The sequence below is a fragment of the Bufo gargarizans genome, chromosome 6 (assembly GCF_014858855.1).
Source record: "Bufo gargarizans isolate SCDJY-AF-19 chromosome 6, ASM1485885v1, whole genome shotgun sequence".
NCBI lineage: Eukaryota > Metazoa > Chordata > Amphibia > Anura > Bufonidae > Bufo > Bufo gargarizans.
Window position 1 is genome coordinate 66,990,538 of NC_058085.1, and position 72,089 is coordinate 67,062,626.

Genomic DNA, 72,089 nt, shown 5'->3' on the forward strand with positions numbered 1-72,089 from the left:
ACATATAGTACAGACGAACGGAAGGGTTGGAACTACAGATCAGCATTACTGAAGATAAGCGGCGCCCTCCTTACCTTCCAGATGAAGTCATTTGTTAGATTACATTCACATTAGTGGGAAATTGCCTTTAAGGGGTTAAAATAAAAAAAATTAGTCACCTCATCCATTGCAGAAGAGGCAGCCCTTCCTCTCATCATCGCTGGGAGCAAGTCCCTCTGACGGATTGCAGGGTGGTTGTAACTAGGGATGAGCGAATTGACTTCGGATGTAACATCTGAAGTCCATTCGCATAAAACTTTGTTCTAATACTTTACGGAGCAGGAGCTCCATACAACGTGCAGCGAGCGGGCGCTCCGTACAGTATTAGAATGTATTGGCTCCGATGAGGCGAAGTTATTGCTTTGCAAAGTCTCGCGAGACTTCGGGTAATAACATCATAAATTAATTTGTACTGTTATAAACCATTTCCCAAACTTGGGATCGGTTCCAATGTACCACTTGGGACCGAACCTGAGTTTGGGAAATGTTTTTTTACAGTACACAATAATTTATGAAGTTATTGAGCAAAGTCTCGCGAGACTTCGCAAAGCAATAACTTCGCCTCATCGGAACCAATACATTCTAATACTGTACGGAGTGCCCGCTCGCTGCACGTTGTACGCAGCTCCTGCTCCGTAAAGTATTTGAACTAAGTTTTATGCGAATGGACTTCGGATGTTACATCTGAAGTTGATTCGCTCATCCCTAGTTTCAACCATAGATACGAGAAGTATATAATGTGATGGAAAAATGAATCCAGCCAGCAAAGGAAGCAATATGGACAATACAATACATTAACTTTCTCTACATGATAAATGCCATTTGCTGAAGTGAGACAACCCCTTTAATGCTGGGGGACCTTATTACGGCTTATTACTGCAGGGGGCCACTCTGCGGGACATTATTACTGTTGGGTGCCACTATTACTGCTGGGAGCCATTCTGGGGGATATTATTACTGCTGGGGGCCACTATTACTGCAGGGGACCACTCTGCGGGACATTATTACTGCTGGGGGCCACTCTGGGGGATATTATTAATGCAGGGGGCCACTTTGCAGGACATTATTACTGCTGGAGGCCACTCTGGGGGATATTATTACTGCTGGGGGCCACTATTACTGCAGGGGGCCACTCTGTGGGACAATATTACTGCATGGGGCCACTCTGGGGGATATTATTACTGCTAAGGGCCACTATTACTGCAGGGGGCCACTCTGCGGGACATTATTACTGCAGGGGGCCACTCTGCAGGACATTATTACTGCAGGGGGCCACTATGGGAGACATTATTACTGCTGGGGGCCAATCTGGAGGACATTATTACTGCTGGGGGCCACTCTGGAGGACATTATTAATGCTGGGGGCCACTATTACTGCTGGGGGCCACTGCAGGACATTATTAATGCTGGAGGCCACTATGGGAGACATTATTACTGCTGGGGGCCACTATTACTGCAGGGGGCCACTCTGTCTGTGGGACATTATTACTGCAGGGGGCCACTCTGGGGGATATTATTACTGCTGGGGGCCACTCTGCAGGACATTATTAATGCTGGGGGCCACTATTACTGCAGGAGGCCACCCTGGAGGACATTATTAATGCTGGAGGCCACTATGGGAGACATTATGTATACTGGAGGGGTTGGGATTTAAATAAATATATATATGAAAATCATCCAAAAATGGCCATAAAAAACTGCCAGTTGTTTTGCCGGCCATGTGAATGTAGCGTTCGGCGTTCCTCTCCCCACACTAAGGTAAGCAGTTGGGGTAGTAGCAGGGCACATTGTGGACTGCATTATTTTCCTCCTCAGTCCCTCCCGTTCCCTGTTTGCTACAAACCTGCGCGGTCACATGACACGCTGACGTAACGGTCATGTGATCGTGACGTCATCAGGTCCTTGTGTGTGTCAGGAAGGGTGGAGGGGACGTCCTGCGCTCCTGTCTCTGACATATCGGATAATAATCTGACGCGATGATCCCCAACGAGGACGCGTCCTCAAGGAAGAGGGAGATAGAGGAGAAGCTGAAGCAGGTGATGCGTGCGGCTGCATACACCTCCGTTCAACAGAGGATGGCGCTGCAGCGAGCTTCACTCAGTGCGCATGCGCGGCCAGGACAGCCTTTCCCTGTCCAGTAGGGCCCCTTGACTTGCATTGTCCTGCAGCATTTTCACATCCATAACCCCTAATATTTACTGTCATACGACCTAGTACTGTGATACTCATTACGGTGATGTTGAGTTGGTGACATTCTGTACCTCTGTTATTCCTCCTTGAAATGTGAGAACAAGTCGACAGCTGGCTGTGCGCCTTGCTGTTGTCAGTGTGATTAGTGTACAGCTAACGTGTCTTCTGACCTTTATTGCAGGAAGAGGAAATGCTGACCTTCATCAAAGAGAGCCTGGATAAGAGCGACCAGCTGACCAACAATATGGTGAGTGCCCAGTATGGCCGACATAGACGTGTGCAGAAATGGGGGGCGCCTGTGTGCTCCTTGCTTTTCTCGCACACCTATTTGCTTGAATGCACGAAAAATGGCCCTCACTGGTGCACGGCGCGATTTGCAGATCCGTGCAGAAAACCAGACGTGTGAATTCTGGCCAGTGTCCTGGAGCCCCAGGGGGTGTTTCTGCATGGATTTCTGCAAGATGGAACGGTCTCCAAAGTCTCTGCAGCAAATCTGCCATGTGTGACTGTAGCCAGAAGCCCCCTTTACACTGCCTGATGTTCGGGCGGATTATCACTGGAGGACGTTTGTACCACCACTCGTTAGTGATAATCTGCCGGTGTGAAGGTGCGGCCGAAACGCTTGTTCATCATGTAGTCGGATCTTTTATGCGGTCGCCTAAATCATGGCTTGCCGGCAGCAGATTGTGCATCTACACAGCCTCTGCTGCCGGCACACAGTGATTCTGTACGGGGATGAGCGATGGCATTAGTGATCAACCCCCCCCCCCCCCCCCCATACTGTGGAGGAGATCGCTGCATGTAAATATGGTCTCTACTGACGAGCTGGCAATTGCCAGGAAGGAACGCCCCCTTCCAGCAACCGTCAGCCTCATCTCTCAGTGCAAGGACTCGTTCATTCGACCGCGACGTTTTTTGCGGTCCGCAAATTGCGGATCCGAAAAAAAACAGATGCCGCCCCTGTGCCTCCTGCAATTTGCGGAACGGAACAGGAGGCCCATTATATAAATCCCTATTCTTGTCCGCAAAATGGACAGGACTGAGAGGCGGATGCTCGCTCGGCCGCTCCATCCTCAATGCGCCTGCGCCGGGTGCATTGAGGATGGAGCGGCTGCCTCTCAGTGCGCCTGCGCCGATTGAAGACAGGTACGGCGCAGGCGCCAGATTTTGAATGCAAACAGGGCCAGCAGAGAACGATCCTGTTCCCTGTCCCTGTCACTCACACAGCGGAGGGGGCGTCATTATGATAGGAGGATGCGGCTGCTACCAGCAAGTAGCCGCCCTACTTGCTGGTAGCAAGGTAATTTACATAATATAAAAGTACGTTTTTAGCAAAATCTACTGAACCAAAATGATTAATCACATTATGTAGGCATAAATCGCAGTATAGGGATTATAACTACACAAAAAAAAAAATATGTTTAGTAGGGTGACAGAAGCCCTTTAAATGAAGCAGTGGTCGAACATGGACACTACTCTCCATTCAAAGTCTACCGGACTGATGAAGATTATTTCTCACCCGTATCATTGGGGGGGACACTATTGACCATGGGTATAGCTATTGCCACTAGGAGGCGACACTAAGCAAAAAAAGTGTTAGTTACATGGTAGCATACCCTCCTTCCATAGGCGGAGTAATTGCACTTGCACTGGAGGCTGTACTGCCTGTAGCATTACCTCCTTCCATAGGTGGAGTAATTGCACTTTCACTGGATGCTGTAGTATTGCCTCCTTCCATAGGTGGAGTAATTGCACTTACACTGGATGTGGTACTGCCTGTAGCATTACACTATTTCCATAGGCAGTGTAATTGCACCTACAATGTATACCGTGCAGCCTGTAGCATTATACCCTCCTTCCATAAAAGGCAGAGTAGCTGCACTTACACTGGATGCTGTACAGCCTGTAGCACAGGCATGCTCAACCTGCGGCCCTCCAGTTGTTGCAAAACTACTACTCCTATCATTCCCGGATAGCCTACAGCTATCAGCCTGCAGAAGGACATGGTGGGAGTTGTAGTTTTACAACAGCTGGAGGGCCGCAGGTTGAGCATGCCTGCTGTAGCATTACTCTCCTTCCATAGGTGGAGTAATTGCACTGGATACTGGGCAGCTTATAGTATTGCCTCCTTCCAGAGGCAGAGTAATTGCACTTACTGGGTGCTGTACTGCCTGTAGCATTACCTCCTTTCATAAGGCGGAGTAATTGCTTTTGCACTGGATACCGTGCAGCTTATAGCATCACCCTCCTTCCATAGGTGGAGTAATTATTTACATTGAATGCTGTACTGCCTGTTGCATTACACTTCTTTCACAGGCGGAGTAATTTGCACTGGATACCGTACAGTCGGTAGCATTACACTTCCTTCTTAGGCGGAGTATTAGGCGTTCCATAGACAGGGTAATAGCACTTCCATGGGGTACCGTACAGTCCGTTCCATTATTCTCTTTCCATAGGCGGAGTAGTGCCACTAACTCTGGACAACTCTGGGCGGAGTAATTGTAATTCCAGTGGGTGCCGTTCGGCTGGTAGCATTACCCTCCCTTTTTTTTAAAGGACGAAGTGTTTTCACATTTTTGGGCAGAGTATTGGCACCTTCGGTGGGCTCCTGTACATCAGGTAGCATTGTTTTGTTCTCCTTCCATAGGCGGACTATTTACACCACCACGGGATACCAGAAGTCCTGTAGCACTACCCTCCTTTCACGGCGGAGTAGTTACACTATCACTGGATCCTATGCTTCCGCTAGCATTACTCTTCTTCCGTAATAGGAGTATTTGCACTTACTCCGTATACTGTACATTTTGTGGTATTACCCTCTTTGTATAGAGTAGTTGCTCTACCACTGGTTCCTATACAGGCTATTGCATTACCCTCCTTCATTGGGCGGGTAACGTCACTTCCGCTGGATACCATACATCCTGTTACATTACCCCCTCCGCAGGCGGAGTAATTGCACTAATACTGGATGTCCTCTGTCCTTTTGGTTTTCCCCCTTCTATAGGTGGATTAATGGCACCACAATTCCATACTGCAGATCCGTTAGCATTACCCTCCTTCTATTGGTGGAGTAGTTGCACAACCAGTAGGGCTTGCACTACCCGTGGACCGCAAACATTGTGTCAGGTTTCCCTCTTCAGTCCACCGAGTGATGCTCTATCGCATTTTCCATCTTTCTTAGGTGGGACGGTAGCTGACAGGCTGTGGACTCAACACGATCGACATCCATTCTCTGTCAGTAGATGGAGCAGATGCGCTGCTTGTCAGTTTCCTTGCTTCTCAAGTGAAGGATGGCGCTAGCACCATATTCTGGGTGTTTACTGCTGTTTGTCCTCATTCTCAGGGGGAGCCTCTCCTCTGGTCCTGGAAACCATAGTTGGGCTATGGCCTCCCCCCTATGAGGCAGCCTTGCACTGGCCATAGATTTTATGGCTACTCTTGTTCCGTGCCCCTTCTGTGGGGAGTATTTCTGTTCATCGTCTCCCTTCTAGGGGTGGAACCTTCTCGCTATTGTAGCTGTGATAGTGCCTACATTTCCTTCTCACAGGTGGCACTGTGCTCATGTTCTGCCATCACCAGGTGTGATAGATCCTCCAGGCCTTATATGTATGGGGTTCCTGAGGCGCGGGCTGTCAGGTACTCGCATTCCCTATAGTGCGGTCATCTGCCCATAACATGACAGGTTTCAGCTGGTGGGTTTGCTCACTTCTCGTAGGTATTAGTGCGTCTTTCAGTGCATGGTATAACCTGCCGATTTCTAGAGAGCGGGATTCGAGCCTTTACAGGCAACGGTGACAGCATCAGCGTTGCCTCCGTGTGGTTTTGGGTATGCACTTATTCACATATGTGTATTGTTTTCATGGCTCCCCTCCCCGGGTAGAGCGGTCGTATGGTCCTTGTTGTCACCCCTAGATGCTGGTTCCCTACTGAGCCGCATTAGCCTTCTCTACTTCTCTCCTTTCGTAGGGCGAGTAGTTGTACTTTCTCCACATACTCTTAAGTGTTCATAGCCATTTGGGGCTTGTATGCCCCCTTTCTGCTATGGGGTGCCTGCGCGAGTGGTGCTGGTCCAGGTTCTCTAGCCCTGACTTGTTTGTCATGGTCCCGCTGGAGTGTTCTTCATTTCTGGTAGTCCGGTATGGTGTGTGGGGCCTCTGCCTTCAGGCATCCCTACTTTCTCCCCTTTTTGCAGGGGAGGGGGCTGCGCCCCCTTATTGGCTTCAGTTGAATCCTTGGGACCTTAATCTGGTGCTCAGTGCTCTCCAGTCCTCTCAGTTTGCCTTTGCTTACTGTCCTGCAAAGTGGCCTTTTTGGTGGCATTTCTTTTCCGTCTGCAGGGTGTCGGATCTAGTGGCTCTTGCCTGTCGGTTGTCCTTCATCATCAGCGGATATCTGGTTTTGATTCACATCTCTCTGTTTCAAATGTTCTCTTCCCGACGGACGGATTCATTATTCGTCATTCCAGAGGGACCGAGACGAGGGCTGGCTGTCTCCAAAGTTTCCATTTCCTGATGGATTTGTTTGGTCATGGGGGAAGCGTACCACATCAGTGGCCGGGCTCCACCTTTCCGGGTTACTGCTCATTCTGCTCAGGCAATGGTTGGGCTTCGGCCTTTCAGAGGTGCAGGGTGGCTGCCTGGTCGTCTGGGCACACTTTTCCAAGTTTTACAGAGTGCACTCCTTTGCATCTTCTGACGCTTCTCTGGGGCATAGAGTTTTGCAGAAAGCGGTCCTTGGATTGGCCGGATGGCTTCTTCGTTTATGACCCACCCCGGGGACTGCTCTGGAACGTCCCAAGGTCAAGACTGTTTCCCCCAATGATTCGGATGAGAAAACTAGATTTTTGTACTTACCGTGGAATCGGTTTCTCTTCCGTTCATTGGGGGGGGGGGACACAGCTCCCATCCTGCATGTACATTACTGGTTCTCCTAGATGGGTCCTTTTGGTTCTTCAGGATGACCCATCTCCGGTTTTCTTACTTTTTATTATTTGCTGTTGGCTTTTCCTGGCTGCTCCTACTGCTTTTATACAAACGTATTAGCTCAGTCTCTGCAGGAGGGATATAGCTGAGAGGAGGAGCTAACACTTTTTTTGCTTAGTGTCGCCTCCTAGGGGCAATAGTCATACCCAAGGTCAATACTGTGTCCCTCAATGAACGAAAGAGAAACAGATTTTACGGTAAGTACAAAAATCTAGTTTTCCGGCACTCTCGTAGGGTGTGTATGGAGTGGCATTTCATATGCTTGACCTCGTTCTTAGGATCGGTGGGAATCTCAGTGGTCGGACCCTCTCTGAACAGGTACTTATCACCTATAAGTGGACAGCCCCTTTAAGCTGACCTCTGTAACCTATCTGTGAAGAATAACTAATTCCATTCAATTTGTGACTTATCCCAGAAGGTGCGGGCCTTCAGTGACATGGCCAGTTATCACAGCTTCTTCTTCTCTCGCAGGTGTCCATCCTTTCTTCCTTCGAGAGCCGACTTATGAAGTTGGAAAATTCCATCATCCCCGTCCACAAGCAAACAGAGACGCTACAGAGACTGCAGGAGAATGTGGACAGCACTCTTTCCTGCCTCGATCACGTGATTAGTTATTACCATGTGGCTACAGAAACAGAAAAGGTCATCAAAGACGGGTAAGAAGTGGACCAGGGTCTTCTGAGAAGGAACACCCAAGCTGCTCACACTTGCAGTGTGCTCTTGATTCACGTTGTGGTCCCGCTCTTGAGACAGGAGCGGATCCCAGAGTGGGGACCTTTACCTATTGGACATTTATGGCCTAAACTATCCTATAAATGTTGAGATCCAACATTTAAGGACATTACTTGTGCTCTTTAGGTCTGATTTTTTTTTTTTTTTTAGTGCATAGAGGGAGGTTAGCTTCTTGTCTTTTCTGGTTCATTTGTTTTCTCCTCTAAGGCTATGTTCACACTTGTATCAGAGGCTCCATTAGTCATATATAGCTTAGCATGCAGTGCTATTCTTCCTGTGAAAATGACGGTCACCACAACACAATCTGGCAAGAACTCAAGGGTGTATTTCTGGGACAGCAGCTGACCTCCATAGTCCGGTCACCACTGTCTTGCAGCCTCTGAATCTGACCGGTGGAGCTGAGGGTAAAGATGGCGACCATGTAATAAGGGAAGCAATGATTGGGTCTTAGGCCACAGAGCACTCATGTCATAGCCATAGCATTGCTCCTGGTCTCAGGGGGTGATTCTTTCTCGCATATATGTACCTTTTTTTTGTATGGTCTTGCACCCCCAAATAAAAGAAAAGAAAAATGTCATACAAGCCAGCGCCAAGCGGTGATCCTTACCTGATTTTCATTTTCATTTAATTTTCTATCGCGTATGACCACTTTTTAGCTCTAGTTTATGATCACTAATTGCAGTTGAGCTATGGAAAGGAATCGGGAGTGTACCTGCTCTTACCTGTACTTTACACTGCTGCTCTGCGTCTGTTTGACTGTGTAAGTCCCAACACAAGCTTGCTAGTAAGTTAGTATATGGACGTAATTTTTTTTTTTAATTACAGGACTGGGTTCACATCACGTTTTTCCCAACCATTTAACGTATACGTTAAACAGATGCCTCAGACTGATGCAATTCAGTGGCATCCGTTTACCATAGAGTTCCATTGTACAAAAAAATATATATTTTCTATATTTCTACCGGAGGATATAAGAACGTGGTGGCTACGTTTTTTTTTTTTTTGTATCCTTTTTTTTTTCTAATGTACATGTCAAACGGAGCCATAAAACGTGATGTAAAGCCACTTAGATACTCAGTTCCTTCATAAATTATAATGAAAATGTGGCAAACAGCTTAGTCGTTGTCACTCGTCTTTTCTGCAGTGTAGTAAAAGGTGAGTGTGACCCTATTCACCTTTCTCTACAAATATATACATATAGTCAAATGTATACATGACCAAAAAAAAGTATCCCCCTCTCCCTTATGGGGATGCCCCTGTTGCGCTCATTCGCTTCCCTTGCTCATCTAAGTTTACATTGTATGTAATATTTTCCCCTTTTTTTTTTTTTTTTCTTAGACCATCAGGACGACTAGAGGAATACCTTAGCTGTATCGCCAAAATTCAGAAGGCAGTAGAATATTTTCAAGACAACAATCCAGACAGCCCTGAACTAAACCGAGTGGTACGTTAAGTGCAGCTGACCCCCTTAGGCGTGTGCTTGCAGTATTGTGCTAAAAGAGGCGTTGTCACCTCTCCTGGTGGAGGGGTCTCTGTACAGTCTGACACTATCCAGTCAGTGCGCTTTAAACTGCGCAGGGACACACCTGTCCTGGTAACGCCCAGTTTTAACTTCATTCATAAACTTCTAGCAGGAATAGTAGAGGCATGACCCCCGCAGAGGGCAGGATGGTAATAGATTTGTCCTAGTCCAGTGATGTTGCACAAATGTATTCTAGGGCGAGAACTACATATTAAAAGGGTTCTCCAAGAGGTGTTAAAATTCATCAGGAAGTAGGAAAACAAAACACGTATTCCCCTTTCGAATGTCCTGCCGCTCCCTCATTGCTGCTTAAATCTCCACTGGGCCCACAGGGGTTATACATCTGTGTCATACATCTTTCCAGTGACGGCTGTATCCCGTCACTGGCCTTGTTGAATGTGACCCCTTTACTACAGGCCCAGTGGGGACCAGAGCGGTGGCACGGGATATTTTAAAAGTAATTTTTTTTTTTAAGTTTCCTGACAAATTTGAACAAATCTTGGGGAAACCCTATAAAGCATAGATCAGATGTGACTGTAGTAACCAAGAATATCGCAGTAACGAGAGTATGGGAGGCTGAGATATGGAGCCTTGTTTGATGGATCGTCACAGCTGCTTTAGCTGTCCATATGCCTGCATGGACCCCACCAAGCAATACATCTCTAAGGGCTCATGCACACGACCGTATGCCCTCCGAGATATACGGTCTGTGAGCGGGCCATATGTCCCAGAGCGGCATTGATCGTACGCACGGGAGCACACAGCATCATAGATTACCATGATGCGGTGCACGTCGGGCCGCCCGCGGGGCTATTGTCCCACACTTATAAGATCATATGAGTGCAGGACAATAGTCCCGCGGGCGGCACGACGTTCACAGCATCATTGTAATCTATGATGCTGTGCGCTCCCGTGCGTACGATCAATGCCACTTCGGGACATATGGCCCGCTCACAGACCATATATCTCGGAGGTCATACGGTTGTGAGCAAGAGCCCTAACTCAGTTCTGAGTTTTCTAACGCTTTATCATGATCATGAGTTTGAAAACTCTCTGAAGTTCGTTGGCGAGGAAAATAAATCACATTAAAAAAGTTTTCTGAGACCTTTTTACTGATGACCTAGTAGCGGCGCGGCTTTCCCTAGGCCACGTCAGTCACATGGCCTAAGCACAGCTCAGCCCCATTGACGTGGAAGAGACTCGGCTATGTACGACACTATCCTTGGTGAGCTGAAGGAAGCTGGTGAATGGTGAGCGCCGGTGCCTTCTCAAACCGCTGCGGTGGCGGTCTCTGGTGTCGGACCCCCACTGATCAGATACTGATGGCCTATCTAGAGGATAAGCTAAGAGCTGACTCTTAGCTTAGTGAAGCAGGCACAGGCAGAAGCCCGCTCTGCTCAGCTAATCCTGGCATAGCACCTTGTTACAGGTACCCATGTGCTATGCCAGGATGTAATAAACCTCGGGGTGCACAGGCATTGTGTCCTCACTGAGAAAATGTGTTCTCCGTACACCGCTGAGAAGTCGGTGGTGTGGAGAAAAGTAGATTTTAAGAGCACAGAACGTGCGCTTTAGGGAGGGAAAAATGCAATAAAAATACAAAAAACATTAATAAACTATATTAGAAAAAGTATTATTATGGCATTAGAGACATGTTAACAAAAAATTGATTCAAAAGTTTAGTTACTATTGAACTTTTTTCTGTACTGGTGACACAGCGTGCTAACCTTTGCAGAAATCGCTATTTGAAAAAGGTAAAGATTCCCTGGACGGCGAGTTCCGGAACCTCCTGCAGAGGCACAGTAAGCCGGTTCCTCCTATTCTTATCCTGGACCTGATCGGTACAGATGAGGAGATTGAGGGCCAGGAGGAAGGGGTGCTGGAGCACCTTCCAGAGGGGATCCTGCAGGACATTATCCGCATCTCTCAGTGGTTGGTGGAATACGGGAGGAACCAAGGTGAGGAAATATAGTAAAGTATAGTATAGTGACCCATGACATTTTTAGGTGATTTATTTTTTTTCTTCCTACAATGTCTGTTAGATTAATGTTTTGAAACCTAATGGTCGCTTTGAGGTAGCGATGCATTTACCTGCAGCATTTATCCCTTCCGCATCGATTGTTCGTAAAAAAAAAATCGGATATATTGTTTGCTGGTGGCACATCCATGTTTACACAGGACTACGTGCTGCCAACAAATGATTTTACGTGCCTCCTAAAATATACGATCACTTGATGAAAGAGCAGGGGATTGCTGACACCTTTATACAGGGTAATTATCAGGACTGAGCATTCATACAAGCGCTCGTTCACAATAATTATCCTAATCCTCGGCCCTTGTAAAAGGTCCTTTAGCCTCTGTTTATGGGTACCACTTATATTTAGGCTTTGGATGGTATAATTCTATGCACTGTATGGGGCTGGGTGTCAACTGACACCACACAGAACAGCACATGTCAGGCTGCCCTGATGGATATGCCCTATGGTTGAGATGTGGAGGAATTAGGATAACCACACCATTTACTGCAGTCACATTTTCCAGTTTTGAGTGTATTGTAACATTTATATGATCTTTTTTTTTTTATGTCTCATTCTTCTTCCAGACTTCATGAATGTGTATTGCCAGATTCGCTCCAGCCAACTGGACCGATCTATTAAAGGTCTCAAAGAGCATTTCCGAAAGAACAGCTCTTCCTCTGGCGTTCCTTATTCTCCCGCTGTGCAAAACAAGAGGAAGGACACTCCGACCAAGAAACCGGCCAAGAGACCAGGTCAGACCGGAGATCTACAATGCTGGGCAGTTAGTGGTCAAAGGGGTTGTCCGGGTTTAAAGGTGACTTATCCCCTTCTTCACCCAGGCAGCCCCTCTGAGTTGAGCATTTCATTCTCTGATGCTCTCCCTTGCCCTGTGCTAAATCGCGTAAGGCAATGGCTTTTTCAGTAGATCCGGTGACGTACCAAGTCTCTGCTAGGCGGAGGCTTCCGCCTAGCAGTGAGCCCGGTGATGTCACTGGCACTAATGGGTGGGCTTTAGCGGTGCCCTAGCCTGTAAAACAGGGTAGTTCAACACTAAAAGTCCACCCATTAGTGCCGGTGACGTCACTGGCTAGGTACGCACTAAAAGTCCACCCATTAGTGCCGGTGACGTCACCGGGCTCACTGCTAGGCGGAAGCCTCCAACTAGCAGTGTAAGCTTGTAGACAAAAAAGCCTTTGCCCTATACAGCGCAGGGCAAGGGAGAGCATCGGAGCATGGGTGAAGAAGGAGATATGTCTGGGTTCAGCTCTGAACCCAGACAACCCCTTTAAATCTCTCTGTGCAGGATCTGGCAGCATAGTCAGAAGGATTGGCATATCTACTAAGGAGACTGGTGATCCATCCCTTGCCAGAGCTGAACTCTTATGTATGCAGGTCCCCGATGAGCTATACTACCCTTCTCGTTATATCCCATTAATCTAATGACATTCGCTGCCTTCTCCTAGGCTCGCTCATTTCTGTGCCCACTTGTGTAGGTTCACACTGAATATAAGACCAGCAGGGTTCATCACCATTACTAGAATACCATGATCCTACTCATCACAGAAAATATAATTAAAGGGGTATTTCCTCTCAAGCATTTGTGGCCTATCCACAGAATGTACAATAAATACCTGATGCTGTCCGCATCCGTATGTCCGTTCCACGGCCCTGCAAAAAAAAAAAAAAAAAGTCCTATTCTTGTCGGTTTTGCTGACAAGTATAGTACATTTCTGCAGGAGTAAAAAAAAAAAATGGCGGCAGACACTCTGCTGGAATACTTGTTTTGCGGATCTGCGATTTGCGGGTCGCAAAACATGTATGTACGTGAGCCATAAAGGGGTATTCCAGTAACAATAAGTTAGTTCCTATTCATTGCATATAGTATAACTGTTATATTGGTGGGGGTCTGACCTCTGGGACCTCCACTGATCCATGACTGAGGTCCTGTGTCCCCCTGTATGAATGGAACGGTTGTCAAGCATGCAAGCTGCCGCTCTGACAGTCTCTTAGCGATTGGATGGAGCAGCAGTGCACATGCTTGACTGTCGCCCTATTTAAACAGGGGACATGGGACGCCCATTCTCATGATTGAGTGGGTCCCAGTGGTCAGACCCCCGCTGATCTAACAGTTCCAATGCATAGGGGATAACTTATTGTAACTGGAATACCCCTTTAATGCTCAAGATGAAAATACCTCTTGCATGTGGTTTGTCCTTCCTGAACCCCATCATTTCCGTCTTCATACAAGTCTCAGTTCACCATAAATGAGAAGTATTTCCCATCTTTTCCCCCTGCTGGGGTATAATGACTCGGTTATTTCCTCTCTTGTATGTCCCGACGACAAGCAGTCTTCATGCCAGGTAAAAATAAGCCGTGCACAAGCGCCAGCATTAACACGCATCACACATACGTGAAGGTGTTTGCAGTCTCTTAACACGCTAGAGATGATGTATAACTCTGCTTCCAGCCCGCTTCTCTATCTAAATAATCCGAGCGTCGCTGCTGCCTTTATGTTGCTGCATACCATGGTAGTCAGCCATGGGTACAAAGCTATTACGGGCATCGGATGGCATCCAGCTGGATGGCAGTGGTACAGTACCTATTGGATGCTGTCATGTCATGCAGTTCCCTGCAGAATACTGTTACCTCAGTGCAATGTCTCATGTATACTGTCATTAATGTTACATCTTGTGTTGTCTGCCTGCAGCGTCCCCAGAGTAACGGCTGCTCCGTGTGTCCGGGGTTCAGGGTGGGAGACAAGTATTTCCCTTTCCTGTCTTGCTGTCCATTACTTGGTGGTGGATCTGCTGCAAATCTAATGAACTCTGGGTGTATTCTGTGTCCAAGGCATGCTGGTAATCTGCCGCAAGACTAAGCGTATCAGAACTGTAGGCCAACTCCATTTTCTGTGCCGTCAAATTTTAAATCTAATCTAAGGAAATAACAGCATTGATCTTAAGGGTGTCATCAAGCCAAAATATCGGAAAAAGGTATAGCGACTCCAATTTCCTACCTAAAACTCGAGAGAGTTGCATTTGTTCTACTTAGAGGTGGTGATACACATTAGACGAAGCTTGGGGGGTTCCGACCCCCTCTAGGCCTGAGAATGAAGTGGACACAGCGCTGCGGCGCTCTCCCAGCCTTTCTCTTGACCATCCGCTGCCGCACAGCTCCATTGAAGTGAATGCGGGTGGGTGCAGCCGGGTGGCCCGGAGCGCAGCCGCGCAGGGGATAACAGGGGTGAGAGTACTCGCTACAGCTCCTTCATTCTCAGTGTTAGTGGGGATCCCAATACCCACTGATCATAAAGCGATGCCACATCCTAGCAATATGGCATCACTTTAGGAGACGGGCACACTTTGGATCTGATTATATTTCGGCTTGAAAACAATAAAAATGTTTAAACGTTCTTGTTGGTAGATGTATCAGCATGCTGTGGGGAGCGGTCCCTCTAACACCATTGTATGTGATCCTAACTCGCAGGGTGAACGCACCTTTCTAATCTCCCCAACCCCGGAGCTTTTTCATCTGTGTTTTGGTGTTTGGATATCTTCTGCTCATTCTCCAAGATTTTTTCCCTCCCCTGTTGCTCTTCTCTTCTTCCCGCTCTCCTCTTGGTGACAGGCACTATCCGAAAGGCTCAAAATCTCCTCAAACAGTACTCCCAGTACGGGCTTGATGGGAAAAAGGGAGGGTCCGGCCTCAGCGTCCTTGAAGGTAAATGCAGATGATCAAAATCTTACTTACTTTACTTTTCTTGGTGTGACTCTTAAATTGGTGGCAGGAACCCAAAGTGCTTCTCCACGGGATCTAACATCTCTCCTCACAAGTGTGTTTTCAGTCACGCATTTGCCCAAAAATTACAATTCAGGGGCTGATTTTCAGGGGACTCTGTTGTGCTGTTCCTCTGTTGCATCTCCTGGAAGTGTATGCGTCAATGGGCAACGTTCTCCTTGCCAATCTGGCACGTCTCTATAAAGTCTGACGTGCTCAGTACTGATTGGACTATGTAGGGTTATGCCCCATTGACAAGGAGAATGGCAGCGGCTGTTTGTAAATGTATTAATAGATTTCCAGGAGGGATAACAGAGGAGCAACACTATAGAAAGTTCTAAGAAAAGATGCTCCAGAATAGTGTTGAGCGAACTTGTGTTTTAAGTTCGGCGTCTAAAGTTCGGGTTATCGAAGTATCCCGTTATGGATTCCGCTTCCACGGACCATAACAGAATTTAGAATCCATAACGGGATACTTCGATAACCCGAACTTTAGACGCCGAACTTAAAACACAAGTTCGCTCAACACTACTCCAGAATTGTTATTGAATGGGAAATGCAAGTATGTACTAAAACGGAAATGTCAGGAGAGGGGATGGCTGCTAACTAAATGCAGGCTACATCCTTCTGACAAAACCTGTACTATTTTATTTTTCTACTACGTAATGGAGTATATTATTACTTCGTAGATTATGTCTCACGTCTAATTGCGTTAGCTCTTGAGGTTAGAATATAAGCTGGATAGAAGAATGTAGCCTGTATGTCTTTTGGGTTGCCCTTGGTTTGTGTGAGGAGCATCTACAGATCCTTCCCCTTGCTGGACCTTTTTCTCTTTCGGACACCGGACAACCACTCTGCGTGGCACAGGCCTCAGCGTGAAGTACTGGTAACGCTCTCCCCCTAAATACGTATTAGGTAATGAACAAGATTCACGTAGCAGATACCACGGAGATGCTGTGGGGGAGAAACACGGTACACCGTTAGGTGAGTACTGGCTCCCCTGGTGATGGGTATTCCTTTACGTCTCACATAGATTTATGCCGCAGAATACAGTAGCAGCAAAAGTGGAAATTTTCCATGCAAAGATCGAGTTGCAATGTGGATTTTTAGAGACGTGTTAATCTTTGCTGGGGATTTTGACCCCTTGTAGAGTGGTGAAATCCGCCGCAGAGCTACAGCACAATCCGCATGTCGCACTTTTGCTGTCGATTCGCTGGGGAATTTTCTGCTGCCTTTGGACCAACCCATAGGGCAGGTCCTTACGGGATTGAATTGATGCGCATTTTACCCGTGGATTTACACAGGTAAAACCTACAGTAGATTACATTACCAAGCAAGTGGATGAGATTTTTTAAAAACGTATTGGAAATTTTCTGCATGGAAATTGACCCTGGGGTGAAGATTTTAAATAGTGTTGAGCGAACTTGTGTTTTAAGTTCGCGTCTAAAGTTCGGGTTATCGAAGAATCGTGTTATGGATTCCGCTACCACGGACCAAGTTATGGTCCGTGGTAGCGGAATCCATAACGCGATTCTTCGATAACCCGAACTTTAGACGCCGAACTTAAAATACAAGTTCGCTCAACACTAATTTTAAAGGCTACCGGGGCATTTTTTATTTATGATTGTGTTTGACTCATTTGTTTATTTCAATTGGTCTTTATTTAAAGTATTGGGCCATTCTGTCACAAAGGGTTAACTGTTTGTCTAGCTGTGTGAATTGTACTTTTCACGTTTGGTCACCTAATATACCTTATCTTTTAATTACTAAAAGGTTGTAAACCCTTATTTAAGCCACATTATTTATCAGTAAGATAAGAATTGAGCCATAAAGAAAGTTTACGAGGTCAGAGAAAAGGAGCCGTCAGCTGAGCTGTCTGACGGTACAGAGTAAAAAAAACACAAAGCATGCTACTAGAGAAACCCAAGACTGCACAGAGACAGAGGTTAAACATTTTTTATATAAAGACTAATTGAAAAAATGATTTTTAGCTCAAAATGAGTAAAATGCAATAATAAAAAAAATTACCCCCCAAAGGTATACATAACCTTTAAAGGACATCTGTCGGCAGATTTGTACTTTTTGAAACTGGCTGACCTGTTGCACGTGCTCTGTGTTGGTCCCATGTATATATGTGCCTGCATTGCTGAGAAAAATGAAGTTTTACTATAGGCAAAAGAATCTTTAGGAGCAAAGGGGGTGTTGCTGTTACACCTAGAGGCTTCACTTTCTCTGTAACTGCCACACCCTCTCCACTTTGACAGGGCCAGGTGTGATGACGTTTTCACTTCTTGGTCCTGTCAATGAAAGTGCAGAGGGAGTAGCAGTTGCAGAGATTTCAGAGCCTCTAGGTGTAATGGTAACGCCCCCGTTGCTCCTAGAGTCTCATTTGCATATAACAAAACCTCATTTTTCTCAGCAATGCGGGCACATATGAATACGGGACCAACACAGATGCCTTCAGCTGCCAAGCGCACATGTAACTGGCCAGCCTGTTTCATAGGGACAAATCAGCTGACAGATGTACTTTAAAACCCACAATATGTCAACTTTTACTGTGTTTATCCCATTCATTTTTATGGGTGAAGTCAAAATCTGCACCAAAATCCATACTATTCCATGCAGATTGGCCTGGTGGGTTTGCTGTGGAAGTAATCAGCAGCAAATCCTTACTTTGAGGTCCACTTGAGGCTTTCATACCTGTGGCATACAGTAGATCCAAGGCCGTTTCTAGCATTATAACAGACTTTTCTTTGTTGCCTCTTCCAGGGAAGGACGATGTCCTGGATTTTGAGATAGATACTTACGTTTACTGCATCAGTTCCTTTGTGCGTCTGGCACAGAGCGAGTACCAGCTTCTGCTTGATATCATTCCTGAGCACCATCAGAAAAAAACCTTTGATTCTCTCATTCAGGTCAGCCACGCTTTCATTGAGATCAGAGTGGTTGTAGGACTCCTCCACATTCTCTGATCCATCTCCATTTATTTACCGTAGGAGACGCTGGATAATCTTATTCTGGAAGGGGAAAATATTGTATTGGCCGCCAAGAAAGCCAATTCCAGGCATGACTTTACCTCCGTTTTGAGTATCTTCCCCATATTACGTCACCTCAAACTCACCAAGCCAGAGTTTGACAAAGTTCTTCAGGTAAGTGCAATCCGTTCCTCCATTTTTCCACATAAAAAGGGTTTTCCGGTGAGAAAACCACTTTACCTCACCTCAACCAATCCACCGCTGCTCCAGTCCTAGCTGCTCTACACTTTTATTTTATTTTACTCGTTTTATTGAAGTATAACAAAGACATGTTACAGATACAGATCAAGCATCATCATGGTTCTAAGTATTTTCCATACATTGAATGAGGTCCATTATACATATCAGTTACATTGTATTATTTATGCACGTATAAACATTTAGATTTTATGGTTTCCATCCAATAAAATGAACGTGACTTTCATTGATGTGTTTCCTATACTCCATCCGACATTTATCATGTGAGTTAGTCACTAGTATACATATGATGGTTAGTAACTGTCAGTAGCATGGAGCACCAATTACCCCACACCTTCTGGAATTTTTCAGGACATTTCCTATTTTGGAATAGTATGTTCTCTAAAGGAATAATTTGGTTCACCAGGGATTTCCATTGGCTGACTGTGGGTGTTCTATCTGCCACCCACCTCACTGCTATCGCTTTTCTAGCAAGAAACAAGGTTTCTCTGAGGAAAATGCAAGTATGGTGTGTCCATATTTCATCTTCTATTATTCCCAAAAGGCACAATTTAGGGCACACCATCAACGGGCCTGCGACCATGGTAGAAAGAACGTTTATGACCTCCGTCCAAAACTTTTGCACATCTGTGGCATCTACTATGAGATAATCTGCCCATTTTATGCAGTCTAGTAGGGGTTAAATAGCTCCTATGTAGTATGAACAGCTGTCTCAATCTGTTATTGAGTGAAGGTGATAATCTTAGGCTGGGTTCAGACCTGAGCGTTTTACAGCGCGTTCCTACACGCTGTAAAACGCTCAACAGGCAAGAACCAATGATTCCCTACGGGAATGGTTCTCACCTGAGCGTTTTACAGCGCGTACGATCGCGCTGTAAAACGCCAGACGCCCCAAGAAGTACAGGAGCTTCTTTGGGGCGTCTTGTCGCGCGTTCCCGCCCATAGACTTCAGCGGGAACGCGCGACAATGGGCGTTCGCTTGTTCCGGAGCCGCGATTGTATTCAATAGTTTTTATTGAGTACTTTGCATAATACAGTACATGTATGCCCTTCATGACATAACATCACAGTGCGAAACATATCAAAGTACATTTTTCAGGTAGAAAACATACATAAAGTACAGAACAGAAAACATAAACAAAAACAAAAAAGAGGTCCCAATATATCTCACAATAAATCTCACAATAATCTTGCCCACGTTGAGGTAAGTGTTGTAGCCTTATATGCATATCCCCACCTTTGCCTCAAACCTCGCCCTCCCCAGTTCAACCCCACAACCCCCAAATGTACCTGAGTCACCAAAGACATTCCGGCAAGGGATCAGCATAGGGACTAGATAACCAAAGCATCCAGTTATTAAGACATCGTATGCGTACAGAAGAAGAGGAAGCAAACATTAGTTCGCAATGCATGTGGTGATTAACGGACTCAACTACTTCCGATGTCGTCGGAGTATGAGGCAATTTCCATCTCCTCGCTATTACATTCCGTGCTGCGCTTATCAAATGAGCCGTTACCCATCTCATCTTGGAAGGAATGACTTCTAAGCCTATTCCCAAAATGGTAAGAGCAGGGGTCAAATTGATAGATGAATCCGTGACCTTCCGGACTAGAGCTTCCATCGCGTGCCAAAATTTTCTAGTGTAAGGGCACTCCCACCACATATGTAAGGGGGTACCAACTGACCCGCACTTCCTCCAACATAATGGGGAATAGCCAGATGAACAGTGGGCTAGTCTATTGGGGGTCAAGTACCACCTGAGTTGTATTTTCCTGGCCTGTTCTATATGAGTTAGACATTTAGTGCACCTGTAGGACCATGACATTGCATCCCTCCACTGACTCATGGAAAATTCGGCACCCAGCTCTTGTTCCCATCTTAACATAAAAGATTGTTTCCCACTATCTTGGTCTGATAGTAGGTTCAAGTATACATCAGAGATCTTCGCTCTTAATTGCAAGGGTGATGTAACATAGGGCTGCAAAAAACTCTTACAGGAGTGAGGTTGGGTTAATGGGGAGTTGTTTAACAAGTGGCGTATCTGTAGATATTGGTAAAAAAGTGTATTAGGGATGAAGTATGTGTCATGTAAAGACTGGAATTCTTTTAGGCCGGAGATTGTATAAAGGCCCCCCAGCTTATCTATTCCTTTATCCAACCATCCTTTTATGTTCAAATCAGAAATATGGTATTCAAGTGCTATGAGAGGGATGCTGCCCTTTGGCACTGTGAACCACTTCTTTATGTTTCTCAAATATGACCATATGAAAAGAGATGCTCTCATCGTAGGGAGAGGAACCTCATAGCAAAGTCTTCCCAATTCATGAGCTGCTAGAATGGCTGGGAGTGAATGCTTTTTAACAAACGCACTTTCTATTTCCAGCCACTTATGGGGAGCGGATGGAGACCACCATTCCATCGCCTGTTCCGCCAAGGAGGCCAGATAATATTTATACAAATCTGGTACCCCAAGCCCCCCAGCTCTAACCGAAGGGTACAAGGAAGCCTTCGGGATTCTAGGGTGCTTATTCTGCCAAATAAACGCCAAAAGATCTTTTTGTAGTGTGGTTATCAATTTTTTAGAAACCTGCAATGGAAGACATCTGAAATAATAGAGTGCTTTTGGTAAGGATAACATTTTTGCAGCATTGATTCTCGCCACCCAAGATAACTGCACCTGCGCCATACGAGAATAATCATCCAGTAGGTCTTTTCTTAGACGATTAAAGTTAATGGAAACTGTCTCAGCCGAACTGTGTGCTAACTCTATCCCTAAATATGGAATGGACCGGTCTGACCATTGAAAGGGGTACATTTGCTTCAACCTATCTATTGTGGCTACGGGCAAGTGAAGATCTAAAACCTTGGTTTTGGTCTCATTCAATTTATAATAAGAGCAGTTGGAAAATTGCTGTAGTATTTGATGCAGTGCTGTTAAAGAGCTCTCAGGGTTTGATAATGTTTCCACCAAATGCGTCTCTTGGATGAAAGCCACGTCACATTTGCTGCGAAGCAGATCCCGCCACAACTGAGAGCGGCGAAATGGGGAGTTCAGACCGTGCACATTGTTAGAATAAAATTTCAGCCCCGCCATAAGAAAATATATAACGACCTAAGTGTGAGCAGAAAGGGCATTATGAGGTTGAGGTAGAGACAATAATATGTGGGCATCATATCAGAGCGCAGGCAAGTTGGGACAACAAAAAACAACATAACATTAGCAAAGGTAAAAACGGAAAGAAAACAGTGGTTAGACATCCTAAAACTGCAATGAGCAGGATTCTAGAGTCTAAAAAGGGGGGTCTGCTTAGGGGGTTGACCACCACCCCAATACCAGGAGAGCAGACCCAATGGGGGGGAGAGAAGAGATAAGTTCTTACGTATCTCCTATCCCGCACATCCAGAAGGATAAAGTAGGTGAGGGAGTCCTGGAAATCATGTTTGTTCTCAGTCTGGCGCAATTCTTGCCGACTTATTTCCACGTTCTTCTGCAGAACTGACGCTTTCTCCAATTGAGAGCAGATCCATCTTATGTAGAAGGACTGAGGCATCCTGTGGAGTGTTGCAGGCGATCATCTGCCCCTTCACCGAGATCAGCAGCTTTACAGGAAAGCCCCAGCGATAACGGACGTTCTTTTCACGAAGGGTACGTGTATATTGCGCAAACTCCTTCCGCTTCGCTAGCGTGGCTGCGGACAGGTCTGCGAACACTTTAATGTCCTTAAAGGATTCAGTTGGTGTCGGATTTTGCCGCAGGTTTCGGAGAAAGTGATCTTTGGCGTGGTAAAAATGAATCCGCGCTATAACGTCACGCGTAAGAGAAGGATCTAGTCCCTTTGGCTTAGGGATGCGGTGGATTCTATCAATCAGCAAGTCTCGCTCAGATAATTCAGGCACAGCCTCTTTAAGCAGGGTTTGCAGATAAAATTCCAGCTCTGCTGGGCCTACCGTCTCCGGGATTCCTCTAATGCGCACATTATTACGCCGATGGCGATCCTCCATATCTTGGAGCTTTTCTTTTATGGCCGCCACATCCTCCTCCAGCGCTTCATGCGCATCAATCAGTGAGTTGTGTGACACAGCATATTCAGCCATTTTGTTTTCCACGTGTGTGACTCTGTCACCTACTCCCTGTATATCACGCTGCAGATCTTTAAACATGCTGGAGATGTCCGCTTTCAGCGAGGTTCTCAAGGAATCCAGTAATGTACGCAGAGTGTCCTCTGTGATCGGGAGAACCCCATCTGCAGCGGAAAGGAGAAGCGACGGGCCTCTACCCGTTGCAGGGGAGGGAGCAGAAGTCACAGGGTGCCGGGGAGAAGAGGCGGGAGATCCCTCAGGACCGGCGCTTGACGGTGGAGTTCTGGGGAAGAACTCCGTCATTTTCTTCGGCGCCTGCTTCTTTCTAATCTTCCCCATTCTGGGAATCAGGTAAGAGAGCGCAGTATATGCCAGGACCTCTCAGAAGTAATATGTGAGCCGCTGTGGATATGCGGGAAGCGGAGCTACAGTCTCAAGCAGCCGCCGCCATCAACGCGCAGGCCACGCCCCCCGGAGCCGCGATTGTAAACGCGCATACAATCGTGCATACAGAATGCTCCATCCCGTACGCTCAGGTGTGAACGCAGCGTTATAGGTGCTTCCAGCGCCTCTCCCCATTCCTCCGAAGTAAGTTGTGGAATACACTCCCTCCCACCTAGCCTCCGAGTTCAATGGGTTCAGAGCCACTCGATTACTCAGAAGATAAGTATAGAGGGCGGATATAACACCCCTCAGACTTTGAGTGTTGAGTACACCTATCAATGGGTGTTTAGAGAGAGATCGCTTGATGCTATGAAGTTGTGCCTGAGTGGGCATGTCTCATCTTTAGATATCTAAAAAAAATGGGGATGAGTAATACCATATTTATCCTGCAACCGAGTGAAAGAATATAATGTCCCATTGTCATATATGTCTTTTAGAGCGAGTATCCCATATTCTTTCCAGAATGTCCCTTCAAGTGATATTAAATGGGGAAACATCGGATTATCCCACAGCGGAATAACGTCCGCTAGATCCCCGTATTGTCTAAACTTTGCCGCATTCCAGACCTGATTTGCCAATCTGTGTATCTGCAGAGCCTGTTTGTGGAATATCTTGATATCCTCCAAAATCGGCCACATACTGATTCGGGGAGATGTAGATGGTGTTCAACGTTTGGCAAGGTGGACTGTGTCACCCATGCTTTTAAGAATCTTAATTGTCCAGCCAAAAAATATAAATGGAAGTCCGGTAGAGCTGCACCCCTCTGTTGCCATGTTCTCTGAAGTGTGCCTAATGCCAGTTTCCGTCTGTCCTTACCCCCCCATCAGAGCATTCAGTCGGTCAAAAAAACCCGGGGGATAGGAGTGCATAAAGACCTTTGGGAAGCAAAATCATTTTTATCAGGTTTAATCTCCCCATGGTCGAGATAGGTAGATCTCTCCACACCTTAAATTTGGTAATAAACAAGGGCTCTAAGGGGGCAATGTTTTTAGCATATGACATAAGGGGATCCTTGGTAATGAATATGCCCAGGTACTTGAAGTGCACCGTGAGGTTATTGTACAGACGTGGACAAAATTGTTGGTACCCTTTGGTCAATGAAAGAAAAAGTCACAATGGTCACAGAAATAACTTTAATCTGACAAAAGTAATAATAAATTAAAATTCTATAAATGTTAACCAATGAAAGTCAGACATTGTTTTTCAACCATGCTTCAACAGAATTATGTAAAAAAATAAACTCATGAAACAGGCATGGACAAAAATGATGGTACCCCTAACTTAATATTTTGTTGCGCAACCTTTTGAGGCAATCACTGCAATCAAACGCTTCCTGTAACTGTCAATGAGACATCTGCACCTCTCAGCAGGTATTTTGGCCCACTCCTCATGAGCAAACTGCTCCAGTTGTGTCCGGTTTGAAGGGTGCCTTTTCCAGACTGCATGTTTCAGCTCCTTCCAAAGATGCTCAATAGGATTGAGGTCAGGGCTCATAGAAGGCCACTTTAGAATAGTCCAATTTTTTCCTCTTAGCCATTCTTGGGTGTTTTTAGCGGTGTGTTTTGGGTCATTGTCCTGTTGCAAGACCCATGACCTGCGACTGAGACCAAGCTTTCTGACACTGGCTAGTACATTTCTCTCTAGAATTCCTTGATAGTCTTGAGATTTCATTGTACCCTGCACAGATTCAAGACACCCTGTGCCAGACGCAGCAAAGCAGCCCCAGAACATAACAGAGCCTCCTCCATGTTTCACAGTAGGGACAGTGTTCTTTTCTTGATATGCTTCATTTTTTCGTCTGTGAACATACAGCTGATGTGCCTTGGCAAAAACTTCGATTTTTGTCTCATCTGTCCACAGGACATTCTCCCAGAAGCTTTGTGGCTTGTCAACATGTAGTTTGGCATATTCCAGTCTTGCTTTTTTATGATTCGTTTTCAACAATGGTGTCCTCCTTGGTCGTCTCCCATGTAGTCCACTTTGGCTCAAACAACGACGGATGGTGCGATCTGACACTGATGTTCCTTGAGCATGAAGTTCACCTTGAATCTCTTTAGAAGTCTTTCTAGGCTCTTTTGTTACCATTCGGATTATCCGTCTCTTAGATTTGTCATCAATTTTCCTCCTGCGGCCACGTCCAGGGAGGTTGGCTACAGTCCCATGGATCTTAAACTTATGAATAATATGTGCAACTGTACTCACAGGAACATCTAGTTGCTTGGAGATGGTCTTATAGCCTTTACCTTTAACATGCTTGTCTATAATTTTCTTTCTGATCTCTTGAGACAGCTCTTTCCTTTGCTTCCTCTGGTCCATGTCGAGTGTGGTACACACCATATCACCAAACAACACAGTGATTACCTGGAGCCATATATAGGCCCAATGGCTGATTACAAGGTTGTAGACACCTGTGATGCTAATTAGTGGACACACCTTGAATTAACATGTCCCTTTGGTCACATTATGTTCTGTGTTTTCTAGGGGTACCATCATTTTTGTCCATGCCTGTTTCATGAGTTTATTTTTTTACATAATTCTGTTGAAGCATGGTTGAAAAACAATGTCTGACTTTCATTGGTTAACATTTATAGAATTTTAATTTATTATTACTTTTGTCAGATTAAAGTTATTTCTGTGACCATTGTGACTTTTTCTTTCATTGACCAAAGGGTACCAACAATTTTGTCCACGTCTGTATATTGAGGGCCACTTTGTCAACCACAACGGCATAAGGGCAGACTTTGTCCAGTTTATTCGAAGGCCAGAAAAGTGGCCAAATTTCTCAATTAAATCTATTGCTCTGGGGAGGGAATTCTCTATGTCATCCATGTATAATATAATGTCGTCCGCATTTAACCCTATTTTATCCCCCCTTCCTCCCATGGCTATTCCTTTAATTATGGGATCCTGGCATATTTTAATAGTCAGATACTCTATTGCTACCGCAAATAAAAGGGGGGATAGGGGGCATCCCTGTCGTGTTCCCCTATTTAGTTGAAACATAGGAGTCAGAGATCCGTTCACTAGTACATTAGCTTTGGGTTTTTGATAAAGTATATGTATCAATTTGATGAATATAGGGCCAAATCCAAAACTTTTTAGTACTTCTATTAAGTAAGGCCACTCAACAGAGTCAAACGCCTTGACCGTGTCTAAGGAGGCCAGGGCCCATTGTTTATTCTTTTCCCTTCCTATTTGTGCTATAACTTGTGCCCTCCTTATGTTACTTGATGTGGATCTGCCCGGGATGAAACCTGTCTGATCTTCGTGTACTATAGAAGTTATCACTTTATTCAATCTGTTGGCTAATATTTTGGTAAGAATCTTGTAATCAATGCTTCATAGGGAGATAGGTCTATAGCAGTGATGGCTAACCTTGGCACTCCAGCTGTGGTGAAACTACGACTCCCAGCATGCTCCATTTATTTCTATAGAGTTCTGAGAGCAACCAAGCAAGAGGGGAATCTTGGGAGTTGTAGTTTTACCACAGCTGGAGTTCCAAGGTTAGCCATCACTGATCTATAGGATCCATACTCCAGGGGATTCTTGTCAGGTTTTAGTAGCACTACTATTGTGGCATCATACAGTGATTTGGGGAGATGTCCCTGTTTTAGTGACGCTTCATACATTTTGAGTAGTTGTGGTCCCAATATGTCTATATACTTGGAGTACACCTCCAGCGGGATGCCATCAGGACCAGGGGATTTCCCCAGGTTCAACCCTTTAATGGCCTCTTTAACCTCTTCTATCGTGATCCCTTCATCTAAGAGATTCCTGTCTTGGATTTCTAATTGTGGACACCTTATCTCCCTCAGGTAGCTAACCAACTCACACTGGTTATACTGAATTGTGGACATATATAGGTCCTAATAGAATGCTTTGAATCTGTTTAGTATACCATGAGCATCCTCCACTATCCCGCCATCCTTGGTTTGTATACGCAGCACTGATGGCGCCGCCGCAGGGCTCCAGACTAAGAAAAATTTAGGAGCCAAACTAAAAATTTTTGTCGCCAAACTTAAAATACATATAATTACGGTATAATTTTTTTTAAAAACACTCGTCTTACCTAGGGTTGTCACGATACCAAAATTTTGACTCTATTTCGATACCATAAAAAAGTATTGCGATACTCGATACCACGTGAAAAAAATAAAGCATTTTATGAAACGTCTGGACCATAATAGAACAGTCCTAACCTAATTTTTGTTGGGACAAGGTGACCAAAAAAAAGTTAAATTGAACGTTTTTGTTTTTTTTTTCGGTTACGGCGTTAACCGCATAGGAGATATTTTAATAGTTCACACTTTTTTGGGCGTGGCGATATGTAATTTTTTTTATTGTTTTATATATTTTATATGTAAAATTGAGCAAGGGGGTGATTTAAACTTAATATTTTGGTAGTTGTTTTTTTTTTATCTTTTATTTTTTTATTTTTTTTATTTAATACCTATTTACCCCCTGGGGGCTGGAACCTGGGATCTTTTCATCCCTTGTCCTATTTACCCTGATAGAGCTCTATCAGGGTGAATAGGACATAACACTCTCCCTGCTGCCCTGTGCTCTGTGCACACAGCAGAATGGAGCTGACTATTGCAGCCAGGGCTTCAATAGCGTCCTGGCTTCCATGGTAACCGATCAGAGCCCCAGGATCACGTTGCTGGGGCTCCGATCGGAACTGCCACCAATGATTATAATACTTGGGGGATGGGGGCGCACTGCACCACCATTGATTTTACTTTATAATACTGGGGCTGGGGGGGGGGTGTTCGGTACACTGCACCACCAATGAATATCGTTTATGCGGGACCTTTCATTACAATAAAAAATCTAAACTAAGTATACAGACATGGAGAGAGGCGGCCAGGGATCTCCCTGCACTTATTATCCCTGGGCGCCGCTCCGTTCTCCCGGTATAGGCTCTGGTATCTTCAGATTTTCTGCTCAACCGGGAGGAGCCTGCTCTTGTTCTCCTGGGCTTCTCCTTCTCCCAGGCTGGAGGGCTGGCCAATCGCAGCGCTCAGCTCATAACCTGAGAGTTTTTTTCTCCCAGGCTATGGGCTGGAGTGCTGGCCAATCGCGTAAGTACCCGCATAAGTACCAGAGACGGCCAGGAGAACAAGAGCAGGCTCCTCCCAGTTGAGCCGAAAATATGAAGATACCGGAGCCTATACCGGGAGAACAGAGCGGCGCCCAGGTATAATAGTAAGTGCAGGGAGATCCCTGGGCGCCGCTCTCCATGTCTGTATAGTTAGTTCAGATTTTTTATTATAATGAAAGGTCCTCTTTAATATCCCATACCTGGCACCCAGCCTCTATGACTGCGCGCTGCGATCCGCCACTATTGACCCCTCAGATGCCGCACCTGAAGAGTTAATAGCGGCGGATCGCAGTGCGCAGACATAGAGGCTGGGTGCCGGGAATGAGATATGTTCGGCACCCGCAGCCTGCATTTGTATACAGCATAAACGATATTCATTGGTGGCGCAGTGGCCATAGCCCCTCCCCTCCTCCTCCCTGCTATCAGCCCATTGGTGGCGGCGGTGCAGGGGGGAGGGACTGCCTCCTTCTCCCCTGTGCTGTTGAGAAGAACATGTCGGAGCCATGTCAGTAATGTGAAAGCGGCAGAGGTCTCCATCTGGAGCCCTGCGCCGTGTTCTTGTGTACTACATGTGCCAGTACTGTCCCTGCTTTATTTCCTAACTCAAATGATTGCTGTTTGAGAAAAAACATTTTCCGTTTGCTTTTTTCTTTAAGGTATTTCATGTATTGTCTCCCTTTTTGCATCCACTTCCTTCTATTGTTATCTGTGAGGTCAGAAGTGAAGCAAGACTCTGCTTCCTTACACTGAGTAGCTCTTTACGCTGAGTAGCTTTTTTGATGTAGGTTATAGATAATTTCAGACATCCTCTCAAATAGGCTTTCAGAGTTTCCCATACTAGCAACTCATGTTTTATCTACATGCATTTCCAGGAACACATTAATTTGGTCAGGTACTTGTTATTTGCCATTAATGTCAACCAAAATGGATGTATGCGCATCTTATTACTTCCGGTTACTGCATAAGGTAGCGCGAGTTTCATCGTAACCGACAGGCCCTGCGGTTCCTACTGTATGTCTATTAAGTCTAAATATGTATTTTCAGTGCCAAATATGTAGTCTAATCTCGATAGTGCACCCCTTGACGGAGTAGAACAAGAATAGTCCTCACGTGCAGGATTTTTCTCTCTCCACATATCCACCCATCCCATTTCATTAGTGAACCTGGCCAAAATGGTGACAAACGATCCCACACTGGGGCGGACAGCTGGATCGTGAAATCTATCCAGACGTTCGTCCATCACCATGTAGTAATCCCCCATACATATCATCCTGACGTTGGGATATTGCGCAGCAAAACATGCCGCTACCTGCAAAACAGAGATCTTGGCAGGTGGAGAATGATATATATTCATTATAACATATAGGATACCATTGATATAATCAAAGACAAAGATATATAACGCCCTTCAGAGTCTGTCATTTTTTGGTGCACTTCCCACCGAATGGCTCGGTGTATCACATTCAAACCTCTCACATTCCAGGACATCACGATTAGGGCTGACATGGCCTTTTGTTTAATTTTAGTGACAGGATAAACCCCTTTTGAACCACTGGTGGGAATCATTACAATGTCCCATATCAATTGCGGATGTAATCCGGGACCTCTGTATTCAGTATGTCCGCACCATGTCTCACAGAACCATAAACGAAACATGTAAAACGTAACTTTTTCAGTAGCTATGTAATCGGGGACCTGCATAGTGCAATATGATGTTATACCTATGCAGGTGCCTGAGCAAACTCCCTTGACAGCAACTAAAACATAAAGAGAGTGCAATGATCAGTGCTAGCTATATACTTGTTAACTGAAATGCAAACACAACTCAACACCCTGAGTCTCTTATACATATTGTAAGAGGCAGCACCCTTGGTGTTTGAGAGTCCTCCACTAGACGACCAAAGGCAAGGCAGTGTTCACCTATAATTTGGATGACTCTCAGTTAGGAAGGAAGTGGTCGTCTTGGATGCTTAGTAAGCCATTCTGCAGCCTCTTGCGGGTCAGTGAAGAATATGGTTTTACCGCCATCCGCCACTCTCGAGCGTGCCGGGTACGCCATCAAATATTGAAGATTAGTTTCCCTCATGCGTCGTTTAACTGCAACAAAGGTAGCCCTTCTTTTCTGTAACTCGGCTGAAAAATCCGGGAACAGTGAGATGGTAGCATTACCCATTTGTTTCTTGCTTGGCTTAAGATAAGGTCTCTATCTTTCCAGTTGAGCATGCGGGCCAAAAGGGGTCTAGGAGGTGCCCCTGGTGGTGGGGGCCGCGCTGGGACACGACGGGCTCTTTCCACAGCATAACCCATTGAGAAATTAGTATCTGGGAATATGGATTTAAACCACTACTGGATCGGTTCCCTCTGTTCTTTCCAGCATACAAAGGATCCTAACATTGTTTCTCCTCGCTCTGCTTTCTAAATCGTCACATTTTTGCCTCCAAAGCTCCACTGAGCTCTCTATATAGCTTGCACTCTGGCAGTGAGGGGCCTTGTAAGATCCTCCAGTTCAGAGACTCTCTCTTCTGTGTGACGCACTCTCTCCCTCAACTGCTGGACATCATGGCGCAGCAGTCCCAGGTCCACACTGACTTCATCGATTTTACCAGTAAGTGATGACTGGCATGCAACAATCGCCGCCATTAGCTGTTCATGAGCCTTTTTTAGTGTAAACTCTTGCGCCGCAGCTTCTTCCATTTGTGACTGCAGCGCCTGGCCCCGTGTGTGAGGTGCACGAGGTGAGACGGATGTAGCGGCTTCATGCTGGGGAACCTGCCTGCCAAAGTCTTTCAGGCGGTCCGCCACTGACTGGGCTTTGCTCGGTCCCATATTATTCCTCCTCCCTCTCTTCCGACCACAATGCACTGATCAGGGTAAATTAAGAGGTCGCTGGGTGTCAGGATGGCTCAGGATTATGAACAGGAGTCGGAGCAGATCTCGAGTGCGACCGTCCATGCCGGCAGTTGGCCACACCCCAGCTGCTCTACACTTTAAAGGCTTTTTTTAAATTATTGTTTTGTACTCATTTTGAGCTAAAAAAAATTTTAAATTGGTCTTTATTAAAAATGTTGAACCCCTTTCTCTGTACAGCCTTGAGATTCTCTAGTAGCAGGATCTGTATTTTTACTCTGTCAGGCAGCTCAGTTGACGGCTGCTTTATCTCTGATCTTTCACCTTATAAACACTCATAGCTCAATTATTATCTTACTGATACGAGTGTGTCTTAACTAAGTGTATGTGACCTTTTAGTAATTTAGAGAGAAGGTTTATTAGATGTCCGTCACAAAGTGAAAGTATGACCCACACAGTTAAACAGTTAACCCTTTGTGACAGAACTGCTGAATATTTTTAATAAAGACCAAGTGACAAAAAAAATGTTTTTTTTGCCCAACATGACTATAATGCAATCATTTAAAAAAATTTGCCCCCGAAGTGTACATAGCTTTTTAAATTGACACAGCCAGAAACACAGGGAAAGGCCTGGTCATCCCATCACTGGTCTCAGTGGTGACCTGCCTCAGCCAATAGTAGGCTTTGAGGGCCTCTCCTAGCATTTCTGGGTTTGTCAGGACAGGAAAAACAGAGCAGTGGACACTGAAACAGTGGAGGGTATTGGTGGAGGGGAGTATCAGTTATTAAAAAAAAATAAAAAAAACCTATGAAGCAATTTGGAGGTATCTTTTCTCATGATTCTACATTGTACTGTTCCTCTGTTAGTCCACCTGAACATTTAAGAATAAATTGACAAATGGATGTTACTGTTCCCCTTGTCCAAGGGGTAAGTCCCTACAGAGTCTGCCTCTGTATGCACTGATTGGACTGTCAGACAGTGTCAGGACAAACTCCCAGTGGGTAACACCCAGTTGCCAAATTATTCATACATTTTCAGAAAGAATAACAGAGGAGCAGCACCGATTTCTAAGAAAAGTTGCTCCAGAATTGTTAATTTATGAATAAGTATTTACTAAAACAAGCATGCCATGAGAACTATTGAATCCTCTGTAAACTTCTCTCTTTATGTTCCTTTTCTAGGGTACGGCTGCCAGCACCAAGAACAAACTTCCAAACCTTATTACTTCTATAGAGATGACTGGTGCCAAAGCACTGGAGGATTTTGCAGACAGTATTAAGGTAATTTGGATTGTAATTCCATTTCTAGGACATGGACGAAGAATTGTCATAGGCCGAAAAATCTCAGACTCTATCTATGGGGTGATTATTCACATTATATTAACACTGACTGAACCAGCCGACCATCTAATGTGTATGGTGTGTCCAGACTATGCCCCGATGTTGGGGGAAAGAAGGGTCAGACATGTTGGATTTCTACTTGCCTGATCCTTTTTTTGTCCAAAAGAGAGCTACGCCTTGACCAGTGTTAGAGGACCAACCTCCAGAAAAGATGGCAAAGGTTGGCTGACAGCACTCTTGTAGATTAAATCCTTAAAAGGGTTATCCAGGAGATAATATTGATGACCTATGCTCAGGATAGGTCATCAATATTAGATCGGCGGGGGGCCGACCCCCACCCCTTCCCCCTCCTCGATCATCTGTTAGAAGAGGCCAGGCACTCTGTGAGCACTGCGGTGTATTCCTAGGCCAGTGGTGGTGAACCTATGGCACGGGTGACAGAGGCTCGGCTCAGAGCCCTCTCTGTGGGCACCCGCACCCTGGAAAAAGTCTATGATGTGCCAATATGCCTTAGACTTTTCCTGCCTTTCATCAGTGCAGGGCGCACTATGGAAAGCACAGGCAGCGCATTGAATTTAGACAGGCTGTTATAGCTAAGTACAGGGAAGATATACTATATTGGACTGTAGTATTCAGGTTACATTACCGTGTTGGCACTTTGCGATAAGCAAGTAGGTTTTGGCTTGCAGTTTGGGCAGTTGGTCTCTAAAAGGTTCGCCATTACTGTTCTAGGCTGTGTGACGTCACCATACATCGGTCACAAGGCCCAGTTGCAGGTTAACCCCTATTCAAGTCATGGGGGCTGAGATGCAATACCAAGCACAACCACAATACAATGTACGGCGCTGTGCTTGGTAAACTGCCGGGAGTACATTGTGCTCACCAGAGCTGAGCACCAAGGCTCCCTGAAGCAACTGATCGGCGGGGGTGCCGGGATTCCGAGCATTCATCTATGTTTTATGTTTGAACCACGTATTAACCCAGCTGATGTGTGGGATTATTATTTTTTAAATCTTAGAATGATCCGGATAAGGAGAACAGCATGTCTAAAGATGGCACCGTGCATGAACTTACCAGCAATGTGAGTAGCGGCTGTCGTGCACATATTAGTGAGTGCACTATTGTGTGGTTTTTTTTTTCACTAATGTTTCATTCAATTATTGCAAACCAGATTTACTGTTTCTTGCAAAAGTATATAGGACACGTGCCAGTAACTTCCCAGCATCACCTTCTGTTTGTGTGGATCTTGCTCCAGTGATTTGCATTCTATGTATAGTTTTTCCATAAGCCACTAAACAGTAATTTGTGAACTAACCCTCCCAAATATCGAGAACATGGCAGTAGAGGAGCTCGGCCGAGCTGTAAGGCTACTTTCACACTTGCGTTCAGAACGGATCCGTCTGCATTATATTGTAAAAAAAAAATCTAAGTGCCGCAGACAGATCCATCCAGACTTGCATTGAAAGTCAATGGGGGACGTATCCGTTTGAAAATTGAGCCATATTGTGTCAAATTCAAACGGATCCGTCCCCATTGACTTACATTGTAAGTCTGGACGGATCCGTTTGCCTCCGCACGGCCAGGCGGACACCCGAACGCTGCAAGCGGCGTTCAGGTGTCCGTCTGCTGAGCGGAGCCCAAATGCTGCCAGACTGATGCATTCTGAGCGGATCCACATCCACTCAGAATGCATTAGGGCTGGACGGATGCGTTCGGGGCCGCTTGTGAGAGCCTTTTAACGAAACTCGCAAGCGGAGCCCCAAACGCAAATGTGAAAGTTACCTAAGTTATGAGGTAGAATTGTGAGCGCAGCTCTGGGGCATAATACAGGGCAATCCAATGATTTTCCTTGTCCTTTACCTTTCTGTGGAAGGTAAGAAGGCGCTAAGTGAGTGGTGGTGGTGGTGATGCTTCTGAGGGGCAGCTTTGCAAATGCAAAAACTGTATAATTTATGTCTGCCTCCAATGATATGGGAAAAGGATTATAGCACAGGAGGGTGCACAATAACCAAGGTCCACGTGTTCCTCATAACTGTATAATTTTAGGATGCTCCTAGACTCCCATATCTGTACAGAGAACCGCACTGTAGGATGTAATAGTATTCTACAGCACTGGCCCCTGTACGGTATACTGAGCCTAGCAGACTCCAGTTGGGTAGAAGTGTTCACACTCTTATGCATTGTCTTCCGTCCAGGCCATTCTCTTCCTACAACAGCTTCTAGAGTTCCAGGAGACTGCAGGAGCCATGCTTGCTTCACAAGGTAACAGAATTCAGCGTCTGAGGGGTCACGTCCATGACATTTCACAAGCGCCAGCATATATATGATGAAAACCGTAAAAGCGAACATTGCTTCACCGCCATTTTCTTTGCCCAAACTTCCCTCCCTCCATGGTAAAACATGGTGATCTACAGCTACTCCACTTTACTCCTTGTTTTCTCCATTTCTGTATATTTCTCATGTAAAGTGTGTATGTCAGTGCCTCGTGCCTCTGTGATGCCTCAGACTGTTAAAGGGAACCTGTCATCAACTTTATGCTACCCATACTAACGGCAGCATAAAGTAGAGACAGGTGAATTGATTTCAGTGTTCGGTCATTTAAAAGTTAAAAGTAGGTGGTTGTCGAGAACCAACATCACAATCATTGCAGACTGGGCCTGGAAAAGAGTCCCGGCCACCTGAGAAGAGTCATGGTTATACATGAATTCCTGCTCTCCTGCCCACCTGCTGATGACTGACCGTCTTCTACCTAGTTTTCTCCCTCTCTCTCTAGGAGAGACCTGCCAATCATCAGCAGATGGGTGAGAGAGCCGGAGATTATGAATAACCAGGACTCCTCTCAGGTAGATTTGACTCTTTTTCAAGGCCTGGGCTGCAATGATTATGATGCTGATTCTTGGCAACCACTTACTTTTAGCTGAAATCAGCATTTCTGTCACTTTTTTATGCTGCCCTCAGTGAGGTCACCATAAAGTTGATGACTGGTTCCCTTTTAAAGGGGTTGTCTCACTTTAGTAAATTTATCATGTAGAAAAAGTTCATACAAGCCACTTACTAATGTATTGTAATTGTCCATACTGCCTCCTTTGCTGGCTGGATTCATTTTTCAATCACATTATGCACTGCTTGTTTCCATGGTTACAATCGCCCATCAGTGGTGGTCGTGCTTGCACACTATAGGAAAAAGCGTCAGCGCCTCTAGTGGTCGGGTCCATGGGAGTGGGCGCAGGCCAGTTTTTTCCTATTGTGTGCAAGTACGCCACCGATGCCGGATTGCAGGGTGGTTGTAACAATGGAAACTAGCAGTGTATAATGTGATGGGAAAATGAATTCAGCCAGCAAAGGAGGCAACATGGACAATCAGAATACATTAGTAAGTGGCTTGTATTCACTTCCTCTTACATAATAAATGCTATTTGCTGAAGTGAGACAGCCCCTTTAAGCTGGCCAGACACTTGAGATTGCAGCCGAACGCTCGTCCAGCCAGCACACTACCCCACATTGGCACACTGTCTTTATTTTTTTTGTTCAGCTGAGCATGTGTTCTTAGTGGGGTAAAAAACCTTCTGCCTGATACCTCTGGTGGTGGTTTATCTCCCTTAGAACAAAATAATAGGTCATGTTGAAATCCAGCTGTCTGATCCTCCCTGCCATTGGGGGAATGTCAGGACACATTAGATGGTCGGCTGGACCCTCTGAAATTGACGGGTTTGGTTGACATAAATGTGTATGGCCAGCTTTACTGTATTTGGTGATGAGTACACTTTAAATCGGCCATGATGAATGCTTCCCTACCCATCGCTAGCTCTGTGCCTACCACTCGCTCCATTCTCCTATTCTTTATGTCTAAGACCCCTCCATCTCCATTTGCCTCTGTTTTCACCTCTTTCTTAGCTGCCACCATGATCCTTTCCACACGTTTTAGAATTTCTTTTTTTGATTTCCTTCCGATTTTAGATTTGTGACTTTTACTTTGTGATTTAACCTTCTCCTTTTAGTGCACTAAACTGATGTTCTGTTCCCTCCTGTTCTTTGGACCTTCTCTCCTTCTTGCTTCTTTTTTTTCCTCTTCCTCCCTTCCCCTGCTAATAGTTCTTGGGGACACTTACAATATTCCTATCGATCCCAGAGGTAAGCAGTGCAAGACTTCCTAGGGCCATACATGTCATTTCTCGCTGCATGACTATCCAGTTCCATTACCACGGTTCTTGGGAAGTCGGTATCCATTGTTATTAACATTTCAGTGTGGGGTTAGGATCATATGGCCCCGTGCATGTATCGGTGACGTTCCCTTCAGACCATGCTGCAAAATCCAGATGAAGCTTCTAATCATTACTGTCTTTGGGTTGACGTTGGCAATATTGGCCCCCAGAAATCATAGGAACACATAGCAAAACTTTAGGGGCCCCACTGAGAGCTCCGACAAGTGTGCTTGTTTCCTTTTATTAAAGGGGTATTCCCTTCTGAGTCATTTATGACATATCTCTAGGATATGCCATAAATGTGTGATAGGTGTAGGTCCCACCTCTGGGATCTTCTATCTCCAGAATGGGGCCCCAAAGTGAAGGGAGAGCAAGCTGTGCATGTGCAGCAACTCTTTATTCACCCCTGGCTAGTTTTCGAAGTCTCATAGTGGTGAATGGAGTTGGGGACGCACATGTGTGGCTTGCTTTACCTCCACTTTGAGGCCCTGTTCTGGAGACAGAGGTGGGACGCACACCTATCTGACATTTATGGCGTATCAACCCATTTAAAGGGAACCTGTCACAATGAAAATGCACCGTAAGCTGCAGGCATTATGTTATAGAGCAAGAGGAGCTGAGCAGATTGATATATAGTTTTGTGGGAATACAGACGTGGACAAAATTGTTGGTACCCTTTGGTCAATGAAAGAAAAAGTCACAATGGTCACAGAAATAACTTTAATCTGACAAAAGTAATAATAAATTAAAATTCTATAAATGTTAACCAATGAAAGTCAGACATTGTTTTTCAACCATGCTTCAACAGAATTATGTAAAAAAATAAACTCATGAAACAGGCATGGACAAAAATGATGGTACCCCTAGAAAACACAGAACATAATGTGACCAAAGGGACATGTTAATTCAAGGTGTGTCCACTAATTAGCATCACAGGTGTCTACAACCTTGTAATCAGCCATTGGGCCTATATATATGGCTCCAGGTAATCACTGTGTTGTTTGGTGATATGGTGTGTACCACACTCGACATGGACCAGAGGAAGCAAAGGAAAGAGCTGTCTCAAGAGATCAGAAAGAAAATTATAGACAAGCATGTTAAAGGTAAAGGCTATAAGACCATCTCCAAGCAACTAGATGTTCCTGTGAGTACAGTTGCACATATTATTCATAAGTTTAAGATCCATGGGACTGTAGCCAACCTCCCTGGACGTGGCCGCAGGAGGAAAATTGATGACAAATCTAAGAGACGGATAATCCGAATGGTAACAAAAGAGCCTAGAAAGACTTCTAAAGAGATTCAAGGTGAACTTCATGCTCAAGGAACATCAGTGTCAGATCGCACCATCCGTCGTTGTTTGAGCCAAAGTGGACTACATGGGAGACGACCAAGGAGGACACCATTGTTGAAAACGAATCATAAAAAAGCAAGACTGGAATATGCCAAACTACATGTTGACAAGCCACAAAGCTTCTGGGAGAATGTCCTGTGGACAGATGAGACAAAAATCGAAGTTTTTGCCAAGGCACATCAGCTGTATGTTCACAGACGAAAAAATGAAGCATATCAAGAAAAGAACACTGTCCCTACTGTGAAACATGGAGGAGGCTCTGTTATGTTCTGGGGCTGCTTTGCTGCGTCTGGCACAGGGTGTCTTGAATCTGTGCAGGGTACAATGAAATCTCAAGACTATCAAGGAATTCTAGAGAGAAATGTACTAGCCAGTGTCAGAAAGCTTGGTCTCAGTCGCAGGTCATGGGTCTTGCAACAGGACAATGACCCAAAACACACCGCTAAAAACACCCAAGAATGGCTAAGAGGAAAAAATTGGACTATTCTAAAGTGGCCTTCTATGAGCCCTGACCTCAATCCTATTGAGCATCTTTGGAAGGAGCTGAAACATGCAGTCTGGAAAAGGCACCCTTCAAACCGGACACAACTGGAGCAGTTTGCTCATGAGGAGTGGGCCAAAATACCTGCTGAGAGGTGCAGATGTCTCATTGACAGTTACAGGAAGCGTTTGATTGCAGTGATTGCCTCAAAAGGTTGCGCAACAAAATATTAAGTTAGGGGTACCATCATTTTTGTCCATGCCTGTTTCATGAGTTTATTTTTTTACATAATTCTGTTGAAGCATGGTTGAAAAACAATGTCTGACTTTCATTGGTTAACATTTATAGAATTTTAATTTATTATTACTTTTGTCAGATTAAAGTTATTTCTGTGACCATTGTGACTTTTTCTTTCATTGACCAAAGGGTACCAACAATTTTGTCCACGTCTGTATATTCAACATAATTTGTATTTTAATAATTTAAAGTCCTGCTCGTTCTGCTCTTTGTAGTCCAGGAGGCGGTCCCATCGGTGATTGACAGCCTCTATGACTGTGTATACACAGCTGTCAATCACTGATAGGGCTGCCTCCTGAACTTCAGAGATAGCTGTCAATCACTGATAGAACCGCCCCCTGGACTTCAGAGATAGCTGTCAATCACTGATAGAACCGCCCCCTGGACTTCAGAGATAGCTGTCAATCGCTGATAGGACCGCCTCCTGGACTTCAGAGATAGCTGTCAATCGCTGATAGGACCGCCTCCTGGACTTCAAAGCCCAGAATGAGCAGGAATATAAATGATTAAAATCCATATTATATTGAATATATTCCCACAAAACTATATATCAGTCTGCTCCGCTCCTCCTGCTGTATAACATGATACCTTTGGCTCACGCACCATGTTCTACGTGACAGGTTCCCTTTAAGCTAATGTTTATAAGAAGTTTGTAACCAATCTTTATGGTGGGTTCCATTAGTAATGATGTAGAGTGCAAGCGGCTTGATGGTATACCCTTAAGTAACTAATTTATAGGGCACATGTCGATGGATTTGGTTTAGGGTCCATTCACATAATCATCTTTGTTTTAAGGTCCGCAAATTGCATATCCCCAAAATACAGATGTGGTCTCTGTGCATCCTGCACTTTCTCGTGCGTGGCATTGGGGGACACAGCACCATGGGTATATGCCCAGCTGCCACTAGGAGGCTGACACTAGAAACAAAAAAGTGTTGGCTCCACCCAGGTGGGCTATACCCCTCTGCTAGAGCCAGAACAACTCAGTCTAGTTCTAGTGTCCGTAGGAGGCAGACATGACCTGCTAGCAGGTCCTTTTTCTGCTAATTTTTTATTTTTATTTTATTTTTATTTCTTTTAATTCTTTCCTCTACAGGTAGCAGGGGCGGCTCCATCGTGTTCCACCTTAGTTGCCCCCCTGCGGGCGCGTACTCGGTACCTTGCAGCCACCCAGTCCCCAACGTGACCTGCTTCTGCAGTGGATTCCGGCGGACCCACGGTTTCCGTGTTGAGTCCGCCGAGGGGGTGGTCATGCTGCGCCTGAACTAATCGGAGGGTGAGTACACTCGATCCCCGTCATGGTGGGAGGGCGCCTGCTCGTCTTTCGGGATGTTTGGCGGGCAAACGTAGAAGACGCCTGGGTTCTCGAGGTGGTCTCTTCTGGGTACAGAATCGAATTCACCGACCTTCCGCCCAGTCGTTTCTTCTTGACGTCCCCCCCCATGTCTCCCGCCCGGGCAGACAGGTTTTTTCAGGCCATTCATTCCCTGCGCGCTCTGGGGGTCATCGTTCCGGTTCCAGAGTCAGAACGTTTTCGGGGCTTCTACTCGAACCTATTCACCGTCCCCAAAAAGGACGGCTCACTCCGTCCTATCCTGGATCTGAAGGCGCTCAATCTCTTTGTCCGGGTCCGTCATTTCCGCATGGAGTCCCTCCGGTCCGTGATCGCCTCTCTGGAGTTGGGCGAGTTCCTGTCGTCTATCGACATTCAGGATGCCTATCTCCACGTTCCCATCGCCCTCTCCCATCAAAGGTTCCTTCGCTTCGCGGTGGGTTCGCTTCATTTCCAATTTGTAGCCCTTCCCTTCGGTCTGGCCTCCGCACCAAGGGTTTTCACCAAGGTGTTAGCTCCCCTCGTGGCTCTTCTTCGTGCCAGGGGGGTCGCCTTGGTGCCTTACCTGGACGACCTTCTGATTCGGGCCCCGTCTCCCGAGGACAATCTGTCCAGCCTGAGCATCACCCTCTCGGCTCTTGCTCAGTTTGGGTGGCTTGTCAACCACTCCAAGTCCTCCCTTGTCCCACGCCAGAGGATGCTCTTTCTGGGCATGCTTTTCGATACTCGCCTCGGGCGGGTGTTCCTTCCCCCAGAGAAGGTGTCTTCTCTTCAGGCGGGGGTGCATCTTCTCCGCAGGCCGTCCTCTCTGACCATCAGGACGTGTATGCGCGTCCTGGGGAGGATGGTGGCCTCATTCGAAGCCATTCCTTATTCCCAATTCCACTCTCGGGACCTTCAGATGTTCATCTTGTCCAGGTGGGACAAGTCCCCGGAGGGTCTCGAGCGCCTTGTTCGTCTCCCTCCTCAGATTCGCCTGGATCTCTCCTGGTGGTTGCTTCCTCGGACGGTGTCCCTGGGCCGGTCCTTCCTCCCCCCCAGTTGGCGCGTGATCACGACCGATGCCAGCCTCTCGGGATGGGGAGCGGTGTTCGAGTCCCTCACGGTTCAGGGTCTGTGGTCTGTTCAGGAATCCTCCCTGCAGATCAACGTTCTCGAACTCAGGGCAATTTTCTTAGCACTGTCGCACTGGACTTCTCGTCTGCGCGGCCTCCCGATCCGGATTCAAACGGACAACTCCACCGCCGTGGCTTATCTGAATCATCAGGGGGGCACCAGGAGCGTGATGGCCCTGCGAGAGGCCTCTCAGATCCTGCGATGGGCGGAGAACCACGTCCCCGTTCTCTCCGCCGTCCACATTCCCGGGGTCGACAATTGGGCGGCAGACTTTCTCAGTCGTCAGCTCGTCGACCCGGGCGAATGGTCTCTCCACCCGGAGGTGTTTCATCAACTGTGTCTCCGGTGGGGAGTTCCGGACGTGGATCTCTTCGCGTCTCGCCTGAATCACAGACTTCCGCGCTATGTTGCGCGGTCCAGGGATCCGCAAGCTCTTGCGGTCGATGCCCTGGTTCTGCCTTGGTCTCAGTTCGACCTTCTGTATCTCTTTCCGCCCATCCCTCTTCTGCCTCGAGTGCTCAAGCGTCTCAAGGCGGCCCGGGTGCCGGCGATTCTGGTGGCTCCAGATTGGCCCCGCAGGGCGTGGTACGCAGATCTCGTGTTCCTGCTCGCCGACGTTCCATGGCGTCTTCCCCTGCGTCGCGATCTCCTTTCGCAGGGCCCTCTGTTCCACCCGAATTTACCGCAGCTTCGTTTGACGGCGTGGCTGTTGAGACCGCGATCCTGAAGGCCCGTGGTCTCTCGGACTCTGTCGTTCAGACGATGCTTCGCGCTCGGAAGTCCCAGTCGGCCCGTATTTACTATCGGACCTGGAGGGCGTATTTTGCTTGGTGCGAGTCCGCACGTTCTCGTCCCCTCCTTTTTTCGGTCCCTAATATTCTGGCCTTTCTTCAGGCTGGTTTTGATAAAGGGCTTCGCCTGGCTTCTCTCAGGGGGCAGATTTCTGCCCTTTCGGTCCTTTTTCAACGTTCTGTGGCCGCGCGGGCTCAGGTTAAGACTTTTCTGCAGGGTGTCGCTCGCCGAGCCCCTCCTTTTCGCCCTCCGGTGGAGCCGTGGGACCTGAATCTTGTCCTCGATGCTCTTCAGTCCTCTCCTTTTGAGCCCTTGGCAGACATCTCTCTGTCGTTTGTGTCATTTAAGGTTGCCTTCCTTGTGGCGATCACCTCTATCCGTCGGGTTTCCGAACTGGCGGCGCTTTCCTGCCGGTCGCCTTTTCTGGTGTTCCATCAGGACAAGGTCGTTTTGCGTCCCGTTCCTTCCTTTCTCCCTAAGGTTGTCACCCCGTTTCACATCAATGAGGAGATTATCCTTCCTTCCTTCTGCCCTAATCCTTCTCACCCTCGGGAGAAGTCTCTCCATTGCCTGGATGTTGTTCGGGCCCTCCGCTGGTACCTTCGCCTCACGGAACCCTTCCGTCGTTCGGATTCTCTTTTCCTGGTTCCGGCGGGTCCTCGTAAAGGTCTGCCTGCCTCCAAGGCCACCATCTCTCGCTGGGTTCGGTCGGCTGTCAAGGAGGCCTACGCCGCGAAGGGTCGCGCTCCCCCTTCCAGGTTGACCGCTCATTCGACTAGGGCAGTCGGAGCTTCCTGGGCGGTGCGTCATCAGGCTTCGGCTGCCCAGCTTTGCCGGGCCGCCACCTGGGCGTCAGTTCACACTTTTTCTAAATTCTACCACATTCATTCCCTGGCTTCTGCTGATGCCAGCCTGGGGCGTAAGGTTCTGCAGGCAGCGGTGCCTTAGGTTGCCGTCTGGCGATCTTCTTCCCTCCCTCAGGGACTGCTTTGGGACGTCCCATGGTGCTGTGTCCCCCAATGCCACGCACGAGAAAAATGGATTTTTTGTACTCACCGTAAAATCCTTTTCTCGTAGTAGGCATTGGGGGACACAGATCCCTCCCTTTCCTTGGAGCATTTGTTCTCGTTCGTGGTTCCGGCGTTTGCTTGTGGTTGTCGGGTTCCCCAGTTCAAGACTTGTTGGCACTCCGTTTCTTTTTGGTTCAGGTGTGGCGTTCCTACTGCTTTGGGTACTGACTGAGTTGTTCTGGCTCTAGCAGAGGGGTATAGCCCACCTGGGTGGAGCCAACACTTTTTTGTTTCTAGTGTCAGCCTCCTAGTGGCAGCTGGGCATATACCCATGGTGCTGTGTCCCCCAATGCCTACTACGAGAAAAGGATTTTACGGTGAGTACAAAAAATCCATTTTTTTGCAGACCCCATTGTGTAACACTGCTTACTCTTGTCCGCCATACGGATGAGGACAGCACGCGATGTAATGAAAATGCGGATTAGAGGCAGACCTAAAATACTGTTGTGCGAATGGAGCCGAATTTGCTTCTAGTGAGACAAGGGCATATGACCATAGAGGCAGCCATTTTTTACTTCAGTGGAACTCGCACAGGGTCCTGTTCCGGTTTACCTTTACACTAGGCCAGTGATGGCTAACCTCCGGTACTCCAGCTGTGGTAAAACTATGACTCCCAAGATGTCCACTTGCTTAGCTGTTCTCAGAACTCCATAGTGAATGCAGCATGCTGGGAGTCGTAGTTACACCGCAGCCGGAGTGACGTAGGTTAGCCGTCGCTGCACTAGGCTTTCCAGTTGCATTGCAAGAGGTAATTGGATAATTATAGGGGGAGAGCAATAAAAAATAAAGTTCCATGCCCGCAGGGACTTGGATAAGGGGGCGTGATGCACCAATTATAGGCCCATTTTGATTTTGGCAATCAGACCCTTTCTCCTGCAGGATGTAATCAGGAGAACAGAAGCAAATAGGAGACCGCAGACTGAGATTTGGTGCATCCACGCACCTCCAAATCCATCTGCTAGACGAATTCTGCTTCCGTTGTCAGCTATTTTCCATCCATGCATTTAGCTTTCCCATTTCTTTGACAGACGTGCGCCATGTGTGTGTTCCGAGACGTCTATATATAACCCTTCTATTTGTGGAGCGTTTATCTGGGTCAGGGAGGAATGTGTAGACCGCCTGCGTCCATAATTGTTTTCTTTACTGATGGGCATTGCTACTTATGTCCAATATTGTCAGACAACACTTCAGATGTGCGCAAATCCACCAGGACCATGACTCCTATAGCCCTTCATGATGCACGTCAGTCTTGTAACCATGGCAACATCATTAGAGACTATTAATCGAGAGCCAGTGATGTCTCCGATACCCGTAGACAGCCGCCCTATAAATTACCTGGAGTGCGCTGTAGATAAATGGAGATCCCAGCAGAGGGAAATGGAAGCGGTTACTGGATATTGGCGGCATGTGGAAATTGTAAATGTTGTGTACGCGGAGTCTTCTGACACTTGTTGAGTATTTTATTTTTTATATTTTTGGATCGCAAGTCATGATTTCGTATTCCATTGAGACCCAAATGGGTTTTCCGGGGATCGCTTACAACTATTTCTCAATGTAAAACCAGAGTAGTGCCCATGTCAGGGGTGTTTACTGGTGGAAGGCCGGGCACTAGTCCCTGGTGCAGTTAGGCAGATATATAGAAGGGGTCCCAGGGCGATCATGTCTGGAGATCCTGCTTTCCTCCACCTTCTGCCTGTCTTTTTTTTTTTTTTTTTTTTTTTAAAGGGCATCTGTCAGAAGGTCTGTACCTATGACACTGGCTGACCTGTTACATGTGCACTTGGCAGCTGAAGGCATCCGTGTTGGTCCTATGTTCATATGTGCCCGCATTGCTGAGAAAAATGATATCTTAATATATGCAAATGAGCCTCTAGGAGCAACGGGGGCGTTGCCGTTACACCTAGAGGCTTTGCTCTCTCTGCAACTGCTGCGCCCTCTGCACTTTGATTGACAGGACCAGGTGTGATGATGTTTACACTGCCTGCTCCTGGCAATCAAAGTGCAGAGAGAGCTGAGCCTCTAGGTGTAATGGCCACGCCCCCGTTGCTCCTAGAGGTTCATTTGTATACCACCGTTAAATGTTCTTTTACTATAATTCAGCATGAAATACTAGCTAGTCTTTTAATTTGTTACAAAAATGCCTCAGTTGCTAGATATAGTCTTCACTATAATTGCACCCCCTGGTTTCAATCTGTACAGTAATGTGCTTATCCTGTTACTGATCTGTGCAAACATGGTCACGCATGCTCAGTTTATTGCATCAACTGTCACCAGCCATGTCTACTGATAGAAGCTGTGACAGTAACAGCGAGAGAACTGCAGCTGAAAGGACATGCCCCCTGAGCTGTGATAGGGGGAGAGCTGCAGCAGAAAGTACGCCCACCTGAGTTGTGATAGGTGGAGATGTTCAGCCAAAAGGATACGCCCACTCAGCTGTGATAGGGGGAGAGCTGCAGCAGAACAGACACGCCCCCTGAGCTGCAGCAGAAAAGACACTCCCCTTGAGCTGCCAGCTTGATAAATCTAGCAGAGCAATGAACGGGGAGATCTCTGGATCCAGGTGAGGTACAGGGCTGGTTCTAGCTTTGTTATACTGAGGTTGTCATGGACTATATGATGTCTGATTATCATTTTTGTACATCAATCGTGGGATAACCCTTTTAAGTTACAGCGTCCGTAGATTCTTACTGGCTGTTGTGACTTGATTCAGGCAGCAGCTGAGTCGAAACTGACAGAAGAGGGATGGGGAGGGAATGCAGAGAGCAGCTCAGGCAGAACTTAGTCTCTGCTCTGGTCAAACTCCTCTCCAGAAATGTTACAACTCTGCATGCACATGTGTGTCATGTATGAATGTGTTTGTAATGTGCATTAAAGTGGTTTAATGCACCAGGCTAGGTGATAAATGTATAATCGCTGGGAGCCGGACCATAGTCACCTCTGTGAATGCAGCAGTAGTGAGCATGTATGACCAATGCACCATTAACTATGCGACTTCCAAGGATACTGGTTGCCTATCTTCCTCAGGCCCCTAGAAGTAAATAGAGCGGTGGGCATGCATGCACGTCCTTTATCACTTATCCTGCGGATAGGTGATACATTATGTTTTGGGTGGGGAAACTCCTTTAAAGGTGTTTATCCAAAGTATAAAACATGCCCGGGCCCCTCATATAGATTATACTAACCCCGCTCCCCGGCACCCACGTCGCTCCTGATCCCTGCACAGCTGTCGCTGCATCTCCCCTAGTATCGCGGGTGACGCTAGGGGGGTGCCTCCCTGTCGCAGCCTGCTATTGGCTGCTTCCCCCTGTCACCGGATTTCCACGCGATGGGGAGATGTAGTCGTGGCTGTGCGGGGATCAGGAGCGACGCGGGTCCCCGGGAGCCAGGTAAGCATAATCTATATGAGCGGCCCGGGCATTGGGGGGCATGTTTTATACTTTGGATAACCCCTTTAATATATGTATATAAATATGTAATGTCTATTATGTGACTAATGTATATCTAGGTTTGGGCGTGTGTTTGTAATGTGTATGTATATATGTGTTTGTAATGTGTGTAGGTATTATATGTATATGTGTGGTATGGCAGTACTATTTATGGATGCAGTATAGTGGTACTATGTGTGGAGCTCCAAAAAAACTTTGCAAGTCCAGCTTCAGTATGCAAGGTAAGAAAACTTTACTCCAGCGGTTTAAAACTTCCAATACACGGATATACTTGTAACGCGTTTCAGACCACTCTCAATATACACTCACCTAAAGAATTATTAGGAACACCTGTTCTATTTCTCATTAATGCGATTATCTAGTCAACCAATCACATGGCAGTTGCTTCAATGCATGTAGGGTTGTGGTCCTGGTCAAGACAATTTCCTGAACTCCAAACTGAATGTCAGAATGGGAAAGAAAGGTGATTTAAGCAATTTTGAGCGTGGCATGGTTGTTGGTGCCAGACGGGCCGGTCTGAGTATTTCACAATCTGCTCAGTTACTGGGATTTTCACGCACAACCATTTCTAGGGTTTACAAAGAATGGTGTGAAAAACATCCAGTATGCGGCAGTCCTGTGGGCGAAAATGCCTTGTTGATGCCAGAGGTCAGAGGAGAATGGGCCGACTGATTCAAGCTGATAGAAGAGCAACGTTGACTGAAATAACCACTCGTTACAACCGAGGTATGCAGGAAAGCATTTGTGAAGCCACAACACGCACAACCTTGAGGCGGATGGGCTACAACAGCAGAAGACCCCACCGGGTACCACTCATCTCCACTCCAAATAGGAAAAAGAGGCTACAATTTGCACAAGCTCACCAAAATTGGACTGTTGAAGACTGGAAAAATGTTGCCTGGTCTGAGGAGTCTCGATTTCTGTTGAGACATTCAAATGGTAGAGTCCGAATTTGGCGTAAACAGAATGAGAACATGTATCCATCATGCCTTGTTACCACTGTGCAGGCTGGTGGTGGAGGTGTAATGGTGTGGGGGATGTTTTCTGGGCACACTTTAGGCCCCTTAGTGCCAATTGGCCATCGTTTAAATGCCACGGGCTACCTGAGCATTGTTTCTGACCATGTCCATCCCTTCATGACCACCATGTACCCATCCTCTGATGGCTACTTCCAGCAGGATAATGCACCATGTCACAAAGCTCGAATCCAACCCAATAGAGCATCTTTGGGATGTGGTGGAACGGGAGCTTTGTGCCCTGGATGTGCATCCCTCAAATCTCCATCAACTGCAAGATGCTATCCTATCAATATGGGCCAACATTTCTAAAGAATGCTATCAGCACCTTGTTGAATCAATGCCACATAGAATTAAGGCAGTTCTGAAGGCAAAAGGACCCCCAACACCGTATTAGTATGGTGTTCCTAATAATTCTTTAGGTGAGTGTAGGTCCTTCATCATGACAAGTGTGGAGCGCCACACTGAATCTATGTCCCCCTTGAAGTAATGTCTAGCTACATCTGGGGCTCATTCAGTGTTTCAGTTCAGTTGTTTCAGTTCATAAGGTAGTACCAGACATGGTGGTCATGTAGTAGTGTCCTCCATAATGCAGAAATGTATGGGGTTAGCAGAGAGAGAAAAACCTGCAGGTATCCAAGTAGCGCTGCTGAACTAAAGATGGACTCCAGGGGAGTCGTTAAAGATGGTGTATTGGTAACACAGCAGCGCGTTTCAGGTTCCCCTTGCTGTAACTTGCCTGACAAAGGTTTCTCTCCGACCCTGAAACGCATTGATTTGTTACTAATAACACTTCTTTAACAACTCCCCTGGAGTCCATCTTCAGTTCGGCAGAGCCGCTTTGATACCTGCAAGTTTTTCTTTCTCCGCTACCCTGTATGCAGATGGGCTCGTCCGGAAGGGTGAAAGGGTGCAACTGCCGGATCAGCTCCCTTTTAGTGCTACAGGCTGTTGTGCCCTCTGCATATCAGCATCAGGTAAGCCGCTCTCCCTTACAGGGGGCATCCGTTCTCACACGTTCCCAAGCATATCGCGCTCTCTCTCTCTTTTAGTTTTTCTGCATAAATTATAACGGGAGCCATAATGGATGCGTGTTGCCATGTAATGGTGCTAGCTGCCGTTAGGTTATCTGCGCCTCTAAGTCTGTGATTAGCCTGCAGATTGGATTACTTTAGTAAATGCAGTATTCACTCGTCCTGTACCTGTGGAATCCACTCCGTCTTTAATTTCACCTAACCTCCATCATTGTAGCCGCACGCCATGTTTAACGTTATTCCAGGTGTCATTATCTGCTAATTCGTCTGCTCCGTTTGGGTCTGATACTTTTATAATATAATGATGTGCTGTTCTCTGCATTGAATGTGTTATAGAGACCAGCTCGGCGGCCAGCAACTACAGCTCCGAATTCAGCCGACGTCTTCTCAGTACCTATATCTGTGAGTACGGGCACCTTCCTGGGTATCTCATCAGGTGGCATTTAGGGTACTTTCACACTAGCGTTATTCTTTTCCAGTATTGAAATCCGGTAAAGGGTCTCAATACCGGAAAAAACGCATCAGTTTTGTCCTAATGCATTCTGAATGGAAAGCAATCTGAATAGAAAGCAGTATGCATCAGGCTGTCTTCCTTTCTGTCCCTTGTACGGTGTATTTGACCGGACAAAATCCCGGAACAATACTGCACTTGACGGATCCGGCATTAATTTCCATAGAGATGTATTAATGCCGGATCCAGTACCAAGTGTTCTGGAAATTGCCAGATCCCGTTTTCCGGTCTGTGCATGCGCCGGGATATAGGAGGAGCTAGTTTCACTTTTGATCTTTGAAAAAATTTAAATACCAGATCTGTTATTCCAGATGAGACGGATCCGGAAAAAATAACTATCTGTTTGTTGCCGGAACTGCCTGCCGGATTCTAACAACGCTAGTGTGAAAGTACCCTTAGATAGTCCTGTATGACAGCTGGCTATTTAAAAATCTGTTCATATTAGTAATATCACCTTAGGGTACATTCACACATCCGCAAAATGGGTCCGCATCCGTTCCGCAATTTTGCGGAACGGGTGCAGACCCATTTATTTTCAATGGGGCCGGAATGTGCTGTCCGCATCCGCATTTGCGGATCCGCACTTCTGCATCTGTGCTTCCGTTTCCACTAAAAAATAGAACATGTACTATTCTTGTCCGCAATTGTGGACAAGATTAGGCATTGTCTATTATAGTGCCGGCGATGTGTGGTCCACAAATTGCGGAATGCACATTACCAGTGTCCGTGTTTTGCGGATCAGCAGAACACTTACAGACGTGTGAATGGACCCTTATCCTGTACCCACATTAAGGGGTACATTTCTTTCTTAGACGCCGGTCTTAATAAAGCCCTGCACTAGTGGTGGATCCGCCTCATACAGGCGGACATAGGACCCCCATTCTTGTGATTGGTGGAGGTTGCAGCATCTGGAACCCCACCTATCAAACACTTGTCCCCAATCCCTTTAAAATAAAGAAAAAAGTTAAGCAATATACTTCCTTCTAATCCCCTGGTGCTCCCGTTTTGACTTTTGCATGGTCCTCCACCAGTTTTCTCGCCTCCCTGCATTATGCTACTGCGTCAGCTAGGACTACATATCGCTGCCCGGGGCTGTGTGTACAGGGACTGGTAGGGGAACCAGAGAATGCTTGTCACAGAAGCGCCAGGGAAGTTTAGAGATGCTCAACTGTGAAAATGGCACCAAAATTTGTACGGGTTTGTCATGCGGCTTCCTGCAGCGAATCCAGTACGCGTGAACCTGCTCTTATATTAGATGCGACGTTACCTTACATTCCTCTCTCCCAGGTAAAGTTCTCGGAAACTTGCAGCTAAAGCTCCTGTCCAAATCAAAGATGTACGAGGACCTGGCTCTGGGGGCTATATTTCTGCACAACAATTATAACTACATCCTGAAGTCACTGGAAAAGTAAGGAGGAAATGTCTCGCTAAAGCTTCGTGATTAGCAGGGACGACAGGTTCAAGTGTGCATTTGACTACGACAGGGAGGCAAGGCGTTTCGACCATCAGCAACCTCCAGCTGTTTTTAAAATTACAACTCATTTCACTTCTATGAGAACAGCCAAGGACGTGTGCCTGCTGGGAGTTGTAGTTTCACAGCAGCTGTAATGCTGAAGGTTGCTGACCCCTGATCTATGACTTGTAAAACATACATTCTTACTTTCTAGTTTCAGTTTATCGTCTGCCTCTGATAAAAGCAGTATAGAAATATGGCGTCTGGTTAGACAATGTGATGGATTTTATAGACCGTCCCGACATTATATACATGCCCTTCTTTCTACAGGTCGGAGCTCATGCAGTTGGTGTCTGTGACCCAGAAGGATCCTGACAATCTGTATCGTGAGCACATAGAACAACAGATCCAGATCTACCAGCGAAGGTTCCTGTCCCTTTATAAAAGTGTTTGTAATGTACCTTCACTTGCATTTGAGAATGACTGTTTAGGTATAAAATGACTGAATTAGGGTGATCTCAGGTCGAGCTGCGGTACCAGGACTTGTAAAGTAAGGGTCCATTCACACATCCGTAGTGCATTGCGGATCCGCAATACACCCGGCCGGCACCCCCACAGAAATGCCTATTCTTGTCCGCCATTGCGGACAAGAATAGAACATGTTCTATTTTTTTCGGGAGCTGCGGTCCGGACATAGTGTGCTCTCCACATCCATTCCGTCCCCATAGAGAATGAATGGGTCCGCACCCGTTCCGCAATTTGCGGAACGGATGCGGACCCATTATTACAGATGTGTGAATGGAGCCTAATGTTTAGTTTTGGATATGCCAGTCACTTTGTAATCAGTGGAGGCCAGCAGCGCTGCGTCCTGTTCACAGTTTTTGCTCTGCACACCGGCACCCATTTCAGGTGAATGGGACCTGTGGCAGTTCCCTGTACAGCCAAGTGGCAGGGAGTGCTGCTGTTCAAGGGTTAAAGGGGTTGTCTCATCTCAGACAATGGGGGCATATCGCTAGAATATGACTCCATTGTCTGACAGGTGCGGGTCCCACCGCTGGGACCCGCACCTATCTGCTAAACAGAGCCCCGGAAGTGGTGCAGCAGCCCTCCATTCATTTCTATGGGTCTGCCGAAAATAGCCAAGCGCTGGCTCAGCTATTTCCGTCGGGGCCCATAGAAGTGAATGCGAGTGGTGGGCCGGTCATGCGCGGTGCACTCCTATTCACTTCTATGGGAGAGCGATTGGTGGTGGCCAGACCAGAGTCTGCCACCACTTTGCGGCGCTCCGTTCTCGATATAGGTGCAGGTCCCAGTGGTGGGACCCACACTTATCAGACAATGGGGGCATGTCCTAGCAATATGCCCCCATTGTCTCAGATGAAACAACCCCTTTAACTTAGACTTAGGCCCCTTTATTTTCAGGATGTGTGGGGTTCTCAAAGGTCAGACGCCCACAGTCATAAAGTAATGACGCTATACAACCACCAGGTAATTATTATTCTGAGTTCGTTCTGCAAGTATTCTTAATTAAAGGGGTTGTCCCACAAATACTTTTGTAATTGCATGCATTTAAACACTTAGCATAGCCACTGAATAGTGTTGAGCGAACTTGTGTTTTAAGTTCGGCGTCTAAAGTTCGGGTTATCGAAGATTTGCGTTGTGGATTCCACTACCACGGACCATAATGGAATTTAGAATCCATTACGCGATTCTTCGATAACCCGAACTTTAATCGAAATTCACTCAACACTACCATTGAGTTATTCAATAAAATGTATCTGTATAGCGCCACCTGCTGTTTTTTAATTTCTTTATTTCTTTGTCCACTTTGAGGTGGTCGCGCATGCAAAGTTCCATCCTTCAGCTGTCACCAGCCAAATCTACTGTTAGAAGCTGTGACATTTACAGGGAGAGAGTTGCAGCATAAAGGACACACCCCAGGAGCTGCCAGCTTAAAGTAAACCTAGCAGAGCAATTAGAACAGTGAATGGGGAGATCGCCGGATCCATGTGCAGTACAGGGCTGGTTCTAGCTTGGTTAGAAAGAGGTTGTCATGTACTATGTGATGTCTAATTTTTTAATTTTTTTTTACATTGATCATTGGATAACCCCTTTAAATGAATCCTCCTATTTGGTGTATACAGTTTCTTTACAGATTTGAGTGCCTCCATGGTTTCCGACTACAAAGCAATTCTGTTTGTAGTCTGATCCTAAAATCGGGTGTGCTCCTTCCTCTTGCTAAGGGTCCATTCACACGTCTGTCACGTGTTTTGCGGATCTGCAAAACACGGACAGTGGCAATGTGTGTTCCGCATTTTGCGGGCCGCACATTGCTGGCACTAATAGAATATGCCTGTTCTTTTTTTTTTTTTTTTCCGGTAATGGAATTGCGGACCCAGAAGTGCGGGTCTGCAATTCTGTATCCGGGCAGCACATCGTGAAATGAATGGGTCCGCAATTCCGTTTCCTTAAAATGTGGAATGAAATTGCGGACATGTGAATGGACCCTTACTGTCAGACCACAGATGAGTGGCAGATGGAACAGAGTAATGGCATTCTTACACGGCCCGATTGTCGAGGATGAAGTTTTCTAGGAAGGCTCTTTCCCGTTAATCTACCGTCTAAAAGTGCAGCCGATCACCCAATGAACGAGCGAAACGCTCATTTATTGGGTGAAACTGTTGTTCCTGCAGGGCAGTAAATTATGGTTTCTGGGTGATTGTCTAAACAGCGATCTGCTGCCCAGAAACAATGCAGCTGTATGAGCACGAGCAATAACAGTAGCCATAGCTCGTTCTCATACTGTGGAGGTGATCGCTTCATGTAAGTGCAGTTCTTCACCCCCGCTGAGCGAGCAGCCAGGTGTTGGGAAGAAACGCTTCCCTCCCGAAAATCAGCTGCTCCTCAGAGCTTGTAATCTCGCCTCAAGGGTCCATTCACACGTCCACAATTTTGTTCCGCATTTTGCGTAACGGAATTGTGGACCCATTAATTTCTATGGGGCAGCACGATGCCGGATACGGAATTGCAGACCCGCTCTTCCGGATCTGGAATTCTGTTCCCGAAAAAATAGAACATGGTCTAGATAGGCATATTCTATTAGTGCCGGCAAGGTGCGGTCCGCAAAATGCGGAACGTACATTGCCGCTGTCCGTGTTTTGCGGATTCGTCGATCCGCAAAAGACACATGGATGTGTGAATGGACCCTAACACATGATACAAGTTTGTCTGTTTCCATGGGTTTGACCAGAAGCTATGTGTTTCCCACATCAGAACTAATGTTCTGTCAGAGGGACAACAAAGGGTCAATTCCAAGTACCGCTCTCCTGTTAAGCCTCTCTTGTCTGCTGAAGCCCATTTGTTTTGTTCAGGGCTAACGCGTTTTGTTTCCATTGTAGCTGGCTCAAGGTGACTGACTACGTCAATGACAGGAACATGCCAGCACTTCAAGGAGCGAAGGTGATGTGATCTAAAAACATCTGTGTGTTTCATTGTAAACTTGTCCATGTACAATGGCGTAACGCCAATAGCGGCAGCCCACACAACTGCTATGGGGCCCGGAGTACATGCAAGGCCCTGCCCCCCCTACAATGTCTGCAGTTAGTTATGCATTCTGCCGCTCCAGCGGGACCTGCTTCCCCTCTTCTCAGGTGCCCATCCCCTACTGTGTCCCTGGCCATGCCAGCGCTGCAGCCAGGCTAGAGCTCGCTCTATTCTTTCTGCTGGGCGCTGCACTGGCCAATTAGCATTTAGCAGGCTAAGCTCCTGCTGCTGATTGGTTAGTGTATCGCTCGCACCAGCAGGCGGGACGTGGCTGCTGCCTTATCCAGCTTTCAGCCTGCCACCATACTCCAGCATTGCCACTGCCTGCACAAAGTGAGCTGAGTGCCTGTGCTGTGCCTCTGTGCATAAAAACTTTTATGGTGGGGGCATAGTTAGTGAGGGCAAAAAGGGGTCCTGCAGCAGCAAGCAGAGCCTTTGGGGGGGGGGGGGCACGCTGTGTTCTGTATGTCAGGGGGGGGGAGGGGGGCACACTGTGTTCTGTATGTCAGTTATAAGGCTCATCATGTCGAGGACAGTGTGCTCCAGCACCCCATGAACCCCACCCCATGAACTCTGCTTGCTGTTGATGCTCTCATAGAGGACAGGGCACACTAAGCATCTGCAGCAAAGAGAGTTTAGATGTGAGGGGATTGGCTATGTCAGGCTTCAGCACAGCGGGCACAGGCAGGAGGATCGATCTGTATGTGAGCCCTGCCCTGCACTCGCATACATATGGCGCCCTGTGCCCACGCTGCTAAAGCCTGAGATTCAGTAGCCCATCTATGCCCAGCTTTACCAAAGCAGACAGGCAGGAGCAGCTGTACATGGCTCACTGCAGCCCCAGCGAGATCCTTACTCCCATACAGCACTGTCATACCAGCGGTGTATGAGACTACGGAATATAAAACCGCTATAGGCACCAGAATTCAGTGTCTATTTCTCAGAGAAAAAAAAGTCTTAAAATTTCATTTTAAAGCACTTACAATAGGGGTTAATAATTCTTTAAGGCTACTTTCACACTCGCGTTTGGTGCGGATCCGTCATGGATCTGCACAAACGCATCCGTTCAGATAATACAACCGCCTGCATCCATTCAGAAACGGATCCGTTTGTGTTATCTTTAACATAGCCAAAACGGATCCGTCTTGAACACCATTGAAAGTCAACGGGGGACGGATCCGTTTTCTATTGTGCCAGATTGTGTCAGTGAAAACGGATCCATCCCCATTGACTTACATTGTGTGTCAGAACTGATCCGTTTGGCTCAGTTTCGTCAGACGTACACCAAAACGCTGCAGGCAGCGTTTTGGTGTTCGCCTCAAAAGCGGAACGGAGGCAAACTGATGCATTCTGAGCGGATCCTTATCCATTCAGAATGCATTAAGGGCAAAACTGATCCGTTTTGGACCGCTTGTGAGAGCCCTGAACGGATCTCGCAAACGGAAACTAAAACGCCAGTGTGAAAGTAGCCTAACTCTTTAATGACAGGGAAATTTTCACATTTTTTGGTTTTTATTTTTTACTCCCAGCCCTCCCAAAGCCATAACTTTTTTATTTTTTTCATTTACATAGCCACACGAGGGCTTGTTTTTTCCAGGACAAGATGCACCTTCTAATGGCACCATAAACGGTTGCATAAAATGTGGTGGGAAGCGTTTTTTTTTTTTTTAAATGTTTTTTATGTTTTTTTTTTTGTTTTTTTTTTACACCATTTCCTATGCTGTTACTTTTATTTTCCAGGTCAGTACGATATTGGTGATACCACATATGTATATTTTTTCTTGCGTCTTAATACTGAAAAAAAAAATTTTACTTTGAAAAAATGATATTTTATTTTCATAGCAATATTCTAACCCCTCTACCTTTATTGTAGTTAGGTGTATTGAGCTATGCGAGGGCTCATTTTTTGCAGGGAAATCTGTACTTTTCAGTGATCATTGGAAAATAATAATTTTTTTTTTTTTTTTTTTTAGTTACTTTTTTAGTTACTGCAACAAAGTTGGTTAATAAAAAAAAATGATTTATCCCTAACGGTTTCAATATGTTATTTATACATTGTATTTATTTATTTATTGGCAAATGGGGGTGTGGCAGGGGAGGAGCCAGGGCAGCTAGTGGGATGGGATAGGGGTGGGTAGGGGACGGAGTTAGGGGGCCCATATCAGATTCCTGCTATGGGGCCCAATGATTTCTATGTACGCCCTGTCCATGTACTTAACGTTACACTCTCTTACTTATCACAGCTGAAGGACAAAGAGAGACAGATGATAAAGGAACGCTTTAAGGTAAATGATTCTGGATTTGGTAAACATGGTGACTTCTTACATAAAGACTTCACTGGCCATTAAGTCAATGTGATCAAGAGTGGCCTTAAGCTGGCCAAATAGCTGACAGCCAACAGCCAGCTCTCCCTACTCCCTGCCGGCTTCCCCATACACATACATGTTCAGCTCGACCAAATGTGTCTGCTATGGGAGAGGGGAGAAAGCCACTGTCATATACTTCTGGCTGTGACTTATCTCCCCACAGAACAAAATATTCAGATGAAAATATTCATTTTGCCTGATCCTTGTCTCCCCCAACATAATCTGTAGGGGTAGAGTCGCAATCTCCCCACACACATTAGAGCAAAACGCACACGGCCAGTCTTTATCAATCACATACATTTATGGCTGATTAAGACGAGTGAATATTCAGGCAATTGACAACACGCATGACCTACCTACACAATGCTAATGATAACGACAAGCATTTAGATGCAGAGAGTATCAGGTACAGATTCCTTCATATTCAATCGTACACTCACTTAAACAATGATTGTTGACTGTTATTCGGCAGAAGGTCAGGTGATGCACATTTATCGCAATTCATTAAAGGATAACTGTCATATTTTCATCAAAAAATCTATTTTGGCATATGTTACTGCTGCAGCAGCATTATGCATAAAGCAATCTTTTCCTTGAGTTTTCCTTTTAGTTATGGCTGTTTTTGAATCCTACATTATGAGGATCTTCTCAAGATGGCTCTTCTGCCAGTTCTCTGAGGCCAAAACTGCATTCCCTCAGGTCACATACAAATTTGCTGAAGTTAGCATCTCCCTGCTAGCCAATCAGATTGGATTACTGAGAGACACGCCTCCTCACTCTGAAGCCTAATGCAGGCATGCAGTGTGAAGGACCGCCCCTCTGTCTTCCTAGCCGGAGACAGATGAGCCATAGCAACGGTCGTTTAAGGGAGCAGTGGAAAGGGACAGAGGACATTAATGAAAGCTGTTATTATAAGGTAATTACAGATCTTTTGACAATCATTGACAGACTAACTCAGGTATACATGCCTAGCTCTAATAAACTAGCAAATAAAAAAAATATATGACAGCTACCCTTTAATGACAAACGATAATTTATTAATCTCACAAGCCTCGAACAAGCTTTTTTAGTAAAATCTTTCAGGGGCTTCATACATTCACATTACATGAATATCGTCCAACGTGAATCACTAGCGTTTAGAATGGAGCGGCAGCTTGCATGTGTGAATGCTGCTCCAATGAAACTGGGGACACCGGTCCCCGTTCTTGTGAATGGTGGTGGGGGGCCTAGGGTGGGGAACCCCAGCGATCAGAAACTTCTAGGTGATGAATTGTGATTCTGAGAAAACCCCTTGATCTATGCTGACATTATTATATTACTGTGTCATGAGACCTATTCGTTTTCACTCCCCCTACAATCCTCGTGTCTTCTTTTTATCTGCTCAAAATCAGGGGTTTAACGAAGGCCTGGAAGAAATCTGCAAGATCCAAAAGTCATGGGCTATTCCAGACAAAAAGCAGCGTGAGCGGATCCGACAGTCACAGAAGAAAATAGTCCAGGAGGCGTACGGCGCGTTCTTACACAAGTGAGTTGTGATCTATGATTGTTCCCCTCCCCCTACAGTGTCCTGATCCGTTACTACGTCATGCCGTGCCCTCTAATACCCCTTTTTCTCTTCTAGGTATGGCACTGGTGTCAATTTCACGAAGAATCCAGATAAATACATAAAATACTCTGTAGAACATGTAGGGGATATGATTGAGAGGCTTTTTGATACATCGGCATGAAGAATGCCTCTCACTCGAGCCTGTGTATATATTTTATATGTCGCAGTACTGTATATAACTGAGAACCTAACGTAATAAACGCTAATACTGGTGTGTAGATATACTGTGTATATATTTCTGAATGGATCCACGTGCAATCCCTGAAAAATGTGGATGGGATGCGGACCACAGATACGGTCGTGTGCATGAGGCCTTATTATCTCTCTAACATGCTGTCTTTTAAAAAGTTAAAAACTTGCAAATGCAACGCAAGAAACGCCATGCAAGAAAAAAAAGCTTTGTCTGTAGTGAATTTCACAATAAATTTAAAAGAAACATCTCGACGCAAAAAAAGAGCAAAAGCACAAAATGCTACAGACACCAAAAAAGCCTTATGGGGGGGCTTATGAAATAGTCTTTGTTGTCCATGGCAGCTGATCACCGCACACCCCCAACTTCATTCATAGCTATGTATCTCTATGTGCCGGTCTTCAGCTAGCCCCTCATTTAACGATAGGTGGGGCTCTCAGCCCTAGAACCCTCACTAGTGCTATATCAAAAGTTTTACTTTAGCCCTTTTTTTTACTCTCTAATCCCTTGACTGTACGCAGCTGGTCGTAATTTACAGCTAGGATCCCACTGTAACGGCCAATATTGGAGCTAGCTCCAATCCTAGCCGTTTAACACATTAGATGCCACAGTCAATCCCTCTGTCACTCCATTTATTGCCCCTCCTCCCCGGGGGTGCCAATGTTTGTTGTGGCAGCCAGGGGGCCTAACAATGGCTCCCAGCTCTGCCATGTTCAGCACATATGCCTATTAGACCGAGTAGGCTACCTGTTAGTATTAGGCCTCTTGCACACGAACGTGTGCGCCCCGTGGTCGTGCTGTGGCCCGCAATGCACGAACACCGTCCGTGGGTCAGCCGCAGCGGGATAGAACATGTCCTATCTTTTTGAGGAACGGAAGTACGGGGCGAAACCCCATGGAAGCACTCCGTAGTGCTTCCGTACCGCATCTCCGGATTTGCGGACCCATTAAAGTGAATAGGTCTGCGTCCGTGATGCGGAATGCTCACGAAATGGCACCAGTCTATTGAGGATCCGCAAATGGGGTCCGCAACACGGCGCACACGTTCGTGTGCAAGAGGCCTTAATACTGACTGGCAAACAAAATGCACATAAAGAGTGCAATGTATTGTGTATGGGATCAAAGGATTGCTGTTATAAGTCCCCTTGTGGGACTAATAAATATAGTTTTAAAAAAAATGTCTAAGTGTACAAAAAGTTTAAAAGAAAACAACACCACCAAAATTGCATTTCATCAATAAAAGTATTATGGAAAAACAAAAAACCCTATACAAATTTGGTGTTGCTGCGTGAAATTGTAATATCATTTGACCCCCACAGTAAACACCATAAAAAAAAAAAAAGAACCTTCCCAAAAAAATAAAATTATAAGATAATAAAAAGCCATTGAAAACTTGTACCCCAAAATGGTACCAATAAAAACTACAGGTCATTCCACAAATAAAAGCCTTTACACGGCTCCATCAGTAGAATAAGGAGACGCATAAAATGTTGATTTGTTTTAGTATAAAAGTTGTAAAACATAAAAAAACTATATAAATTTAGTATCATTATACATTCAGCAAAAATATAAAGGCAACACTTTCGGTTTTGCTCCCATTTTGCATGAGCTGAACTCAAAGATCTGAAACATTTTCTACATACACAAAAGACCCATTACTCTCAAATATTGTTCACAGATCTGTCTTAGGCTACTTTCACACTTGCGTTCGGGGCTCCGCTTGTGAGTTCCGTTTGAAGTCTCTCACAAGCGGCCCCGAACGGATCCGTCCAGCCCTAATGCATTCTGAGTGGATGCGGATCCGCTCAGAATGCACCAGTCCGGCAGCGTTCAGCCTCCGCTCCGCTCAGCAGGCGGACACCCGAACGCTGCTTGCAGCGTTCGGATGTCCGCCTGGCCATGCGGAGGCAAACGGATCCGTCCAGACTTACAATGTAAGTCAATGGGGACGGATCCGTTTGAAGTTGACACAGTATGGCTCAATTTTCAAACGGATCCGTCTCCCATTGACTTTCAATGTAAAGTCAAAACGGATCCGTTTGCACTATCATGAACAAAAAAAAATAAAAATTCTTTTTTTGTTCATGGTAATGCAAATGGATCCGTTCTGAACGGATCTAAGCGTTTGGATTATAGGTGCGGATCCGTCTGTGCAGATACCAGACGGATCCGCACCTAAACGCAGGTGTGAAAGTAGCCTAAATCTGTGTTAGTGAGCACTTCTCCTTTGCAAGATGATCCATCCCACCTCACAGGTGTGGCAAATCAAGGTGCTGATTAGACAGCATGAATATTGCACAGGTGTGCCTTAGACTGCCCACAATGAAAGGCCACTCTGAAATGTGCAGTTTGATCACACAGCACAATGCCACAGATGTCGCAACGTTTGAGGGAGCGTGCAATTGGCATGCTGACTGCAGGAACGTCTACCAGAGCAGTTGCCCGTGCAACGAATGTTCATTTCTCTACCATAAGCCGTCCCCAAAGGCATTTCTGAGAATTTGGCAGTACAGCCAACCGACCTCACTACCGCAGACCACGTGTAACCACACCAGCCCAGGACCTCCACATCCAGCATGTTCACCTCCATGATCGTCTGAGACCAGCCACCCTGACAGCTGCAGCAACAATCGGTTTGCATAACCAAAGAATTTCTGCAAAAACTGTAAGAAGCCCTCTCAGGGAAGCTCTTCTGCATGCTCGTCATCCGCATCGGGGTCTGGACCTGACTGCAGTTTGTCGTCGTAACCGACTTGAGTGGGCAAATGCTCACATTCGATGGCGTCTGGCACTTTTAGAGGCGTTCTGTTCACGAGATCCTGAGGCCCATTGTTGTGCCATTCATCCACGACCATCACCTCATGTTGCAGCATGATAATGCACAGCCATATATTGCAAGGATCCGTACACAATTCCTGGAAGCTGAAAACATCCCAGTTCTTGCATGGCCAGCATACTCACCAGTCATGTCACCCATTGTTTGGGATGCTCTGGATTGGCGTATACGACAGCATGTCCCAGTTCCTGCCAATATTCTGCAACTTCGCACAGCTATTGAAGAGGATTGGACCAACATTCCACAGGCCACAATCAACAACCTGATCAACCCTATGCGACGGAGATGTGTTGCACTGCGTGAGGCAGATGGTGGCCACACCAGATACTGACAGTTTTTTTCTGAATATTTGAGAGTAATGGGTCTTTTGTGTATGTAGAAAATGTTTCAGATCTTTGAGTTCAGCTCATGGAAAATGGGAGCAAAACCGAAAGTGTTGCCTTTATATTTTTGCTCAGTGTAATTATATTGACCTGCAGAAATAAACTAAGCATGTCCATTATACTGAACAAAATTGCATTTTTTTTGTTTTGTTTTTCCTTCTAGAAAGGCAGAATAAAAAAAAATTGCAAAAAGTAATATGTTCCCCCAAAAGGTACCAATAAACACTACAGGTCATTCCACAAAAAAAAGCCTTCACCCAGCGCCAAAAAAAAAAAAAAAGTTCTGGCTCACATACTATGGTATCCTACTCTGTACTGATGGGGGACAAACAGCTGCCTGCAGGTGGATATTTGGTTCGGCTAATTTCCCTTTGTCATGTCCCAAGGCTTGTTAAAAAGTCGGACATTGATAGGAGCCACTTCCAGAAGGTGGCGCTAGCAAGACGGTGGAGATACCTCTTTGCATACTATTTCTGTGCAGTATTACCTAATACTTTTGCCATCTGTCTAATGTTACAAAGCGTTCAGCAAGAGCAGGGCTTCTCCAGTTTTTTCCAGCTTACTCGAAAAGAATGTGGGGGCCGAAGATGCACCATTTTGCGCCACAGTTTTCGGTGGGTAGAGTGTTAGACAAAAGTTTCTATATTGCATTTATCATCCTGCCTGAGCTACTGTGATGAATGTGGGGCAGGTCCAGACAGACGGTCTAAGTATACGCCATCTACAGGATTAGTAAATCTGCCCCAATGTGTCTGCAGCAAATGAGACACCACATCTGATGACCTCAGAGATCTTCTTCATAAGGTTCTGGTGAATGGGGCTGATCTGTTATTACTTGCACACTCAATGGGAAACTGCTGTTTTGGGGTTTTAGAATTATGGACAACCCCTGTAACATGCTATTTCCCCTTTAATGATCATATGGTTATATATCAAATAAGTCAGAGGTTCCTTAGGGAACCCCAATCAAGCTAGAGAACCTGCTATGGTACCGTGCCCTGTCCGTAGGGATATTGTAAATGATGATCAGGCTAAAAAATAGTAGTAGAGGCTGCAGTAGGGCCGAGCACACAGGCAAAGGGTATATTTTGTGGTTTTATGGTGCTTTGCGGTTTATTTTTGTTTTTTGGTTTTGGGTCCAAAAACAATGCTAATTGTAAAAACTACAGCATAGCTGCCAACAATCCCAAATTTGCAGGGTCTCTCCTGGGTCCTGAAAACAGGCAGGGTTTATGTAAGCCCTGTCTATAAGGGCTCATGCACATGAACGTATTTTCTTTCCGTGTCCGTTCCTTTTTTTTGTTTGCGGCCTGTATGCGGTCTGCAAATGGGTCTGCAAAAGAAATGGAAGTTACTCAGTGTGCATTCTGTTTCCGTATGTCCGTTCCGCAAAACAATAGAACATGTCCTATTATTGTCTGCATTACGGACAAGGATAGGACTGTTCTGTTAGGGGCCGGCTGTTCCGTTCCGCAAAATACGGAATGCGCATGGACGTCATCCGTATTTGCGGACCGCAAAATGCATACAGTCGTGTGCATGAGCCCTAAGTGGGTGATCCGTCGGGGTATGGGCGTTCCCAAGGCAGGGCTTACATGACCCAAATTTACCACCTACAGTGTTGGTTAGTATGCTGTTGTATGTATAGCAGCACCCTTTTGGTGGTGTCACTATCAGGTGCTACACCGAGGATAAAGTGCAACCCCATACACAATTTCTTCCTGACTCTAAGGCCTCTTGCACACAATCGTATGTATTTTGCGGTCCGCAAAAAAACGGATCTGCAAAAAATATGGATGACCTCCGTGTGCATTCCATATTTTGCGGAACGGAGCAGCTGGCCCCTAATAGAACAGTCCTATCCTTGTCCGTAATGCAGCCAAGAATAGGACATGTTCTATTTTTTTGCGGAATGAAAATATGGAAACGGAATGCACACGGAGTACCTTCCGTTTTCTTTGCAGACCCATTGAAATGAATGGTTCCGTATACGTTCCGTAAAAAAAAACGGAACGGACACAGAAGTAAAATAAGTTTGTGTGCAAGAGGCCTAAATCTGGCAATCAGAATCCATCCCTGGATCAACAATCCATCTCCAGAAATCTAATATCAACAGGCACTTCCCAACTTCTTTGATGTTTTTGAACTACACAGACCTTTCTGTCAAGCACCACTCCAGTTCTAAAATGGCGCTGAGCTGCTGCCTCTTTTATACAGATCGTGACGTTGTTCTATGATCAAAGGGTTGGATATTTTGAAAGATGTCAAAATGTCCAAGGCACTTTCAGTATATTATAGAACCAAACAAGAAAGAGGCATCGTGACTAGGAGCCACTATGTAGCCCCCAATAAAGGTGGAATATTTCGGGACAAAGGCCCACAGTGGGGATTCTTTCCATGTGGGGACTGCACTGCATGCAAATACATGACAAGAACAGACACATTTACCAACACAGGCAGGAAGAAGGAGTACAACATTGTACATCACATCTCCTGGAAAACAGAGGCCGTGGTCTATCATGCTGAGTGCCCCTGTGGCCTGATCTACATCGGGATGACTACGAGGGCACTCAAGACGAGAGTCTTAGAGCATATTCGGGACATCAAGGCGGCTGCCGAGATGGTTGAACCTGATAAACTCAGAAAATTAAAACCAGTGGCCAAACACTTTAGGGAAGCCCATAACTGCAACCCTAGGGGTATCTCTTTTAAAGGGATAGACCGGGTACGATTGGGAATCAGGTGGGGCAATATCAAACGGTGTCTCCTCCAAAAAGAAACAAAATGGATGGTTCTGCTCAACACTGTGACTCCTCATGGATTGAATGAGGCCTTAAGTTTCAAATCCTTTATTTAGGCTAGCGCATGTACTGAATTATTTCAGTGATTTTACGTATGTTGTGATTTTCCATCAGATATCCACGGATGAGTTTTGCTTACAGCTCTCATGAAGGTCTGGCGTAGGGGGTCTCATTTATTTTGATTATCCCATAGGGGCATTATCCTTTGCCTATGCTCTCATTTGTGATATATTCGGATCCAGCGCTTGAGTCTCATCCTGTGGTTATGCACTTGGGTGATGATCACAGTATTATTTCCCAGTGGTCTGTATATGATATAACCCTCTTTTTTCTGTGAATCACCATATTGCATACTTTATACACACCTGACATGTGCTCCATCTTTTGGTGGGTTACGGCCGGGGGACTGCGGCATCCGGGGGTTTTCTGCTGACTCTTCAAATCTCTTTTTTGTTATCCTTAATATCCCAATAATTATGCATTGTCTATTATTATGAAATAAAATATGTATTTTTAATACATTGGGTATACTTTCAGTATATTAGCCTATGAAGCTGACTTCAGGTTCAGGTAAGTATGATTCCCTCCGCAGGTTTGGCCATGTCGGGACGAAAGGTCCCCAAGGATGAAGACTCCTTTTAAGGGTGCATTCACACGACCGTAAGTGTTTTGCTGTCCGCAAATTGCGGATAAGCAAAACACGGACCGCACATGGCCGACGCTATATAGAAAATGCCTTTTCTTGTCCGCGGACAAGAGTAGGAATCGCTCTATATTTTTTGCAGGGCTGTGAAACGGAACATGGTGTGCTTTCCGCATCTTTTGTGGCCCCATTGAAATTAATCGGTTCGCACCAGTTCTGCAAGCGCATGCTCACCCAGAATTACGGTCCTGTGAATGCACCCTAAGGGCTCATGCACACAGATGTATTTTGTTTCCTTGTCCGTTCCGTTTTTTGTTTTTTTTTGTGGATAGGAATTCATTTCAATGGGTCCGCAATAAATGTGGAAGCACACCATGTGTTGTCCGCATCCGTATATCTGTTCCATAGCCCCGCAAAAAAAGATAGAACATGTCCTATTCTTGTCTGTTTTGTGGACAAGGATAGGCATTGTTACAATGGATCCACAAAAAAAACAAAAAACGGATGCCACACTAACGTCATCCGTATATTTTGCTGATCATAAAATACATATGGTTGTGTGCATGAGCCCTAAGTCTGCTGTTGCCTGTTCACCTGCACCTTACAGGGGGATAGTTGGTACACCTCCCATAAATAATAGATGGTCGCCTATACTGCCAAAGTTGGTAGGTTTCGAACATTTATCGAATGGGTTTGTGACCTCTTTTTGACCATGGCCTCTGGACACTGCCTTAAAGGTCAAGCTACCCCTGTCCAGTTGTGGACGGCTTGAAGTATCGGATCAGAAAGTCCTGGACCTGGTTTAGTAATAACCGGTAAGTCTATACCTGCGTCGTCAGCTTGTGCCTGGAAAGAAAATCATTTTCTCATATAGCATAAATACTTCCACCCAGCGTGGCCTACATATGAATGTTTATCTCCTCGCCATGCCCCAGGGAGAGCGGCGCGTAGGTCTGTTTTACAGGCGTGTGGTTGCCATGGATACAGGTTGTTTGGTACAAACACTTGGCTTCCCACCTGGGTGGTTGTCACTGCACTTGGAGGGTCTCAATGTGTTCAGGAGTTAGATAACATAACAGCTTGTAACGAAGTGCTAACATCTTTATCGACCAAACTGCGTCAGCGCCCTGAGATCGGACCTTGTGCAGGTTTATTCGCATTGAAGTAATTAACACGTGAAATGCTGAACCTGCCAGGAGCATCCTCTTGATCTGGAGGACCCAGCAAATCCATGCAGTACTTGGACAGTCTATTGATCTCAATGAAACTTGTGTTTTAGAACTGCAGGGAAACCGAACACTTTTAGGTGGGTTCCACTGCACATGACAGTTAAAGGGGGTATTCCGGTTCTAACAAATTACCCCTATCTGTAGCATAGGGGATTACTACTAGATTGGTGGAAGTCTGACTGCTGGGACCTTCACAGATCATGAGAAAGGGGGTCAGTAGCACCAGATGAATGGAGTGGCTGGTGGTGCAGGCGCCATGCTCGTCCATTCATTCTCTATAGGACTGCCAGAAATAGCTGATATGCTGTGGTTGAAGCTAGTAGTGCTGGGTTCATAAGGGGACCGCATCCTAAAAGACTAGTAAACTTTTTAAAGTTAAGGTTCAGATAAAGACAGCTATAGGTGATGAGCCTCCAGTCCCCCATCATTAAAGGGGTTCTCAAATGAGTAATGTAAAAAATGATAATCAGACATCATATAGGACCTGAGAATCTCTTTCTAACCAAGCTAGTACCAGCCCTGTACCTCACATGGATCCAGAGATCTCCCCGTTCATTGCTCTGCTAGATTTTTATATCCAGCTGACAGCTCAAGGGGAGTGTCTTTTCTGCTGGAGCTAAGGGGGCGTGTTCATGCTCTACCTATCACAGCTCAGGGGGCGTGTCCATGCTCTCCCTATCACAGCTCAGGGGGCAGTTGAAGGATGAAACCGAGCATGTGCAGCCATCTCAGTGAGCTGGACAAAGAAATGAGAAACAAAACAAACAGCAGGTGGCGCTATATAGATACATTTTATTGAATAACTCAGTAGCTGTAATACCTTTTTAATTATGTGCAATTACAGAAGTATTCAGATCCAGGTACTGGTTTGAAAACTGTAGAATATATTTAATGGGACAACCCCTTTAACAGGTTTATATTAACCACCCTACTGTGTAACTGCATGTAAGTGGGTTCAAAATGCTTGCACATCCTCTTAAAGAAATATGTATGATTAGTTCAGCTGGTATGTGTCGCCACTGGACCCCTCACACTGTGGAAATACCACCCATGTTGGACTGTTATGTGCAGGGGTGTATACAGATCTCAAACTGCGTGTTTGCAACTTTTTCAATGGTGCAAGTGCAGTTACTCCATAAATATTTCAGAAATGAAGATTCTCTAGGGCCCAGGCCCAGTTTTCTGAGGAGTGAGCACATGTAGCTCCTTTTCCTTCCTCAGCCAGCGCCAGGGGCGGACCTAAGTCCATCTTCTAGCCTCCTAAAAGAGGCTGAGACAGAATTGTTAATCCTGACCTATCCATACAGAACCATTGAGTAAACAACACAGCAAATCAGAACATTAAATGAAATTAATTAATAATAATAATAACAACAAATCCTATTTGCAAGCACCCTTTTCTGGGATACTTAACTGCACAGGTGGACGTAGCTGTAACTGGGAACAGGCAGTTACGAGGGTCTCACAAGAGGCAACTGGCTTAAAGGTTACAAAGTCTCTTTAGAGGCAACAGTCTTGATGGTTAGAAGAGTCTCTATTGGTCCTGACATTGCACTCATCTTAATGGGAGACTACTACTCTGCCCGGACGTCTACCTCTGAGAGGCAGTCATGAAGATGGCTTTTTGCTTCAAGTGAGCTGGAGCTGAGCTACAGCATTCTAGCACTGGACACTACCCAGTAGTGGATGGAACCTTATGTCCGCTGGATAGTTTCTGGCACGGTTGGCTGCCCATAGCAGCCACATGTCGGACCCCCCCCAACTGATCTGATATTGACCTATTCTGAGGAAAAGTAATCAATATCTATGTCCCTGAAAACCTCTTGAACCACAAAACCACTAATTAAATTAATTAATACGTTAAATTAATTAAAGGGGTTGTCCAGAATCCTAATTAATGTCATTTATTGTCTAAACCTTGTCTACTCTCCTACAGATCATAATAATGTACCTGTCAATGTCCATGCTCCCGCTGCTCTTCATTGTTTACAACCCGAACCTCCAGGTTGTGGGTGTAGATGAGCTGCAGCCGCAACACTTGCCACAGAGCTGTGTGGTGCAAGATCGGCCAGAAATCTAAATGCCTACTACACCGGAAAACTCTGACTACTACACCCTCCATCATCCCCTTGCTGTTTCCTCCCACACAGTTTCGATATGACATGCAGTAGACTCTGCCTACCCTGCTTGTGGTTTGAGAGCGACTACCAGCCCATTCCAAAATCACATGGGTCTGACCTCATGACCATTTGGGCTGGGATTCTGACTTCATCTGGCATCATGGAAGGCCTGGTCGTGATCTCAGAGCAAATACAGTCTCCGCCGAGGATGAAGTCACGTGACCATTCTCCCAATTTCCACAGAGAGACAGAAAAGGTAGCGCAAGTGCATTAGTAAGGCTACTTTCAAACTTGCGTTGTTAATTCCGATATTGAGATTCGGCAGAGGATCTCAATACCAGAATTAAACTAATCCGTCTTGATTTTGCACATCAGGATGCATCCGGTCCTTTAGGAAGCGGTTACGTGAAATCAAAAATAAATACATTGAAAGTCAATGGGTGACGGATCCGTTTTTTTAGGCTCACCATTGACTTACATTGTTTTTAGTTACGAATCTGTTTTTATGATCGGACACAAAACCACAGCTTGCAGTGTTTTTGTGTCTGGTCTCAAAACAGAATGCTGACTGAACGGAAGATATCCTGATGTATCCTGAACGGATCTCTTTCCATTCAGAATGCATGAGGACTAAACGGAAATGTTTTTTTCTCCAGAAACAACGCAAATGTAAAATTAGTCTAAGTTGTAGGGCCTGGCAGTGGAAGCACAGGAAAAAAGAAAACTTTAGACACAGATAACCCCTTTAACATTTTAATCTGTCCCTCATTACGCAGAAGCAGAAATGTCCCCATTACTGATCTGTAATTAAGACTAAGGGAGAACAGATTAACATTAGGAATCGGGGCTTAAGCCACCTTCATTCTTTGTTTCCACCTTGTTCACAGTGCATTATACTTTGCTATTTTGAACTCCTATTACATTTTTATCTCCTGGAAAAAGCATAAAGATTATAATACAAAATTATTTAGCATTGGCCTCCCCCGTTAATATGTGACATTATTGCCATTGATTGCTACCCCCTCGGCTGTCATTTCATCCCATGGAGAACATATATATTATGCTAACGGTGTCTACTAGACAAAGGGCATTACGTCCGTTAGACTAAGGTATAATCACTTATTGTTTAACGATGCAGGTAGCTCTTCTGGGCTTGCCAGCTACCTTGGTGTGATTGTGTGCTTTATAATATAAAGAGCGGACTAAAGATGTAACATTGCGTAGAATATAATGCCATAAATGGTTGATTATTACCGCAGCAGTACACTCTTTCTACCGCCATGATAAACTCCGGAGGTGCCTGAGCACCAATAAGCAAAAACTGCAGCAACTGCTGTTCTGGCCATCCTGAGGGTACGGCCACATGGTGAAGGTGGGTTCACATCCCGTCTTATGCCTCCGTTGGACGTACACGTTAGAAAAAAAAAAAAAGTAAAAATGCAACACATTACGTTCTTGTATCCTGCACAGTCCGATAAAAAAAAAAGTCAAGTTATTATTTTTTTTTTTTTTTTTTTTTACAATGGAACTCTATAGTGAACGGATGCCACTGTACGGCCTCAGTCTGAGGCATCTGTTTAACGTATACGTTTTCTGTATACGTTAAACGAATGGAAAAATTGTGATGTGAACTCACCCTAAGGTTTCTGAATGCGGTTTTGGAAGCCACCATCAGGAGTGGATCATAAACGGAAACAAAGTATAAAGGACAGATACGACATCTCCACTTTTTTGAATTGACTCCTGGTTTTGGCTTCCAAAACTGCATCAGGAAACCTGATCATGTGTGGTCATACCCTAAGGAAGATGGCTGAATTACATATTGGCAGGTCCAGCTGTGGCAAAATTCATAACAAGAAAAAATCGTGCACCTTCACTTTGAAAAAAAATTCTATATGGGATAGCGACACATCAAAGGTTTTAATCAGTGGGGTCTGAGTGCTGAGACCCCCACTGATCGCTAGAAAGAAGAGAGAGAGAGAGAGGTGCTCACATTGCTTTGTCTCTCCTCACTGTGGGAGACGAGCTGAATAGATAGTCCTTCTCCTGCCACAAGGTGAAATAGTGCTGTATGTCAGTACTTCTCTCTCCTCCTAGCGATCTGTGGGGGTCTCAGCAGTCAGACCACCCCTCGCTATGACATATAAAAATATTTTTTCAAAGTGCGGGTACACTGCGGATTTTCAGATCTGGATTTTACCCTCTTGTAGTAGGATAGTCGGGTGGGACGTGATGTCTAAATTGATTAATAGTATAACTCCAATGCCACCTTTAGTGCCCAGATTAAACCTCACCTCCAGTCATAGCCACCTGTAGAACAGGTCCACATCTTTTGAAGTCTGTGGGACCACAGCACATAGTGACTCCCTGAGACCACTTTCCTACCTCTTCTTGACTGGGTAGGATCAAAGAACAGCCACCATGAAGTGTTAAGTGACATGTTGATCAGATGAAGGCATAGGATGTGGACGTGCTTTTTTTCTGCTTGTGAGAATAGTTTATTTGGCAATCTTTCCCGGGTACAGGCCGCTCTTCTGCCGACGCTTGTTTTCTCGCTCGATCAGGCGTAAAGTGTGTTGTGCTCAGTAATGCTAAGTTGTTATTTCAAGGATTAGTCATTTTCGCTCTCTGGCGGACAATTTCCTCTGATACTGGGCTCGCTTAGTAGGTTGTACAGTGATTTTCCCAACAATATGCTCTTTTGTATTCTGGACATTTGCGGGTCAGCAGTGTAAATCCATCTAAAAACCGCAGGCAAAGCAATTAAAGGGGTTATCCGAGTTATGGAAAATAAAACTCATAAAACTCATCAGGATATACATTAGTTAAGCTTGATTTCTTAAGAGAAAACCCATACTTAGTTCTGTTATTGCTGTGTTTACCTGCTGCAGCAAAGCTGTGGGGGCGTGTACCAGTGAGTCAGCTCTCCCTCATGAATATTTGTGGGCGTGAATAATCTGCCCTTCCCCTCACCCTGCTCTGCACATCCTAACCTTGCATAAAAAAAAACACAGTCACATGATCATCTCCTAGCTCACACAGTTAGAAGATCTTCCTGTCACACTGCAGATACACAGATATATATGTATCTAAGCTATATGACAGCTACAGGGGAGCACCCAGGAATTTGGTCTAGGGGGGGTCCGAAAGGCAAAACAATGTGGCATGTGTAGTGCGCTGTGCTAATTCAATTTTTCAAAGCCTGCAGGGAGGGTGTGTAGTGTGTTGCGCTGATTCTTTCACTTGGCGATTCTAAAAGCGTAAAGCGCGCCCTCCTACATATAATAGGCCACTCCCAACAAACACTGTACAGCTGACATTCTATAGTTGCGGCCTGTCTCTACACATCATACGGAGAGGGGAGGCCTGTCTTGGCTGCACTGCCTGCTTCACATCAAACAATAAACAGCAGGCTACAGACAGGAAGCTCCTCCGCTCTCCTCCCTCCCCAGATCCTGCTCAAGGCCTGTGGTTCCCCCCACCATCTGTCACCCGCCCGTGGCCTGCTGCCCCCTTTGGCCGTCCTCACCCAGCTCTGAATCCTCCTTCTGCAAATGGCAGGGGAAGGAGCCGGAGCATCTCCTCTCCTACATAGCGCCCCATACCTCCTACATCCAGTGATGTCACCTTTGTTGTAGATGTTCTCTTTCTTTATCTTCTCCATTCAGACCAGACCGCCATGATGATTTTTCAGCCATCTCCCATCTCTGCAGAGATTGAGAAACAGACATTAGTTTCCCACATTTCCATCATCTTCACATCTTCTGAACACCCTTTCCTGCCACCCCCAATACTATACTGCAGAAACAGTCCATCTGGAAATACTACTGGCACACAGATAGTGCCCCCAATACTGTGCCCACTGTGCCCCCAATACTATACTGCAGAAACAGTCCCCCTGGAAATACTGCTACCAGACATATAGTGCCCCAATACTGTGCCCGCTGTGCCCCCAATACTATACTG

The 72,089-nt window shown here is 45.9% G+C and overlaps 1 protein-coding gene across 8 annotated transcripts; it reads left to right on the forward strand.

Moving 5' to 3' along the window:
* The first annotated feature begins 1,932 nt into the window (after positions 1 to 1,932).
* EXOC7 (exocyst complex component 7) lies at positions 1,933 to 58,143 on the forward strand. Of its 8 annotated transcripts, XM_044296225.1 has the most exons (21): positions 1,933 to 2,075; positions 2,411 to 2,476; positions 7,683 to 7,867; positions 9,282 to 9,387; positions 11,201 to 11,423; positions 12,068 to 12,235; positions 13,832 to 13,843; positions 15,108 to 15,200; positions 16,173 to 16,241; positions 18,027 to 18,172; positions 18,254 to 18,406; positions 32,146 to 32,244; positions 33,323 to 33,385; positions 34,500 to 34,566; positions 48,779 to 48,844; positions 50,241 to 50,361; positions 50,737 to 50,832; positions 53,805 to 53,865; positions 56,193 to 56,234; positions 57,707 to 57,840; positions 57,937 to 58,143. In XM_044296225.1, the coding sequence occupies exons 1-21, from the start codon at positions 2,016 to 2,018 to the stop codon at positions 58,040 to 58,042; spliced, it is 2,136 nt and encodes a 711-aa protein (XP_044152160.1). In that variant the 5' UTR covers positions 1,933 to 2,015; the 3' UTR covers positions 58,043 to 58,143. The 8 variants fall into 8 exon arrangements, with proteins under 8 accessions (XP_044152160.1, XP_044152152.1, XP_044152155.1 ...); XM_044296217.1 differs by lacking the exon at positions 16,173 to 16,241 and having other exon boundaries at positions 13,829 to 13,843; XM_044296220.1 differs by lacking the exon at positions 15,108 to 15,200 and having other exon boundaries at positions 13,829 to 13,843.
* Positions 58,144 to 72,089: the final 13,946 nt, after the last annotated feature.

Coding starts and splice junctions, on each gene's coding strand:
- EXOC7 (XM_044296225.1), top strand. CDS start 2,016: ATGATCCCCAACGAGGACGCGTCCTCAAGGAAGAGGGAGATAGAGGAG. Junction 2,477..7,682: donor ACCAGCTGACCAACAATATG/GTGAGTGCCCAG, acceptor CTTCTCTCGCAG/GTGTCCATCCTTTCTTCCTT. Junction 18,407..32,145: donor AGTTTGACAAAGTTCTTCAG/GTAAGTGCAATC, acceptor TTCCTTTTCTAG/GGTACGGCTGCCAGCACCAA.